The sequence below is a fragment of the Phoenix dactylifera genome, chromosome 4 (assembly GCF_009389715.1).
Source record: "Phoenix dactylifera cultivar Barhee BC4 chromosome 4, palm_55x_up_171113_PBpolish2nd_filt_p, whole genome shotgun sequence".
NCBI classification, from domain to species: Eukaryota; Viridiplantae; Streptophyta; class Magnoliopsida; order Arecales; family Arecaceae; genus Phoenix; species Phoenix dactylifera.
The window spans coordinates 26,567,692-26,639,780 of NC_052395.1; the positions used below are offsets into that span (position 1 = coordinate 26,567,692).

Sequence of the window (72,089 nt, forward strand, 5' to 3'; positions counted from 1 at the left end):
GTTTGAATGTGATTAGGAATCATAAATAATCAATTAGATTGATAAATGGATAACCCGCTAAGAGTTAGTGGTTGTAAGAAGGAACAATTGCAATCGGATTGCAATTTAATTTAATTAATTAATTTAATTAATTGGACTTGATCATGAGTCCTACTTGGAGTGGGATTCATGAAGTCCTAATTGGATTAGGATTTCAAATTAAATTAGAGTCCTACTTGGAATAGGATTTCTAAAATCCTAATTGTCTTAGGGCTGAAATTTGAACAAGTCCTGATTAGATTAGGATTTTCTTAAGTCCTAATTAATTTTAAATTTAATCTAATTAATTTCATGACTCCTAATTGGATTAGGATTGAAAGAGTTCAATAAGTCATGGTTCAATTAAATCCTAATTGGATTAGAATTTGGAAATAAAGGAAATGCATGCACCTAATTCTATTTGGAATAGAATGAACCCAAGTATTGAACCCAATCCTCCCCACTTAATTTGATTAAGTGGGGGCTGATTTAAATGCACTAGAGGGAGGGGCCCATGCCCCTCCCTTTGGGAAGTACGTGGAAGGAAAAAGGAGGGGCGTAAGCCCCTCCTTGCTGCCGGATTGGGGAGATAAGGGTGAGCTCCTAAAAATTAGGGAGCTCATCCTTATCTTATCGAGAAATAAAAGGAGGAGGGGTTCGGCCCTCCTCTCATCCTTCTTTTGGTGTTCACGGCAGCAAAAACATCCCCTTCCTCCTCCTTTCATCCGCAAGCAAGAGAAGAGGAAGAAGAATCTTTGGTGGCTCTCCTCCTTCTTCATTCTTGGTTCCAACAAAAGAAAAGGGAAAAGGCTGAAAGTGTTTTGTTCTTGTTCCCTTTGATCTGTCCTTCTTCCTCCACCTCCCTAGGCATTTCAAGAGTTGATTGAAAGGGAGGACTTCAGCCATCAAAAGCCATCTCTGCAAGGGAGCTAGCACCCCGGGGAGATACGTAGGCTTCGATCGTATCATTACCTCGTGTGGATACCCGTAGAGGCCGGACGCGTGTGGCGGCTTCCATCGAACCTTCTACAAATCCACGTGAATCAGATTTACGGAGACCATCTACCTGCACAAGGTGAAGATCTGATCTTCTTAATGATTTTAAAATAATTTAAAATAATTTAATTCTAATCTATCTACAAACGAATGGTTTTAAAATACGTTCATGCGATGAACGGATCCCGCATAGTTTTTCTGCTGCAATCTGAAAATTATTTGAATTTTCATGGCATATGTGGGTTCCCTATCACAAGGTTCCTCCTTCCTCTTCCTCCATCGCGAGCAAGGTTGAAGAAGAAAGGGTTCTTCTTTAAGGAGGTATGTTGCAGATTTTTATTCTTCTAATCTATATGATAGTCATGAGAGGTCTTTGCAAGGAGCTAGCACTCCGGTAAGACCTATCTCAGATGATTAGATCCTCGTGTGGATACCTGTAGAGCCCGGATAATTGTGTGGCTCAAACAGGAACCTAGATAGATCATCATGCTGCGGTGTTCTTCACCTGCAAAATTTTTGAAGATGAGATCTTCAAATTAATTTCTTCTGATTTTAGTTTCAGTTTATGAATCTTAATCAACCTTCCTCAGATCCTAATCTCCCCTCCCTAATGAATTCAAAGATCTTCTGGATTTGGATCCAGAAAATTTTTTGAATTCTATGATCCGAGGCGCGTTCATGCGATGAACGACGTCCCGTTTGAATTTCGCTGCGAACGTCGCATCGAACGGGGCGTAACTTAGTAGATTGGAATGCATGGAGTCTATTTCTGACTTCATCATTGTAGGTCTTGGGATCATCACTATGATCTCTTTCTCCCATAAGGAACTCTTCCTCTATTTTCTCTATAGCATACCTAAGTATCTTTTAGGAGGATGGAAGATCCTACTGTATCTACGAAGTGGACGAGGTTCTTCATGTATTGGCTCAATGTGAATAGGTTTACTAGGCTTAATTGCTCGTTGCTCTTCAGAGACTTTCTCTTCAAGCTCAATTTTTCTCCCACTGCCTCTATTAAGGATAAACTGTTTTTCCCAAGAAGATGGCATGTCGGCTCACAAATACTTTGTGATCCTCTGGGATGTAAAAATTATATCCTAACGACTCTTTAGGATATCTAATAAAACGAGCACCAATTGTCCTAGCCTCTAACTTGTCTGCCTGTTGTCGCTTGACTTGGCCGTACATCCCAAATCTTGAGATAACCAAGACTTGGTTTCATACCATGCCATATCACATACGGTGTAGTAGGAACGGATTTAGAGGAAACTCTATTCAATATGTAGATAGCTGTAAGTAGGGCATCTCCCCACAAGAATAAAGGTAAGTCAGTGAAGCTCATCATGGACCTGACTATATCCAATAGGGTCTGATTCCTCCTTTCTGACACTCCGTTGAGTTGAGGTGTTCTAGGAGGTGTCCTGTGAAACTATACTATTTTGTTTGAGATAATCGCGAAACTCTTTACTAAGGTATTCTTCTCTCGATTTAATCGAAGAACCTTAATGAGTTTTCCTATTTATTTTTCTACTTCAAATCTGAATTCTTTGAACCTTTCAAATGCTTCAGATTTATGTCTCATAAGATAGACATAACCATATCGTGAGAAATCATCGTAAAAGTAATAAAATAGAAAAATTGACCCTAGCCTGCACATCGAATGGGCCACACACATCAGTGTACTAGGGCAAGTATTTCAGTGGACCTCTTTCCATGTCCTACAAAAGGGTAATTTGGCCATTTTTTCTTTGAAGGCAGGATCACAAATCGGATATGACTCAGAAGTCAATAAACTCAAAAGCCCATGTTTCTCCAATTTGTTAATTATGTCTTCTCCTATATAACTAAGTTTGAGGTGCCATAAATATTTTTGATTTATCTCATCTCTAGATCTTTTAGATCCTAAGGTACTCACTGTATACTCAGATACGTTCACAGATACATCCATATGTAAGTGATAGAGACCGTCAATTATAAAACCACGTCTAAACAGTTTATTTCGCAAATAAATAAAAACGTAGTCTTTATTGAAATTGAATTTATAATGTTCCTATATTAGACAAGATATAGAAATCAGATTTCTGCTAACACTAGGTACAAAATAACAATCTCTAAGTATCAAACTAAATCCTGACGGTAGATGCAAAGAAAATGTGCCCAGAGCTACAACAGCAACTCTTGCTCCATTGCCAACCCGTAGGGTTACCGCACCTTCCGTAAGCCTTCTACTTTTCTTTAGATCCTGCATGGTAGTGCACAAGTGAACACTAGAACCAGAGTCTATAACCCAACTGGAAATAGAAGAAACCGTTAGATTAGTTTCAATAATGAGCACATTAGACATACCTTCAGAAGGCGTGTCACCCTTCTTGCTCTTTATGTTTTCCATGTAGATAGGACAGTTCTTCTTCCAATGGCCATCTTCATTGCAATGGAAACATTTTTCTTTGGGTTCGGCCTTCTTCTTAGAAACTTCCTTCTTCGGCTTTTTCTCGGTCTTCTACTTCTTCGCAGGCTTCTTCTTCTTTCCAGTAGACTTTCTCTTGAAAATAGAAGCTAGCTCAGCAGCGAGAACTGTGCCCCTTTAATCTTTCGAGGCTCCCTCAGTTGTCACCAACATATTCAATAATTCAAATTTGGTGCATTCAATTTTATTCATATGGTAGTTTACAATAAACTGCCCATATGAAGATGGCAACGATTGTAGGATCAAATCCGTTTGCAAATCCTTGTGCATGGTCATGCCAAACTTCTCAAGCTCCTCAAGATCCTTGATCATGGTCAAACCATATTCATGGACGGACTGCCCATCGCGCATCTTGGCTTTGAAGAGCCGTTTGGACACTTCAAACATCGCTGCACGACTCTGTTCACCATACAACTCTTGTAGGTGATCAAGTATGTCCTTAGCAGTCTTCATGCTCTCATGCTGGCATTACAATTCGTTGGACATAGATACCAAAATGTAGCACCTAACCTTATTGTCGTCATCCAACCATTTTGCATGCGTCTCACGCTGCTCATTGGTTGCACAGGCTGGTAATACCAGGAGTTCATGTAGGGTTGTCACATGTCATAATGGGCTGCGGAAGCTAGGAATTTTAAAAATTTCTTAATAAAGTCCCTTAACATAAAACCCTTATAAGCCTAGATCACCTTAATGGTAACAAACAAATAATATATAAATATAAATGTAGGAATAGAAGAATACCTTTAATGCTAATCCAATATGAATGATCTCTACGAGGTGTCCAAGTGTCCGTCCTCCAATGGTGATCCACACGGAAACTTGATTCAAGACTTTAGCTCCAAAGATTTTGATCCTTAATGCAGAATTCTTCTAAAGAACTCTAATAGCTTGCTTTCCTTCCTTTCTATTTTTCTTTCACCTTCTAAAATCACTTCTAATCTTTTTGTCCTAAAGAAGACCACTTTGTCTTGGCTTAGGACCTACTAGAAGCAATGCTAGAAAGAAATAAACTAATGTAAGAAAGAAGGGATAAGAGAGAGTTGGAATTCTAGAGTTTCGATGATTAGAAAACACCGGGAGGCATCCTATTTATAGATGGCATGGGGATGCATCACCAAAGGATGCATCCCATCCACACATCCACCAGATGGGGCATGAGAAGAGGATAAGAGGCGCCAATAAAAAAGGAAGAGGCGTATTCAAAAGAGAGAACGTATCATATGAAACGTTGTGATAAGGATGAGAAGGGGCACCTCATCCTTATCCACTTATCTCCTCTTCATCCTCACGCCATCCCCTCTTTTTTATCCCTCTTATCACGTCCTCCTATGAAGCCCCATCATGCCACCAGCCCATTATGTCCCCATCCAACGGTGGACATAAAAATCAAGGGCTATGATTGAAAGTGCTATCAAAAAAGGAGTTATGTCATCATCCATGTGGAGTGATTGATCATAACCCTATTTGATTTTGATGAGCTCAAAGCATTTGAGTATATCTTATGTTTACTAATGAATTCAATCTAGTGTTTCAGTGAAAATCTTACAAATTTATGGTTAAGTGCATCTAGATTTGGTTCAAGATATTTTGGATAAGTTAAGAAGTCAAGTTGAACCAAAGTCTGAGACTCGAGTCGACTCCGGGATATTACGAGTCGACTCCAAGCGTATCAGAAGCATGGCACAGGCTCGAGTCGACTCCGGAACTTACGAGTCGACTCCGACTGAGAACAGACAGACGAACAGAAAGACTCAACTCAAAACCTGTCAGCGAGTCGACTCCTGAAGCGCGAGTCGACTCCGATGCTTACCGAGTCGACTCCGGAGTAGTATGAGTCGACTCCAGGAGTTACAGACAAAAAGTCAGAGAGCAATTTTCGACCCTGAGAGCCGAGTCGACTCCTGAGGAACGCGAGTCGACTCCGATGGTTGGCAGGTCGACTCCAAAGAAAGCAGAGTCGACTCTCAGTGTTATACAAGGCAAAAGTCAGAGAGCAGTTTTCGGACACTGAGAGCCGAGTCGACTCCCGCAAAGCCCGAGTCGACTCCGAGACAGCGCGACCCCAAAAAGACAGAAGACAGAATTGTTGTCTCTGAGACGCGAGTCGACTCCAAGACAGTTCGAGTCGACTCCAAGGCAGCGCTACTCCAAAAAGACAGAAGACTGTTTTTCGGATACTGAGAGCCGAGTCGACTCCGGAACAGTTCGAGTCGACTCCAAGACTGCACGAGCCAAAAGACAGAAGATCGGGAGTTCGGGCTCTGAGCGCCGAGTCGACTCCCAGAATTTCGAGTCGACTCGAGTGAGCCAAGTTGAAGAATGCTCTATGGATTCCATGGGATGAGCCGACTCCAAAAATGCCAGGTCAGCTCCAGTTTTGGCGAGTCGACTCCGGGTTAAGTCGAGTCGACTCCCAGTCGAGAAGCTCACTTTAATTCAAATCCGGAACAGTTGCCGAGCCGACTCCAGAAAAGCATGAGTCGACTCCTGCTACAGCCGAGTCGACTCCAGATCGCGCGAGTCGACTCCGATCCCAACGGACACATTGTCAGGATGTGCAGAATGTGCAGAACGGCTAGTAAAGTGAGTCTAACGGCTAGTTTCCGTGGGAATGGCTTAAATAGCCACAGAGGACTGTAGCAACAGAGAAGTGAATTCCACTCAAAGAAAACAAGAATCCTTCATCTGCAAACTGATTTCAACGGAAAAGAAGGAAGAGAGCCATTAACTCCATTCAACCAACTCTTCCCAGCATTAAAGAAGTCTCCTCTGCCTTCAAGTCTTCAAGACATTCAAGAGGAGACCCAGAGTTCAAGAAGCCCTCCTCTACATCGTCATAAATGTTTGAGGGCTCTTAACTTCTCTATTATTATATTGCTGAATATCTGCTTTAGAAGCTGTATTTTTCTCTTTGTTCTTTCTTTCCATTTGGTTCTTACTTGATTCAATCAGGGGATTGAATCAAGGGTGTATAGGTTTGTTGGTGAGCCTAGGTTGAAACCAACGTGTAAGGGTTCGATTGTGATCCCGGAAAAACAATCGGGGTGGTTCTAGTCGGTGAGCCTGGAAAACCGACCGAGTTCGTTGTGACCTCGTAAAACAACAAGTTTGGTTGTGAGCTTGTAAAACAACCGGCTGTAATCCGAGGGGTTATAGTGAATTCCCAAGTGAGGCTTGGGGAGTGGACGTAGGAGCAAGGGTTAGCTCCGAACCACTATAAAATCATTGTGTTTGTGATTGCTTTGTCTCTCTTACTTTCATTTCATTCACTGCACATAGCATCTAATTAATCAACTTGCAAAAAGGATTAATTAGTATCTCACAAACCATTTAATTGTAATAATTATTTTAAAACCCAATTCACCCCCCCTCTTGGGTTGTCTATCTGGGCAACAAGTGGTATCAGAGCCTGAACTCTTTTACCCAAAGAGTAAAAGATCAAAATGACAACCCCATTTGGATCTTCCCACATTGAGGGCCAGTCCACCCAAAGACCCCCATTCTTTAATGGATCCGACTACTCATATTGGAAGGCTAGGATGAGAATATTTATCCAAGCCCAAGACTATGAGATGTGGACCATTATACTAAATGGACCATACATCCCATCCATCTATGTAGAGGGTGTCACTGTACCCAAACTTGAAAAGGATTGGGATGACATGACTTTAGGAAGGCACAACTCAATGCCAAAGCAATGAATGTGCTTTACTGTGCATTAGATAGAGAATGAATTCAATAGAGTCTCTACTTGCAATTCTGCAAAAGAGATTTGGGATAGACTTGAAGTGACCCATGAGGGCACGAATCAAGTCAAAGAATCCAAAATAAATATTAGTTCATAAGTATGAATTTTAAGATGGATTCTAATGAAACAATCACTTGCATGTTCACTAGATTTACTGACATTGTCAATGGCCTAAAAAGCCTTGGCAAAAATTATACTAACAGTGAGCTTGTCAGGAAGATTCTTCGCTGTCTACCAAGGTCATGGGAAGCCAAGGTGACGGCAATCCAAGAAGCCAAGGACTTGAACAAGCTTCCACTTGAGGAGCTTCTTGGATCCCTAATGACGCACGAGCTCACAATGAAACAACACAGCGAAGAAGAGTCCTCTCACAAGAAAAAGGTAATAGCATTAAAATCTGTTTCACTAACAAAGACTTATCTTGCAGCAGTAGCAGTGAAGAGAAGATAATGAGGGAGATGATGATGAGGCTCTCCTTGTAAGAAAATTCAGAAGATTCATCAACCGGAAGAAGTCCTCACATCAAAGGAGAGGCCCCTCAAGTTCCTATCACAAGGATAAAGGTAAGGAAAGGAAAATGAGGGGATCGGTGTTATGAGTGTAAGAAGCCGGGGCACTTCAGAGCTGAGTGTCCTTTGCTGAAGAAGGGGAGCAAGTACAAGAAAAAGAAAGTCCTCGTCTCCACCCTATCGGACTCCGATACATCTCATCATCATCGGATGAGAACAAGAAGAAAAGGCCAACTTTGCTTTATGGCTAACGACAATGAGGTAACATCCGGAACACATTTAGATTTTACTTTCGATGAATTATATGATGCTTTCAATGAATTAATGGATGAGTACAAGACAATAAACCTTAAAAACAAAGAATTAAAAGTAACTAACCAAACTCACCTCCGTAAGTATGATACATTAGTTAAGGATAAAGATGTTTTATTAAAGAAAATGCAGAACTTAAGACAAGCAACCAAATCTTGATTCAAAAGAATAATACCTTAACTAAAGAAAACGAAAGGCTGAACAAAGAAATATTAGAACTTAAAAAAATAAACATATCTTAAAAGAGAGTCTCACAAAAGAACTAAGAATCTAAAAACAGAAAAACAAAAATTGACACTAGAACTTGAAAAGTACAAGCCTTTTGTAGAAAAATTTACATATAGCTCAGAAAAATTAGAGATGATACTTAATAGTCAACGAGCTGTATTCAATAGAGCGGTTTAGGGTATAAACCTAAAAATAAGCAAAAACTCCTTAGTAATTTCTTTGTTAAAGCAGGGAGAAAAAATAAGAAAATAACATGTTTTTGCTGTGGAACATTAGGACATAAAGCAAATGTGTGATTATAGAAAAGAAAAACTAAAAAAAAATTAAAAGGGTTTGGGTTCCAAAAGGAACCAACATTACTAACCATGAAGGACCCAAGAAAACTTGGGTACCTAAATTGTATGATTTGCTTGTGTAGGAGTGTCTTGCAGCCAAGGTCGACAAAAATTGTTGGTACTTGGATAGTGGCTGCTCAAGACACATGACGGGTGACAAGGATCAATTCTTCACCCTTGAAGCTAAGAAGGGAGGTGCTGTGACTTTTGGAGACAATAACCAAGGTCACATCATTGGTATAGGTAAAGTACAAATTACCCCTTCAACCTTTATTGATAATGTTCGATATGTTGATGGTCTTAAGCATAATTTACTTAGCATTAGTCAATTGTGTGATAGAGGTTTTGATGTTTTGTTCAAACCATCACTATGCATCATAACCAACTCAAATGACAATAGTTTAGTTTTTAAAGGAATAAGACGTGGGAATGTGTATGTTGTAGACCTTGAGGATCTTGCCAAACATAACCCATGTTTAGTTGTTAATGAAACTAAGGATAATGATGCTAGTTGGTTATGGCACCGTAAGTTAGGTCATGCAAGCATGGACACAATATCAAAACTAGTTAAAAGAGATTCCGTGATAGGTTTGCCAAAACTAAAGTTTGAAAAGAATAAAATATGTGAAGCATGTCAATTTGGCAAACAATCAAGGAACTCCTTTAAATCTATAAATTGTGTCTCTACCTCTAGACCTCTAGAACTACTACACATGGATCTATTCGGACCAACTAGAACCACAAGTCTAGGTGGAAATAAATATGGTCTAGTTATTGTAGATGATTATTCTAGATACACTTGGGTCATGTTCTTAGCTCATAAGGATCAAGCATTTTCAGTTTTCAAGAAATTTCATAAAGAAGTAACAAATGCTAGAGATACTTCAGTCATAGCTATTAGAAGTGACCATGGAACCGAATTTGAAAATCATTTATTTGATGAGTTTTGTAGTAAAAAGGGATAACTCATAATTTTTCTGCACCTAGGACACCACAACAAAATGGAGTTGTGGAAAGGAAAAATAGAACTCTAGAGGAAATGGCTAGAACCATGTTATGTGAAAGTAACCTCCCTAAGTACTTTTGGGGAGAAGCCATCAATACCTCATGTCATATATTAAATAGAGTTTTATTGAGACCCATTATAAAGAAAACACCTTATGAACTTTGGAAAAACAGAAAACCAAAAGTGAACTATTTTCATGTCTTTGGATGTAGGTGTTTTGTTCATAATAATGGAAAGATAATCTAGGAAAATTTGACTCTAAATCTGATGAGGGTATATTCTTGGGGTACTCTACAACTAGTAAAGCCTATAGAGTCTTTAATAAAAGAACCCTAGTTATAGAAGAATCCATACATGTTGTTTTTGATGATTCTAGTGATATCTCTTCTAGTAAGAGAGTTAATCTTGATGATGATGCTGAAATTCTTGAAGAAAAGATTGATGAGATGACATTACAAGATGATGAACAAAAATTAATTGGAAATGCATCATCAAGCCAAGAGGCTATGGTGATCATGGGCTGACTAAGGCTTGGAGGTTGCTCACGGGCATCCTAAGGAATTAATTTTAGATGATCCATCTCAACCTGTTAGGACTAGAGCATTCTTAGGAACTTAAATAATCATCTAGCTTTTGTCTCACATTTTGAGCCCAAACACATAGAAGAAGCTGAAAAAGATGTAAATTGGATAAATGCAATGCAAGAAGAATTAAACCAATTTACTAGAAACAAGGTATGGAATCTAGTTGAACGACCTTCTGAATATTCAATTATAGGTACCAAATGGATATATAAAAACAAACTTGATGAAAATGGAATTGTAATAAGGAATAAGGCTAGACTAGTAGCAAAGGGGTATAATCAAGAAGAAGGTATAGATTTTGATGAAACCTTTGCTCCTGTAGCTAGACTCGAGGCAATTAGATTATTATTAGCATTTGCATGCTCTAAGGATTTCAAATTATTTCAAATGGATGTAAAAAGTGCATTTTTAAATGGGTATATTAATGAGGAGGTGTATGTAGAACAACCTCCTGGTTTTGAAATCATCAATACCCTAATCATGTGTATAAACTGAACAAAGCACTTTATGGTTTGAAACAAGCACCTAGAGCATGGTATGAAAGGCTTAGCAAATTCTTACTAGAACATGAGTTCTCTAGGAAAATGTAGATACAACATTGTTTCTAAAGAAGAAAAACAAAGATATGTTATTAGTGCAGATTTATGTTGATGATATTATTTTCGGTGCTACTAACAATCGCCTCTGCGAAGAATTTGCTGACTTGATGCAGAGTGAGTTTGAGATGAGCATGATGGGAGAGCTGAACTATTTCCTCGGGCTTCAAATCAAACAATCTGAAGAAGGGATCTTCATCAATCAAGCCAAATACATCAAGGAGATGCTTAAGAAGTTTGATATGGAGGGAAACAAGTCAATCAGCACACCCATGAGCTCATCATGCAAATTAGACCAAGATGAATCAGGTAAATCTGTAGATCAAAAGTTATATAGAGGTATGATAGGATCTTTATTGTATCTCACTGCAAGTAGACCTGATATCATGTTTAGTGTATGCATGTGTGCTAGATATCAGTCTAATCCTAAGGAATCTCATCTAATTGCAGTCAGAATCTTTAAATACCTAATAGGAACAAAAAATATAGGTCTATGGTATTCTAAAGAATCTAGCCTGAACTTAATAGGATACACAGATTCAGACTTTGCTGGATGTAAACTTGATAGAAAAAGCACCAGCGGGTCATGTCAATTCCTAGGAGAAAACTTAATCTCATGGTTTAGCAAGAAACAAAACTCGGTTGCATTATCTACTGCTGAAGCTGAATATGTTGCAGCCGGGAGTTGTTGTGCTCAAATCATGTGGATCAAACAACAATTGGAAGATTATGGCATTAAACAAGATAAAATTCCCATTAATTGTGATAATACAAGTGCCATTAATCTAACTAAAAATCCAATTCAGCATTCAAGAACTAAACATATTGAGATAAGACATCACTTCATAAGAGATCATGTACTGAATGGTGATGTGACACTTCAATTTGTTTGCACTGATGATCAATTAGCTGATATCTTCACAAACCCTTGAGTGAAGAGAGATTTAGTGTGCTTAGGAGAGGATTAGGAGTGATTGATCCATCCTAGTGATATTCTCTTCTAGTTCATTGATTTTGATGATTAGATTGTGCTAAATATAGAGTTTCTCATCTATGATCATCAAATCAGATCATAACTTAGTGATTGTCCCTCATTTGGTACGAAATAGCATGATTTTTAGGTGCGTGCCAGAGTTCGAGACGACTCGAGTAAGTTTCAGAGTCGGCTCGTACGGGGAGTCGACTCGCACATAGACGGGAGTCGACTCGAGATCGATGGCCGCATAAGGGGAGTCGACTCGCCCATAGACGGGAGTCGACTCGAGGTCGATGACAGCATTAGGGGAGTCGACTCGCGCATATTTTGGAGTCGACTCGACTCGCGACTTACAGGAGTCGACTCGCGGTCGGGATCTGGATTTTTAACCCTAATCCAAGCGTTTAATCAAAACTTCTATTCACCGCCGCCACTGTTCACAATGTTAGATGTATGCCCTAGAAGCCAATTTGGCTGACACATTGTTGATTCTAGGGACATAATTTTGTACTTGACTATTTATTATTGAATAAATAAAAGGCATCTTTTCATTCATATTGTTTATGTGTCTATGAAGCGTCCAAGGAATTAATAAGATGATGATACATATTCTCAAGAGTTGAAAATTTGAGCCATGTATCATTGGTGATTAATTTCTAAATGCTCCTGATCAATGGATCATCACGAGGACGGTTATCGATCCGATCAGTGCACAGATCACTTTCCTTCTGGATGGACGAGACTTGAGTCCACAGTGTAGGGACACTGAAGTGATAGTGCAGGTGCTTGTTAGAGAATAAGGGTACTGAGCGTGACCAAGACAAGAAGTCACTTGGATGTCTATCCACTCGTCAGTGACTTGCTTGATGTTGCAGTAGTGTGACTGGTCCTTTGACCTGTGGTGCTTCGGCTACTCACAGTGAGGTTATTGTAGTTTGACTGCACACATACATGGTCTCTAGCCATATGGGTCCATGCAGTGTAGATTGGCTGCAGTAGGTTCACTGTAGGAGTAGGATATGCACCTATAAGGAATCTATCGACCTTGATAGAAGAGGAGTGATCCTATGTGATTTGTTAGACTGAGTTCTAAGACCTTGGCCAGGGCAGTAATATAAAGTGGAAAAAGAGTTTTCCACTATCGAACTCGAGTCGAATAAATCTTGACATATGACAGACGATGGGGTTTGACGAGTTGTCCATGACCTCCGTCCTGTAGGGATCCACGATAGTAGGACTGTATCACACGTTAACTGCACCTAGAGGTTCATCATTCCATTCTGCTGGGTGGCCACTACATGCTGCTAGGTGTCACTGGTGGATGGTGGGACTCATAGGGATTATCTTGATGATCGATAAACCCTAAAGAGTTGAGTTGGAATCGTTCCAACCCATTGAAAGGAGTTTTCAATGATATTGAGATAGAGATCACAATATATCTCACTACCAGTCAGAATAGAACCTATGGGGTCACACACACTAGAAGTATTGACCGATCCGATGGTTGAAATCGTGATTAGGAATCACAAGAAATCAATTTGATTGATAAGAAGTTGAAGAAGAAAAGGGAATTAATTAATTGGACTTGAAACAAGAATCCTACTTCGGGTAGGATACCTAGAGTTCTAATTGGATTAGGACTGGGAATCCTAGTTGGAGTAGGACTGGGATTCCTACTTGGAATAGGATTCCTCAATCCTAATGAGATTAGGAGTTTTGAATCAAAATTGGATTCCTACTTGGAGTAGGATTCCGAGAAATCCTAATTGGATTAGGACTACGGATTCAAATAGAGTCCTAATTGGATTAGGACTAAAATTAAACAAATCCTAATTGGATTAGGATTCCTTAAGTCTAAATTAATTAATAATCTAATGAATCAACATGACTCCTAATTGGATTAGGATTGAAGAGTTCAATTGAGTCATGGTTCATTCAAGTCCTAATTGGATTAGGACTAGCATAGATTGAACCCAAAATTGGCTAATCCTAATTAGATTAGGATTAAACCATGAGAGAGGCACCTAATCCTCTTTGGAAGAGGATTAGGCTAACCAAGTAAGAGGGGCATCAGCCCCTCTCCAATTGGTTAGGGCGACAAGAAGAGACAAGGGGCCGGCGCTCCAAAGAAAGAAGGTTGTCAAGGGCTCCTAACTTGTAGGAGCCCTTGATGCTTATAAAAAGGGACCTAGGGCCGGCGCCCTAGGAGAGAGCTCTCTTCCTCCTCTTACTGCCGCCACCAGCCCCTCTCCTCTCTTGGTTCAGCCGCAAGCAAAGGGAGAGCAAAGTCCAAGCGTTGGCGTCATCCTCTTCCTCCAATCCTTCTTCCAACGCAGGGAAAAGAAAGAAGGCTGCAGAAGCTGTGTTCTTCATCCTTGAGTTCCTCCTTCTTCTTCCTCCTCTCAAGTGCAATCAAGGGTTGATTGAAAGAGAGGAGATCAGCCATCAAAAGCTATCTCTGCAAGGGAGCTAGCACCCCGGTGAGATAGAGAGCTTGGATCGGATCCTGCTTCGTGTGGATACCCGTAGAGGCCGGACGTTTGAACGGCTTCAAGCGAACCCTCTTCCAAAACCACGAATTCAGATTTGCGGTGATCATCTACCCACGCAAGGTGAAGATTTGATCTTCCTATTAGTTTTAAAAGTTTTAATTCTTACCTAATTACGAAAGGTCTCGAAACAACGTTCATGCGATGAACGTCGATCCCGCACATGCCTCTTCCGCTGCCATCTGATTTAATTTTTGAAATATCAGCGGCATGGGCGGGTTCCCAACAGTGATATCAGAGCCTAGGCTTCGTAGATTAAGGTAAGAATTAAATATCTAAAGGCTTATTAGATCTGAAAATTGAATGATCATGCATGCTGAAAAATTCTGCATGCAGATTTTTCAGGGGTGCTGATTTTTTACATGCTGATTTTTATGTGATAAAAAGATGATTCTAATTGCATTGTTAATGGGATTACAAAGTTTAGAATCATGATTAGCATGATCAGCGACCTATGTCATGATATAATCAGTTAGTTTTCAGATCTGAAAATTATAATTGTTGCATACGGTGATGATCATAGGATTCAAACCCTTTTGGTATCAAATGTAATGACCTGCGATGTGATCTGCGATGTCATGTAATTTTTCAGATGCTTGCATGCATCTTATTTGATGTTTTGAGAGGCCTGCGTGCCTCCTAAAAGGAGATGTAATTTATTTTTATTTTTATTTTACATCTGGTTGTATTTCTGTGATGTGATGTACATCAACGATCAAGTTGAAGCAAAGGCATGAGATGAAAGGTGATCCAAGCGGTTGATGGCGATGGGATCAAGGGTTGATCAAGGATCGAATCAAGGAGGCTTGGAACCAATTCAAGAGTTGAAGACCACTTGATCGATTGATGTGCATGTGCTTGTAATACGACCTAATTAGAATCCATAATCATCACCTATTTAAAGTTTAACTTTAATTTGATGCTACGATTATAACTGCCTGTGATGTACCGTTTGCATGTGATGTGAATGCGAGTCGGGTAGATGATCGGTTCTTTCAATTTTGAAAATAAACCACGCAATAGCACGTATCTTGTAGGATAGTGATTACGGGTGTCGGTCCACAGGGATTGGAGACAAGTTATTTTTCTTTTAAAAATAAATCAAAAAGAAGGATTTGATAACTTGATTTAACTTAATTAATCTATGAGTACGAATTGAAATTTTATCAAGGTAAATAGATCTAGGGTTTGGAATCCACCACATAGCATTGCATCAAGGATTGTGTTCTTAGTTTTTATCTTTTGGAGAGGCATGCAATTTTGGCTACAAGCCTTTTAAAATAAAAGCATAAAGAGTTTTAGGAAGATCCATCTTCGGTATAGCATGAAGTGTCTACCTAAGTTTGCTAATCTAGGGTGTAGCACATCTCATCTTCCTAGGCATGGATCATCTTAGACTACTTTAGCAACATGAATAGTAAATGGCATGCTCAAGGTTTAAACATCATAAAATAATTTTTCATTGAGAATGAGAATTTAAACAAACTCCAAAAAGATTAAAAGAGTAAGAACTACAATGCCCTGTTACATTGCTAGGGCTTCATCCAGCCCTAGACTAGGTGTTCAGCCGCGCATGGTGGCCGGATGTCCTTCCATCTTCAAATGAAAGCCTTCACCTCTCATTCTTCCCAATATATCACAAACTATTCTCTCTCCTCCCCTCTCTCTTCTTTTTTTTTTTTTTTCTTTCTCTCGGCTGGTGGCTTCTTCTTCTTCACCGAAACAGGGGTTCTCCCCTGTTTTCTTTCTTCTCCCCGAGCTCCCCCTTTTGCCACCGAACGCCCTCCTCCTTTTATAGCCGTCCGGAGTGCTCATTTGGGAAGGGAGAAGAGATTATGGGTGGCTGATTTCGGGGCGTGATGCCGGAGGGCAGTCGCGAACGAAGACGATGAAGGGCTGGATCTTGGGAGCTGGTTGCGGAAGAGGTGATCCGTGGATGATGAAGCTGGCTGCATCACGGCGGAAGCAGAGGCGGAGGAGGAGGCGATCATCCGGATGCGGTGCTTGGGTCACGAAAAAGCTGGGACGTTGCGGGATGCCGTGAGGATTGGTGATGACCCGTAGGCTGGTGGGAGAAGAAACGGGCGCGTGAGGAAATTCAGACCGATTCTTGCGGCTTTGCTGGGGTGCTGGAGTTCCGGGAGGTGGATCCGGGTGGTTAATGGACGGCGGAAGAGGCTGGACTGCCGGGATCTTGGATGCTCGGAACGGCAGCGCGGAGGCGGGGATGCAGGCGGAGAAAGAGGCGGAGGAACGGGAGGCTGACTGCACGCACGATGATCGTGGAGGAGCTGGTCGCCGGCTGCACCGCGTGGAGGATTTGCATCGCTGGCTGCTGGGAGTTGGCACGGGCGGCGGATCGACGCGGGATCAACGGGAAGAAGCGGAACGGCCCGGATGCACTGCGGGGGAGGGGGGAAAGAAGATAAACAGTGGGATATCATTTATTAATTTATTTATTATTTGATTTATATATATACATAAATATATATATATATATATTTGTAAAAACACTGTTCATATGAACAGTGTTTTCACGGGATACTGTTCATATGAACAGTAATTCTTCCCGAAATTATTTTTATTTATTTTATTATTTTATTATTATTATTTATTATTATTATTTTTTTATTTTTTTTATTTTAAAATTATAAATTTTATATGAAGGCACGCAAGGCATTGGTTGGGAATTGACTTTGGGTTTGAGGTAGGTCATGATTGTTGATTTGCTTGAATTTGTTCTCGAGCCCAATGACATTTAATTCTTACCATACCGCTTCAGATTGAACTCAACCAGATCAGACCGTGACTTAATAAAGGGGTTAATCAAATATTTTTCCATATAATTATAACTTTCAATCTAACCAGGACCAAGGCCCATTGAATTATACCCTTAGCTTGATTGCAACTCCATCAGGTTAATAATTCGGGTCAACACAATCTCCTCCTTATATGTTTTTATGAAAGATCTCAACCAGAAGAGAGACAATTCAGAGTCTGTTTTAAGAAAAGTATTATTTACCTCATAATTTAAATTTATTTCATTGTTTATTCAATTTCATGGTAAAACAAGTAGTTATCCGTTTAAGAACATTGATAAGTGCTGGAAAAAGAATATTAAATTATAGATTAATCAGCACTTATCAGTAGATAGGTTTACATGTGATGTAGCAAACCCAATTGAGACCTAAAACAAAACCTCCTCAATCAAGTCGAGAGTGAACCGACATGAGCAAGTCATATTAGATTAATTGATCTAATTGGTGTCTAGGAAAGCATGAAAGGTGGTTACTTAATTAGGACCTTACTCTCTGAGTAAGGGGAGCCTCCCACCTGCTTACCTGGCCAATTGTTCGATTACCTCTTATGAAGGGCTCAAGTTGCAAACACTAAGACCTGATTAACCAATATTAAGTCAATAGGTCTTCCACTGTAGTAGAGTTGCTAAGGCCTTTCTGATGTTGATTTGTCTCGGCTGGACACAGTGGTCAAGTTGCATCGGGGGGTTGGACCTCTCTATAGACATGAGATGTTGTAGGGTAAAGGTGGGGTTGGGCACCAATAATTGTTAGGTGAGGACCCAATGACGACTTTATTCCTACGGTTATACGGTGGGTCTGACTTAACTAAGAAATGGGACCAATAACTGTTAGGTGAGGTCTTCATGGCTTAGAGACCAAGTTACACTGCAACATGCTTGAGAAGCATTGTACAAGAGTGGTACACTCATCCATCTATGTGTCACCAATAACTGTTAGGTGAGGTGGCATGTAAATTGGTGGGACCGCAGTACCCACTAGAAATCCTAGTCGTGTGGGATTTCCGTTTTCTACCAGGGGAGTGTGAGGGATTCGAGAAAAAGTGGGAGTTACATTTGTTCTAAAAGACCTTAGAACAGATTAGGATCAAGTACAAAAGTCTAACTAGAATCTTTACTCTCTGCAGATACAATGTCAGCTTCAAACCCTTTGACCCGTATTCTTGAGACCAACCGATTGACCGGAACCAATTACAAGGACTGGCTTAGGAATCTCAAAATTATTTTGAGCTGTGAGAAATAGGCCTACATACTCGATTCAGATATCCCCACACTACCAGCACGTCCTACTGATGTTCAGCGTGAAATGCATAAAAAGTGGTTGGATGATGACATTAGAGTAAAATGCTATATGATGGCATCCATGTCTAATGAACTCCAATGCCAGCATGAAAATATAAAGACTGCTAGGGACATACTGGCACACCTGCAAGAGTTGTATGGTGAGCAGAGTCGCACAGCTCGTTTTGAAGTGTCCAAGAGGCTCTTCAAAGCGAAGATGCCGAGGGGCAGTCTGTCCATGATCACGGTATGACCATGATCAAGGACCTAGAGGAGCTTGAGAAGCTCGGTATGGACATGCACAAGGAATTACAAGTGGATTTGATCCTACAGGTCACTTCCTGATTCATTTGGTCAGTTTTATAGTAAACTACCACATGAATAAGATTGTATGCCACTAAGACTGAAACTAATCAACATGTTGGTAACTGCTGAGGGAAGCCTTGAAAGGTTCAAGGGGCAATGTCCTTGCTGCTGAGTTGACTTCTGGGTTCCAAGAGAAAGTCTGCTTGGAAGAAAAAAGAAGCCTGCTAAGAAGCAGAAGAAAGACAAGAAGCCAAAGAAGGAAGTTCAAAAGAAAAAGGCTAACGACAAAGGAAAATGTTTCCACTGCAATTGTCGAAGGGCCACTGGAAGAGAAACTGTCCTTCATACCTTCGAGAGCCATGAAGAACAAGAAAGGTGACACGCCTTCAGAAGGTATAGACTTGCTCATAATTGAAACTAATCTAACGGTTTCTTCTACTTCTAGTTGGGTTATAGATTCTGGTTCTAGTGCTCATTTGTGCACTACCATGCAGGGTCTAAAGGAAAGTAGAAGGCTGCGGAAGGTGCGGTAACCCTTCGGGTTGGCAACGGGGCAAAAGTTGCTACTGTGGCTGTGGGCACCTACCATCTGCGACTACCGTCTGGATCTAGTTTAATACTTAGAGACTGCTATTATGTACCTGTTGCTAGCAGAAATTTGATTTCTGTTTCATGTCTAGCACAGGAAGGTCATGTTTTTACATTTGACAAAGACTGCTGTTCTATTTATTTGAGAAATAAAATAGTCGCACGTGGTTTCATGATTGACAGTCTCTATCATTTACATATGGATGTATCTGTGAATCGTACCGGCAAGATGTGAGTGCCAAAGGATCCAAAAGATCCAGAGATGAGATAAACCAAAGATATTTGTGGCACCTCAGACTTGGCCATATTGGAGAGGAATAGGATGAACAAAATGGATAAAGATGGGCTTCTCGGCGCATTGACTTCCGAGTCATATCCAGTTTGCGAGTCCTGTCTTCAAGGAAAAATGGCTAGACTGCCCTTTGTAGGACATGGGGAGAGGAGCACTGAAATACTTACCCTAGTACATACAGATGTATGTGGCCCATTCGATGTGCTTGCCAGGGGATGTTATTCTTACTTCATTACCTTTACCGATGATTATTCACGGTATGGGTATGTGTATCTTATGAGACACAAGTCTGACGTCTTTTGAAAAGTTCAAAGAGTTCAAGAATGAAGTAGAAAAACAAACTGGAAAACCTCTTAAGGCTCTTCGATCAGATCGAGGAGGAGAATACCTTAGTAGAGAACTTCCGGGACTATCTCAAAGAAAACGGCATAGTCTCACAATGGACACCTCCGGGTACACCTCAACTCAACGGGGTGTCAGAGAGGAGGAATCGGACCCTATTGGATATGGTCAGGTCCATGATGAGCTTCACTGATTTACCTATGTTCCTTTGGGGAGATGCCTTACTCACAGCGATTTATTATTGATAGAGTTCCCTCTAAATCCGTTCCTACCACACCGTATGAGATATGGCATGGTAGAAACCAAGTCTGGGTCATCTCAAGATTTGGGGATGTCCGGCCCACGTCAAGCGACTACAGGCGGACAAGTTAGAGGCTAGGACCATAAGTGCTCATTTTATAGGATATCCTAAAGAGTCATTAGGATACAATTTCTACATCTCAGAGGAGCACAATGTGTTTGTGAGCCGTCATGCCATCGTTCTTGGAAAATCAGTTTATCCTTGATAGAGGCAGTGGGAGGAAAATTGAGCTTGAAGAGAAAGTCTCTGAAAAGCAACGAGTCATGGATCCTATAGAACCCATTCATAAAGAGCCAGTACACGATGTCCCTCAACCACCTCGTAGATCTAGTAGGGTCTCCCATCCTCCCGATAGATACTTAGGTATACTAGCAGAGGATACCGAGGAAATGTTCCTAGTGGGAGATAGGGATCACATACAGGATCCCAAAACCTACAACGAGGCGATATCTGATATCGATTCCGAGAAATGGCTGGAAGCTATGAAGTCAGAGTTAGACTCCATGCATTCCAACCAAGTCTGGACCTTAGTAGATCCACCAGAAGGTATTTGTAACCTATTGGATGCAAATGGATCTACAAAAAGGAAGATAGGTTCGGATGGAAAGGTAGAGACCTATAAGGCAAGGCTTGTGGCGAAAGGGTATAGTCAGCGCGAAGGCATTGACTATCAGGAGACCTTTTCACCTATAGCCATGCTAAAATCCATCCGAACATTGCTTGCCATTGCAGCATTTCATGATTATGAAATCTGGCAGATGGATGTGAAAACTGCTTTCCTGAATGGATATCTTAATGAAGATATCTATATGGAACAGCCTTTGGGTTTCACTTCCAGTGATGGAGATCACAAGGTCTGCAAGCTGCAAAGGTCCATCTATGGACTAAAGCAAGCATCTCGGAGTTGGAACACTCGTTTCGATGATGCAATCAAAACGTTTGATTTCATCAAAAACGAAGAGGAACCGTGTGTTTACAAAAAGATTAGTGGGAGTACGGTCGTTTTTTCGTACTGTACGTAGATGACATTCTCCTGATAGAGAATGATATTCCCATGCTAACCTCGGTTAAGGTCTGGTTGTCAAAAAGAATTCTCCATGAAAGACCTTGGGGAAGCATCCTATATTTTGGGAATAAAGGTCTATAGAGATACATCTAAAAGAATGCTTGGCCTTTCACAGAAGATGTACATAGAGGAGGTGCTGAAGAGATTCAACACATGAGCAAGATTCCCTATGCATCGGCAATGGGAAGCCTCATGTATGCCATGCTGTGTACATAACCTGATATAGCTCTTGCTGTGAGTGTCACAAGCAGATATCAGTCGGATCCAGGCAAGAAGCACTGGATAGCTGTGAAAGAACAGTCCTTAAGTACTTGAGAAGAACTAAGGACATGTTCTTGGTCTTTGGGAGAAGATCAGAGTTGAAGGTAGAAGGATGCACACATATTGATGATAGAAAGTCTACATCAGAATATGTGCAATTGTGGTTCAGTAAATTGGAAGAGTTCCAAACAACCGATCATTATAGATTCTACCTTAGAAGCTGAATGTTAAGCCGTATCTAAGGGTGCAGTGGAAACCTTCTGATTAAAAGTTAATTGCAGAGTTAGGTGTAATGTCATTAGATGCCATAAACACTTTACTGCGATAACATTGGCACCATAGCACTAGCTATGGAGCCATGGTCTCATCAGAAGTCCAAGCACATAGAGCGGCGCTTCCATCTCATACGCGACTATGTTGAGAAGAAATGCAGAGAGTAGACTCCACGGATAACGTGGCAGACCCGTTCACTAAATAGCTGAGTCAGCAAAAGACTGAAGCCCACCTTGAGAAGATGGGCCTAAGATATATGACCAATTGGCTTTAGTGCAAGTGGGAGATTGTTAGATGTATGCCCTAGAAGCCAATTTGGCTGACACATTGTTGATTCTAGGGACATAATTTTGTACTTGACTATTTATTATTGGTAAATAAAAGGCATCTTTTCATTCATATTGTTTATGTGTCTATGAATCGTCCAAGGAATTAATAAGATGATGATACATATTCTCAAGAGTTGAAAATTTGAGCCATGTATCATTGGTGATTAATTTCTAAATGCTCCTGATCAATGGATCATCACGAGGACGGTTATCGATCCGATCAGTGCACAGATCACTTTCCTTCTGGATGGACGAGACTTGAGTCCACAGTGTAGGGACACTGAAGTGATAGTGCAGGTGCTTGTTAGAGAACAAGGGTACTGAGCGTGACCAAGACAAGAAGTCACTTGGATGTCTATCCACTCGTCAGTGACTTGCTTGATGTTGCAGTAGTGTGACTGGTCCTTTGACCTGCGGTGCTTCGGCTACTCACGGTGAGGTTATTGTAGTTTGACTGCACACATACATGGTCTCTAGCCATATGGGTCCATGCAGTGTAGATTGGCTGCAGTAGGTTCACTGTAGGAGTAGGGTATGCACCTATAAGGAATCTATCGACCTTGATAGAAGAGGAGTGATCCTATGTGATTTGTTAGACTGAGTTCTAAGACCTTGGCCAGGGCAGTAATATAAAGTGGAAAAAGAGTTTTCCACTATCGAACTCGAGTCGAATAAATCTTGACATATGACAGACGATGGGGTTTGACGAGTTGTCCATGACCTCCGTCCTGTAGGGATCCACGATAGTAGGACTGTATCACACGTTAACTGCACCTAGAGGTTCATCATTCCATTCTGCTGGGTGGCCACTACATGCTGCTAGGTGTCACTGGTGGATGGTGGGACTCATAGGGATTATCTTGATGATCGATAAACCCTAATGAGTTGAGTTGGAATCGTTCCAACCCATTGAAAGGAGTTTTCAATGATATTGAGATAGAGATCACAATATATCTCACTACCAGTCAGAATAGAACCTATGGGGTCACACACACTAGAAGTATTGACCGATCCGATGGTTGAAATCGTGATTAGGAATCACAAGAAATCAATTTGATTGATAAGAAGTTGAAGAAGAAAAGGGAATTAATTAATTGGACTTGAAACAAGAATCCTACTTCGGGTAGGATACCTAGAGTTCTAATTGGATTAGGACTGGGAATCCTAGTTGGAGTAGGACTGGGATTCCTACTTGGAATAGGATTCCTCAATCCTAATGAGATTAGGAGTTTTGAATCAAAATTGGATTCCTACTTGGAGTAGGATTCCGAGAAATCCTAATTGGATTAGGACTACGGATTCAAATAGAGTCCTAATTGGATTAGGACTAAAATTAAACAAATCCTAATTGGATTAGGATTCCTTAAGTCTAAATTAATTAATAATCTAATGAATCAACATGACTCCTAATTGGATTAGGATTGAAGAGTTCAATTGAGTCATGGTTCATTCAAGTCCTAATTGGATTAGGACTAGCATAGATTGAACCCAAAATTGGCTAATCCTAATTAGATTAGGATTAAACCATGAGAGAGGCACCTAATCCTCTTTGGAAGAGGATTAGGCTAACCAAGTAAGAGGGGCATCAGCCCCTCTCCAATTGGTTAGGGCGACAAGAAGAGACAAGGGGCCGGCGCTCCAAAGAAAGAAGGTTGTCAAGGGCTCCTAACTTGTAGGAGCCCTTGATGCTTATAAAAAGGGACCTAGGGCCGGCGCCCTAGGAGAGAGCTCTCTTCCTCCTCTTGCTGCCGCCACCAGCCCCTCTCCTCTCTTGGTTCAGCCGCAAGCAAAGGGAGAGCAAAGTCCAAGCGTTGGCGTCATCCTCTTCCTCCAATCCTTCTTCCAACGCAGGGAAAAGAAAGAAGGCTGCAGAAGCTGTGTTCTTCATCCTTGAGTTCCTCCTTCTTCTTCCTCCTCTCAAGTGCAATCAAGGGTTGATTGAAAGAGAGGAGATCAGCCATCAAAAGCTATCTCTGCAAGGGAGCTAGCACCCCGGTGAGATAGAGAGCTTGGATCGGATCCTGCTTCGTGTGGATACCCGTAGAGGCCGGACGTTTGAACGGCTTCAAGCGAACCCTCTTCCAAAACCACGAATTCAGATTTGCGGTGATCATCTACCCGCGCAAGGTGAAGATTTGATCTTCCTATTAGTTTTAAAAGTTTTAATTCTTACCTAATTACGAAAGGTCTCGAAACAACGTTCATGCGATAAACGTCGATCCCGCACATGCCTCTTCCGCTGCCATCTGATTTAATTTTTGAAATATCAGCGGCATGGGCGGGTTCCCAACACACAACCCTAGAGCCATCTCCTACGTCGTCTCCGACCGTTCTTAGGGTTTTTCCCGTCGATCTTCTTCCGTCCTTTAGGTTCATTCCCCTTCCCTAGGTCAAGAATGCCTCGCAAGTCGGTTGTCTCGAGCCGGAAGAGGCCCCAACCCGCGACCGGTGCCGAGCGACGGTCCAAAGCTCGGAACGATCCCGCGAGGCCACAACCTCCGGTTCGTTCCCCGCGGAGGCCCGTTCCCTCGCGACCGTGCGCCGGGAAGGCGGTCTCCACCGGGAGATACGTTAACTTTGACTATCTCTCCCGGGAGGGCTTCACTATAGGAGAGAGGTTAAGGGCCCAAGGTTTAGAGTTCTTGTGTTCATTAGATCTCCCCACATACCCCGGTCTAGTTAGGGAGTTCTATGGAACCGTGCATAGGGGCAATGGGGGTATAGAGGGAACCGTTATTTATTTCGGAGGATTTCATAGCTCAAATCCTCCATCTTCCCCAAGTAGGGGTATCTTCTACACACCCCGAGGATAGGACTGAGGCCCTTACGGCCATTCTAGGGAGTCCACCCCAGTCCCCACTAGACGAGGTGTCCGCTAGTTCACTGTCAGTGGAAATGCGGCTCCTCTTGAGCATCATCTCAAGGACCCTTTTCCCTAAGACTGGCCGATTTGACTTTGTATCTGAGAGAGACCTAGCCCTCATGTATTACATTCTCCAAGACACACCTATTAACTTCCCCAAGATGATCTATATCTATGTGAGCCACTAGACAGACCTAGGCTCACCCTCCCTTATGGGATGCTATACACTCTTATCTTTAGGGAGTCCGAGATCCCAATTCCTGAGGGGGAACCCTCTCGCGCATTGCGATGGACAGATCGCATGGGTGAGGGAACCCTACACAGGATGGGATTTCATAAGGTAGAGGGAACATGGGTCAGGAAACCATCTTCCTCCACACCTACTACCAGACATTCCCCCAGTCCTGACCCTGATTTAGACTTCCCCACCTTTCCCTCCACCTCAGCTCCACCCACCTCAGCCGGACCCTCCTCCTCAGCTCCACCCACTCAGTCGATGGAGGTTCGGATTTCTCCTGAGCAGCTCCGGGAGTTGCGGCAGGAGATTGTTAGAGATCTTCGGGACGATCTTCTGAGGGAGCTCAGAGGTCCAGCCACTGCCCCCTCTTCTGCGTTGGTTCCCTCCCTATCAGCTGTGACCGAGATGACGGCTCATCTGAGGGAGGAGATCTTCAACGTCAGGAGCCTGATACAAGCCCAGTTCTCCAACATGAGCGATGTCACGAGCAACACAAGACAGATGCGAGATGGCATCCGACACGATATGGGCACTACTAGTCAGGGGGCCGAGCGCTTGGCGAATGTCTTGATTGCCAAGCTGGACACACTCCAGCAGACTCTGACCGAGCTATCCACGACGCACAGTAGGGCCACCTCGGCCATTATCACCCAGCTAGGGAATGTCACGGACGGGGTCAGTCTCCTCATGGAGCAAATCAGACTGAGAGGAGGAGCCACATCCTCGAGGAAGCCCTAGCTTGATGACCCAAAGATTGATTCATAGATTGATTTTGATGATCACAAAATCTTGAAGTATAGATACTAATGTTTATGTTGCAAGGAGAAAGATATTTATTTTGCAAGGAACATAGCAAGTTGGAAGAACACAAGAAGGCCTCCAAAGCTCTCAAGTTGGAAGAAAGCTACAATTTATTGGCCCAAGTTTAAAGTTCAAAGGATTCAAATTGGAGGAGTAAAATCAAAAGAAAAATTCAAAAGAACAGTCTTCGAGTCGACTCCAGTGGAACGCGAGTCGACTCCGATGGTTGGTAGGTCGACTCCAAAGAAAGCAAGAGTCGACTCTCAGCGGAACACAAGGAAAAAGTCAGAGAGCATTTTTGGGACTCTGAGATTCGAGTCGACTCCCGCATTGCACGAGTCGACTCCGAGACTCCGCGACCATCAACAGACAGAAAACCAAGTTACTGCCTCTGAGATTCGAGTCGACTCCCAGACAGCTCGAGTCGACTCCAAGGCAGCGCTACACCAAGATGGCAGAAGGCTGTGTTTCGCAAACTGAGAGCCGAGTCGACTCTGAGGAAGTTCGAGTCGACTCCAAGACTGGACGAGCCAAAAGACAGAGGGATCGGGAGTTCGGGCTCTGAGATTCGAGTCGACTCCCAGGACAGTCGAGTCGACTCGAGTGGACAAAATTCAAAATTGGATCCACGGACTTCAGTGGAAGAGCCGACTCCAGAATTGCCAAGTCAGCTCTAGAAGTTGGCGAGTCGACTCCGGGTTAAGTCGAGTCGACTCCCAGTCAAGGCAAGCACATTAATTCAAATTTGGAACAGTGGCCGAGTCGTCTCCCGTAAAACACGAGCCGACTCCTGCAACAGGCGAGCCGACTCCTGATCGCGCGAGTCGACTCCGATCCCAACGGTAATATTGTCAGGAAGTGCAGACTGTGTCCAACGGCTCTATTTTTGTCTCTAACGGCTATATTCTTGTTTCCACGTTATCTAAAGCTATAAAAACAAGAAGAGAGCTAGGGGAGAAGTCATGGAAGTGGGAGAGATCATCTAGGAAAGAGATCTCAAAGAGATTACAAAGGAAATCTCCCACAAGCACAAAAGGGCCATCCAAAACGAAATAGAGAGAAGAAGAGCATCCAAGTGAATCCGAAAGCTTCCTCTCCATCCGTGTGCTGCCTCGGGGATCCTCTACTTCATGCCAAATCAGAGGAGGATCAAGTAAAGAAGAAGCCGAGCTCCTCCATCTTCAAAACTCGTTTGAGGGCTTCTCTTTACTCTATTTGTTTATATTGTCATATCTGCTTGTTTAAGAAGCTTTGATTTGTTTTTATTCTTTGTTTTAATATCTTGTAACTTGATTCAATCAAGGGATTGAATCAAGGGGTTAAAGGTTTGTTGGTGAGCCAAAGGGAAAACCAACGGTGTAAGGTTTGTTGGTGAGCCAAAGGGAAAACCAACGGGATTAAGGTTTGTTGGTGAGCCAAAGGGAAAACCAACGGGATTTAGGTTTGTTGGTGAGCCGAGGGTAAAACCAACGTGTAAGGGTTTGATTGTGAGCCCGGGAAAACAATCGGGGTTGGTTCTAGTCGGTGAGCCTGGGAAAACCGACCGAGTTCGTTGTGCGCTCGTAAAACAACAAGTTGGGTTGTGAGCTTGTAAAACAACCGGCTGTAATCGGTAGGATTATAGTAAAATTCCCAAGAGGTCTTGGGGAGTGGATGTAGGTGCTGGGGTGCACCGAACCACTATATGTCCTTTGTGTTTGTAATGCCTCTAGTTATTGTCTAACTAACACACTTACTTACTTAGATAAATTGCTTGCTTAATTCTTATCCGCACATCCTTTAGTTGCAAGCATATTTAATCAAGTCGAAGTCTATACATCAAACCCTTGCCAAGTTTAACTTTCACTGTGCATCTATACAACTTAGCATAGTTAATCATAAAGTTTTAGAAGTAGCATAAAAGTTTTAAAAGACCCAATTCACCCCCCCCTCTTGGGTTGTATCTACTGGGCAACATAGCTGATTATGTTTACTTTGACATGTATTTACTGCTTTACTTATTGTATTCACAACTGTACTTACATATACATCAATACAATGAGTAGACAAATTTCTTCAAAATTGTGCATATTGATCTCTACTGGCTTGTGTGTTCAACTCTCTTCCTTTTTGATACGATGACAAAAAGGGGGAGAATATATTTAATAGATATGTAAAAGAAAAAAGGAATACATGAAAATCCATAAAAAGAAAAAACTTTTAAAACACACAATAATTTGTTATTAGTGGATTCAATACCTCGAGGCTCATTATCTCTCTGTTGGGGCTCCTAATGGAGTAATCTCCAGAATCTATTCAAGGAATATTCGGAGATTAGTTGAATCATACTCAAGAACAAATTGGCAGATTTTTCCTCTAAAAACCAAAAATTTAAGTTCAAAAGCTTCAATGCACTAAAAGAAAATTCAGAGAATCAAAACAAAGTTGAATGCATATGTTGAGGGGGAGAATCTGAATTTTTAAGAAAGCAAAATCATTAAATATATATAAGCCAAACAACTGATTGCATGACATGAAGGCTTATATAATTCCAAATAAAAGGGGGAGCTCTAACTTCGAAATTTATTGTTTCACACCTTTCAAGTTTGGATAAATTAAATAACCAGACACTTGAATTCATTTCAAAAATTTTATTATAAATTTTCTTGCTTGTTGTGCAATTCACCTTACATATACTCAATGTTTTGTCATCATCAAAAAGGAAGAGATTGTGGAATGATTGATCATAACCCTATTTGATTTTGATGAGCTTAAAGCATTTGAGTATATCTTATGTTTACTAATGAATTCAATCTAGTGTTTCAGTGAAAATCTTACAAATTTATGGTTAAGTGCATCTAGATTTGGTTCAAGATATTTTGGATAAGTTAAGAAGTCAAGTTGAACCAAAGTCTGAGACTCGAGTCGACTTCGGGATATTACGAGTCGACTCCAGGCGTATCAGAAGCATTGGCACAGGCTCGAGTCGACTCCGGAACGTTATGAGTCGACTCCGACTGAGAACAGACAGACGAACAGAAAGACTCAACTCAAAACTTGTCAGTAAGTCGACTCCTGAAGTGCGCGAGTCGACTCCGATGCTTACCGAGTCGACTCCGGAGTAGTATGAGTCGACTCCAGGGAGTTACAGACAAAAAAGTCAGAGAGCAATTTTCGACCCTGAGAGCCGAGTCGACTCCTGAGGAACGCGAGTCGACTCCGATGGTTGGCAGGTCGACTCCAAAGAAAGCAAGAGTCGACTCTCAGTGTGATACAAGGCAAAAGTCAGAGAGCAGTTTTCGGACACTGAGAGCCGAGTCGACTCCCGCAAAGCCCGAGTCGACTCCGAGATAGCGCGACCCCAAAAAGACAGAAGACAGAATTGTTGTCTCTGAGACGCGAGTCGACTCCAAGACAGTTCGAGTCGACTCCAAGGCAGCGCTACTCCAAAAAGACAGAAGACTATTTTTCGGATACTGAGAGCCGAGTCGACTCCGGAACAGTTCGAGTCGACTCCAAGACTGCACAAGCCAAAAGACAGAAGATCGGGAGTTCGGGCTCTGAGCGCCGAGTCGACTCCCAGAATTTCCGAGTCGACTCGAGTGAGCCAAGTTGAAGAATGGCTCTATGGATTCCATGGGATGAGCCGACTCCAAAAATACCAGGTCAGCTCCAAGTTTTGGCGAGTCGACTCCGGGTTAAGTCGAGTCGACTCCCAGTCGAGAAGCTCACTTTAATTCAAATCCGGAACAGTTGCCGAGCCGACTCCAGAAGAGTATGAGTCGACTCCTGCTACAGCCGAGTCGACTCCAGATCGTGCGAGTCGACTCCGATCCCAACGGACACATTGTCAGGATGTGCAGAATGTGCAGAACGGCTAGTAAAGTGAGTCTAACGGCTAGTTTCCGTAGGGAATGGCTTAAATAGCCACAGAGGACTGTAGCAAAGCAGAGAAGTGATATTCCACTCAAAGAAAACAAGAATCCTCCATCTGCAAACTGATTTCAACGGAAAAGAAGGAAGAGAGCTATTAACTCCATTCAACCAACTCTTCCCAACATTAAAGAAGTCTCCATCTGCCTTCAAGTCTTCAAGACATTCAAGAGGAGACCCAGAGTTCAAGAAGCCCTCCTCTACATCGTCATAAAATAGTTTGAGGGCTCTTAACTTCTCTATTGTTTATATTGCTGAATATCTGCTTTCCTAGAAGCTGTACTTTTTCTCTTTGTTCTTTCTTTTCATTTGGTTCTTACTTATTCAATCAGGGGATTGAATCAAGGGTGTATAGGTTTGTTGGTGAGCCTAGGTTGAAACCAACGTGTAAGGATTCGATTGTGATCCCGGAAAAACAATCGGGGTGGTTCTAGTCGGTGAGCCTGGAAAAACCGACCGAGTTCGTTGTGACCTCGTAAAACAACAAGTTTGGTTGAGAGCTTGTAAAACAACCGGTTGTAATCCGAGGGGTTATAGTGAATTCCCAAGTGAGGCTTGGGGAGTGGACGTAGGAGCAAGGGTTAGCTCCGAACCACTATAAAATCATTGTGTTTGTGATTGCATTTGTCTCTCTTACTTTCATTTCATTCACTGCACATAGCATCTAATTAATCAACTTGCAAAAAGGATTAATTAGTATCTCACAAACCATTTAATTGTAATAATTATTTTAAAACCCAATTCACCCCCCCCCCTCTTGGGTTGTCTATCTGGGCAACAATCCAACGGCTTGATGATGATCCAAAAGCTCTAATTCAAGGCACCTCATTATGATCTCATTATGTCTTCATCCAATGGCTAATGAAGATCAAATGGTCATGATTAAAAGCCACATCTTACCCAATCCAATTGGGTTCAAACCAACTCATCATTATGTCTTCATCCAACGGTAGATGAAGATCTAACGGTCAAAAGTAAATGATTTATCAAATCTAATCCAATTAGACTCAAACCAAGCCAATTAGATGCCAACTCTTGGCTAACCCAAATTAAAACATGATCTAATCAAATTAGATCAATTAAGAATCAGATTCGAATCCAATTCGAATCAAGAGCTAAGGGTTTGCAACACCTGCTAGGATGTGTATCTTGCAAACATGATCTAATCTAATTAGATCCTTGATAAGTTTTCTTGTGTGTGACCCATTGGGTTCCATACTTAACCAGCAATAGGTGTGAGTGCGAGTTGACCCAACTTGATTAGAACTCTTCTAATCAATTTAGGTCCAAACTGCGCAAATCTGAACTTAACAATTAGAATCCTTTCTAATTGGCGATCGAATTAAACTCTTTAATTCGATCAAACCTATAAGACAAGATTGATGTCTAGCAAAGTATCATGTCAACCCGAAAAATATAGAATTTGGTGGAAATACCAAAAATACCCTTCAGTGGCAAGTTACCATGCAATACAATCCTTCAATCAAACTGCATCCCGAATATATATATGAGTATGAATGTATGTCAAACTAAATTTTATATTTATATTTCTCTTAATCTTCTAATGATAATTCGAATCATGAAACATTAGAAACTTTTTCTAATTTTCATTCTGCTTTGATCAAAGGCTCTCTGAATTATCATATGATTAGAATAAATAGGATGCGATCTTCTCTTACTAGAAGTGATTGATTTCTTGTTGACCTACTCATAATCTTCATACATAATTCACCATATCCAGAAGACCCCGTACACAACTTAAAGTTATAAATAAGTGTGAACCAAAACATGAGTTCATGTGCACAAGATACCATGGTGATCTCAGGTCAAAGGATCAGTTTCACAACTCCCACTAAGAGAATCATCTTTTGACATGTAAATAAGACTTCATAAGATTTCTCTTTATAGGTCAATTTAGTGAACTCATTCCTCTAATGAGCTCCTACATCTTTATATTAGTGTCTCCACACAAGTGATTGTGAGATCAATTACCCTCTGCATCGAGCATACATAAGATGTACCAGTCTTGCCGGTAAACATTGATCCCCGACTCAATGTACCAACGACTGAAAATATTTAAGATTAGGGTTTTAGAATTTTAGGTCTCATTAGTATGATCTCATCATAGCCCTAAAATCATTGCTCTAATCTAAGAAGTTCATCACAAATATAATAAACAGCATATGATGAAACACAATGCCTTTATTCATAATTAAATGTCATGTACATGATTTGGAGAAATCAAAAGAAAAATCCTTCACAATACATATTGCGATTGGTTTGTAGAGCATCTATTCTTTCAGTTCATGGTCAAGGACATAAGCTATCTTTTTGCAACTCAAGACGATCTTCAAGTTGCGGAGCCAATCTTTGTAGTTTGGTCTGATCAACCTATTGTTATCTAGGATTCGAACTATCGGATTGGAAGCCATTGACATCTGCAGAGAGTAAAGATTCTAATTAGAAATTTGTATTTAACATTAATTTGTTTTAGGAACTTTTAAAACAAAATTGGATCAAATCCTTCCATTATTTCTCGGATCTCTCACACTCCCCTGGTAAAGATACGGAAACCTGCGACTTAAAGTTTCGAGTGGGGTGCTGCGGTCCCACCAATCTACATATCACCTCACCTAATAGTTATTGGAGACACATAGACGATGAGTGTACAACTCTTGTACAATGCTTCGTAAGCATATTGAGTTAACCTGGTCTCCAAGTCATAAGGACCTCACCTAACAGTTATTGGACCCGTTTCTTGGTTAAGTCAGACTAACCGTATATTCCGCAAAAATAAAGCTGTGATTGGATCCTCACCTAACAGTTATTAGAACCCAACCCTATCCTTACCCCACAACATCTAATGTTAATAGGAAGGTCCAATCCCCTGATGCAACTAGCCCACTGTATCCAGCCGAGACTAACCAACGCCAAAAAAATCTTAGCAACTCTACCACGGTGGAAGACCAATCGACTTAATATTGGGTAATCAGATCTTAGTGATTCCAACTTTGAGCTTTCCATAGGTGGTAATCGATCAATTGGCCAAGTAAGCAGGTAGGAGGCTCTCCTTACTCAGAGAGTAAGGTCCTAATTAAGTAACCACCTTTGAGCTTTCCTAGACAACAATTAGATCAATTAATCAAATATGGCTAGCTCAATGTATCGTTCACTCTCGATTGATTTAGAAAGGTTTTAGGTCTCTTGGGATTTACATCTAATGTAACCATCTACCCCATACTATATGTCATTCGATTTATATCTTATGTAAATGTCACATTGGTTCAGGTTTACATCCTATGTAATTATGAAATCCTTTCATATATTATGTGATTACATCTTATGTTATTAAATATCACATTGGTTCAGGTTTACATCCTATGTAATTATGAAACACTTTCATATATTATGTGATTACATCTTATGTAAATGATATAATTGTTTCAGTTTACATCTTATGTAAATGTCCTATTGTTTAAGGGTTTTATTTACATCTCATGTAAATAAATTTTGTTCAACTAATACATAGCTTCTATAATCGACCTTTTGGCATAAACCAAATTGATTTTTTGATATTTTTGAGGTAGATCTCAATCTATAAATAAAATTAATGAAATAAATTAATCAAGAAAGTGAAGAGTGCTAACTAGTGATCAAGATCAGGGTTGTCGAGGGAACAAGTTGGTAAGATATCAAGAGTGAGGGCACTGTCGATTTGAGTCTATAATGGCAAGGAGGACAATGGGAGCATAATTAGGAGAATAGCCGCTCCTTACCATCAGATGGTAATGCTAGGGAGAAGTGAGGGGCTCTGAAGATATTGTAGGTCTCGTGGATTCTATGAAGGAAAGATTTGGAGTAGAGGAGGAGAGGCAAGAAAACGAGGTGAAGAGGAGCCCTATGGTATAGAGGTACTAATGGAAGGAAGAGAAGGGGAAGAGGGAGAGATGCTTGCTTTATTTGCTCTTCATTAGGGAAGAAAGGCAATGGATCCTCACTCCTGTTGGAGTGTGTGGAAACCCAAGGTGTTTTAGATTGCACGTGGATGCATTCTAGATCGAAATTTTGCATGAAAGAAAGCTTCTATAGGTTTCAGCAGTAGTGGAGTCGACTCTAGCAGTTCCGGAGTCGACTCGCGCTGTGCCAGAGTCGACTCGCGCTATGATGGAGTCGACTCAAAATCTATCCAGATTTTAGATGTTTCTGTTTTCGTCTGAGAGAGCTGACTCCTACTGCAATGGAGCCGACTCGATATCGGGAAGTCGACTCAAGCACTACAAGAGTCAACTCCAGTTCGGGCAAGAAGTTCGGGAACTCACTAAAATGGGAGAAAAAGTCAAAGTTTGTCTTTGATTGGGACTTCTCCAAGCTAGAGGATAAGTTCAAGATGTTTCAGAAGAACTCTTCCCGGTTTGATATGCAAAAGGAGTGCTAGATTAAGTCGATGACGTGCAAAGGTGATGGTGTTCCAATAGGACTCTATTTTGGGATCTTAAGGCTATAAATTCGTGGCCAAGGACTCTGGGCTTGAAAGAACAAGAGAGAGAGAAAGACAAAAGATGTGAGAGATAGATAGGAAGAGTGTTCTCTTGTAAAAGGAAAAAGGTTGTTTCTCCTTTGTTCGAGCAATCGGTTTGTGATTGACTCGGAATTGTGTTCTCTGTTGTAATTGTTCTACTGTAATAGATTCGGATGGTTTTGTGAGGACGCAGGCAAATATTTGCCGAACCTCAGTAAATTCTGGTGTGTCTTGTATATTGTCTTCCATAATTTTTTGCTTTGTATTGTTTTTCGACTTGTACATCAGTGTAAAATCCTATAGTTCAGGGCTCTTCTAGATTCTCTACTCCCAACAACCCCAACTACAGACTCCAAAGTCAAACGAATTTCAATATTCAGCATCTTTTTGATACACGGTAGACTAACATAGGATACACTAAAAAATTTAAGATCCTATTCTAGACCTATAAAAATTCTGCCGTGCTGATTAAAAAAATATTTTATAGATGGAGCGTGGGAGACTTTATTTGAGTGTGCGCACTAGGAAGGGATAACCAATATGGTCATATAGGGATTTCATCACAGTATTTGTAGTCCAATGGATAGGATAATTGGTTTTCAAACAGTGGGCCCGGTTTAGACTCCCGGCAAATGCAATTAAGTTTTTTTTAATATTATAATTTCATATATATATATATATATATATATATATATATATATATATATATATATATATATATATATATATATATATATATATATATCAGTCTCATGCCCTGCCTAAAGTGGCAGGGGGACAAGTACCATCTGACACTAAAGTTCGCTGGTCATTTCATTGTCATTCTAAATCCAAAGAACAGAATGGCTTCCTCTGTTTGCCCAAATAGCAGTTAGCTGTATATTGTGTCTTTAACCATACCACTTCAATCAGAAATCAAATATCATTCTTCAAAAGAAAAGCAAGCATCATATCTAGGAATGTAGCTGAATCCTGATGTCAGTTCTAAAAGTTGAGAACAGTTATAGTTGAGTTGATATATTTGACGTTTACCGAATTAATAGAAGCATAAGCTATTTGAAGTAATGTTTTCACTTCTGTTGTCATCCCGCTGTACACTTAACATGAATTTCAGAAGAAGTTATACTGAAAGTACGAAATATTCTGTGGAGAATTCTAGTAAAGCAAAATAAGCAGGATCCTCCCAATATCTAACAAAGAAGCGGGTTAATTCCATGTAAAAAATTATTTGATAAATTTACCAGTATAATCAACATGCACCTACAAGTAGGAACATCAATTACAACCATAACATGTGCAAATTTGGTTACATTTCTTCCATTTGCCTCTCTTTGGTCCTCTTTTGGCTGCATGTATGAAACAACTTGAAGAATGTTTGAGCCTCTGAGGAGAGAGTAACTGATGCATAATCAAGTTGAGACCTGTTTCTCAGCAGATCTTTTTGGCTGCAGGCAATAGATGCTACAAATTGCAAGTTAAGATTAATGATCCATCAACAGCTTACAAACGCCTGGAATATCCAGAACCACCGCACTTTTTACATAGTATCAGACCTACATGAAGTCACCAAGCAATCAGAGACCTTGAGCAACCATACAAATTCGAGTAAATCTATTAGCTATAGCTCATAAATATTTCAGTCAGTTGAGCAAGACAAGTAGCAAACATAGCTCATGGTATCACAAGACACAAGTTCGCAAAGAGTATCACGAATAGAGAGGATCACCAAGGAAGCATTGTGATCCAAATTATGTAGCAAAGCAACATTGGAAGAAGCCAAGTATCTTAAACAGTCTGAGCAGAATAAGTTGCCCGCTAACTTACAGAAATTAATTAACATCTCAGGATCTTAGAGGAGGGGCAAGCTATAAATTAATCTAAGCAGAAAGCTTGAACACTTTCAAACTGAAACAGTTTGCTTGGAAATCCAACTAAACTTGCGACATCCTGTATGTTTCTACACATAATATTATACATTATCTATTTTATTGATTTTATTTTATTTGTATTTATTCTTATGTAAATGTAGTTAATTTTGTGTTTATCAAGGTTACAAAGAACTAGTTGCATTAGACTAGAACTTAAAATTTAGTGGTACATACTGAGAATTCAATAAAACAAGCTTTGATTGACCATAACTCAAAAACCGTGTAGAATTTTTAAATAACACCAATATTATATGAAAGTAGACTTCAGGATCTTGAAGACTAGACAAATTTTGGCATATTTGGACTTAAAATAACCAAGTTATGAATTTTTGAAGTTGGGCCTACTGTGCAGACCTGTTATAGCGGATTATAATGGGTTAACGGGTTATCATTGAACCCAACCTGATATTTTATTATTTTGCACAAATTGTAAATTTAAGAGAAATCCCAGGAAAGGCTATTTTTTTTTGTGTTTCATTGGAAAAGAAGGGGAGGAACACTTGGCCACTGGGAGAAGAAAAAAGAAGGAATAAGGGTTACAAAGGATTCAAGGGGAAGAACAAAATCTTGGCCTCTGAAAGAAGAAAATCTTGTAGAGGTAACATATGCATTGTTTCATAATTTATTGAGAGGATTATTCTTCTGATCTTTTTTTTTTTAAGAAAAAAGGGGCTTCAGCTATTAGGATTCTCCAAGTAGAAATTAGATTGGTACCTATTGTAGGCAATGCTAAATGTATTTGGTTGGACCCTTGTGCTGGTTAACCAAAAGTTTGATTTTGTAATTATTTTTTTTTATCTATTCGGTTAACATATAGAACTTTAAATCTGGAAAGTACCAAGAATTAATTCTCTTTCTAAGATATTATCTTATATTTATTTGGAGTAGTTTTCTGCAGGGTAGTATACCTGAAGGCTGAATAAGGATTTCCTTTTTGTACCTCAGCTAGACAGAATATAAACCAAAATTTTTATGGAGTGAAGGCCTCTATGCCAATTACTCCCAGATTTAATTAAATAAAAAAAATTTATTTCTAGGCCAACTTTTCAAGCAAACTTCTTTGGTACCAACAGTGCAACTTTGTAATAATAATGGACTTAATCATTTTCATATGTGGGCATTGATTGCCTAGAGGCCTAGGGACTGTTTAAGATTGTGATGAATCACCATTGGACATATAAAGACTTACTTAAGGGATGCCATGATGAGGGATAATAGTAGGTTCGCCGTACCGGTACCGAACCCCGTACCGGTGCCACACTAGGATAGGCATACCGAGTGTCGGTACGGTACGGTATGCGGTACGCCAGACGTACCGACAATGATGTACCGATACCGGTACCCATCGGTATGGGTACGGTACGTCTGGTACCGACTGGTACCGACCAGTACAACATACCACTCATAATACTTAAAGTAGTAAAGCTAGTTAGTTTGAGTAGGCAATTTTAATGCTATTTAATGAATATAGTTTTAAATGATTCTCTTTCTAGGACTTAATTGAGAGCCATTTGAGCTTATTTGGAGGTTATCAGTAGCTAGCGTACAAGAGAAGTAAGAGGTATAATTGGATATTCATGACCATCTATTCTTTCTTGTTTTCTCAATGTGCTTTGCTCTGCTATGCTATTAACAATTTACATCATGTGTTTATATTAAAAAATCAGATTTGTATATGAAATTCTATAAATCTATAAATTTTTTTAATTGTCAACTTATTTTTATTTAGTTTGAGAATTTTAGATCTGACATCTTATTTATACACTTGTTAATGAGACAATCAAAACTAATGCTCATAATATGTTGTTACTTAAATTTTAGAACTTTTTTATACAAGTTAAAGTGATTTCAATATGCTTTGGTGTTTTGTCTATGTCGCAAATATTTTGAGGTCAAAGTTATATACATGACCAAGGTGGGCTGAATCGAAACCAGGGCATGTACTAGTCAGCTATCGGTATCGTACTGTAGACACTTGTTATGGCTAGTCGTGCCAGTTTCAAACAGGCATGCAATTCTTTTGTTTTTTCAAAGACTTTTGATATTCAATGATGTTTTGCGAAGATTTTGAGTGATTTAAACATTAATTTGATGTTTTTTGAGGTGCTTTGATGTTCTTTAATATATTATCCTTTTTTTTAATGTCTTCTGTCTATAAAATGACTATAATTTCAATGATAAATGTAATTAAAATGTAATTAAAGTACGTAAATTATTATATTCATAAAGAAACTCAATAAAATAGAGAATGCAAAGTTAACTTAAATACATACCGGTATGTAAAATCTTATGGAGTAGCAATATCTCTTGTTGATGTCAAGGTCATCTTCGTATGCAGGGGACTTAACCCAATTCTCTATCCACATGCCCTTCGGGTTCTGCAAGCCTGTCGGGCCACTATAAGGTACGTAGCCTAGATATTTCTTGTACGTACTGTGGGTTATGGTGTCACTTTAGGAGGAGTCATCTGCCCGATACTATAGTTGTGGAGCAATCCATCCGAATATGCCAACAACAAATTCTGACCTGTAAGGTGCTTCAGGCTCCATAGGATAGTAGCCACTGAAAGATGTCGTGTTCAAAGCAACATATCCATCAAGGAAGTATCTGACTTGTGGGTAATTGGATCCCATATAGGATTCTAAACTTGATACGTCGAGGGATCTTATCCCACGTACTATGTCATCTGTAGCAGCTTTGTATCCACCACATCATCGAGGACTCCATCTTTTGCACGCAATGCTATTCTCGTAGTCTCTCAGTCATGCACCATGGTCCTTGTCCTACATGACATGAGTGAACTGGGACTATGCGGTGAATTGAAGACCACGCTAGGGCTTTGAGCCATATGTGATGGTCTAACATCTCCCTAGCTACGTATCATGACAACTACTAAACGTTATGAAAGTCATATAACTGCTGTATAGCTAGAAAGCATTCTCCTTCTATACTATATTATATATAAAGCGGCTGGAAAAGCCATACAACTGTTATGCCTGCAATGAACCTGCTATGAAAACGATACACCTGTTCTACTGACCTGTGGCTCTACCATTTGTAGAGAAGAAAGAAGTCACAACACAAAGGAAAGCTTAAAAGAACAACTACTTGATAAGGTGTTGCTAAGAGACAATACAAAGTAATAAAGCAGTTATTCCAGTAACACACCAGCTATGCTATGAAAGTGGATGTATAGGCCTCCTTTCCCATACCCAATCCAAGAGAGCATCCTAGTGGGCCTCTTTGTTGGCGGTGAAGCAAGCAAACGTCTCATTTTGTTCATTGCGAGGTTAAGAAAGGGAGCCAATCCGCGGAGTCATTTTTCTCTATGAATTGGATATTTCATTTAGGTAATGCCAAGGTTGATTCACCGAACGGAAGGAAAAGGGTGTGGGTCAATCCAAAGACCGGGACTTTTCCCTGACTGGCCTGATTGGACCGCTCTGCCTACTGGGCCTGGCTACCCCGCAACTTACCGCTTCAAAGCCCTATCCTTGGCTACCGCTTGCTTGCTCACTGCCCTTGCTGCTGCTAGCTTTCTGGCTACTGGACTACTTGCTTGCGGCTGAAACCGGCTTTCTTGGCTATGCTACTTTGCTACCGGCAGGACTGCTGCTACGACTACATGCGCATCTAGTGCAGTGGCTTGGAAGCAAGCTACCTTGACCATCTTCCGAAGTTCTAAATAATATACTGATCAAAGTTCCGTCACAGACTGCTCTACATTCAGGGACACCACAGTGACTTCCGAAGTGCTACGGGCAGGATGAAATCCGGCAGCTAATTGCTAGTTCTGCATAACCAGCCCAGCAATAAGCTAAATTCTTCCATAACATAACGGGGCGAGGTTGCGCGCGAGCCGAGTGACGTAGGTGCACAAGAGTACTTCGCGCCACAACCATCTCTTTTTTATAGGTTCTACGGACCGATGCCTGCTGCTTCATCTGGTAGAAAAGATTCATAGATATGCCTGTAATTAGAAGGAAGAACCGCCATAAAAATCTTCCTCGTGTATCGTCTGTAGCAGAACTATGAACGGGAGCTAGCAATCCGGACCGTATCGAAAAGGTTCCCGAGACACAGCATGGAAGAGTTAAAATATTAAGAAGCGAGATCCAAGAATGAAGAAGGGGTAGAATTACTGAATGAATACGAGCTGTGGCTAATACCCGAGGCATAAAAGAGGCATTTTCTACGGGATCCCGAAACCACCAGCCACCCCGACCTAATTCATGATGAGCCCACCAACTTCCTGGCGAGATGCCTACGGTTAAAAACAACCGACATGTCAAGATCCAAATTCGAATTGGTTCCTGGTCCTGGTCAGAGACCACTGTGTTCGCGCCGGCGGTCCAACAAAGAGGCGAAGTCGTGGTCTCTTTCTTTCCATTACGAACGACACGCTTCGCCTGCTCCCTCCCCGTGTCCATTAGCGCTCCTGTCCAGAGCGAAGAGAAGGCGAAAAAGCGCCGCCGAAGCAGCATGAGCAGGCTTCTATTGCTACGCAACAATAGAGCAGGTGCGCCGCCCACAAAATGTTTGAATGATCGGGTAAAGAGCGAGCTTCTTATATGGGATCCGACGCATCCAGCAGAGCGAAGCAGCCTTCCATTCTTTTCGGCGGCATCCTTCCGCATTGGCGGCGAGTGGAGTGCCACAATCCCATTCATCATTTTTGATCTACATAAGCCAAAGCCCATAGCACTGGCGACGTCTCCGGCATAAATGCGAGGAGGATGTATAGCTGATAGAGGATCTTGTGGAACAGGATTTGATTCTGCAAGCGGTTCGGTACGAACGAAGAAATTTCGAACAAAAGGATCGGAACTCGCTGATAGGAAAGGAGAGAAAAACAAAGCAATGCCAAGAGCTCCGTCAATCCGCTGTTCTTCGATAGACGAAGCTCTCTCTTTTTCATCTCGTGCCCAACACCCAAAAGAGCAAAGCTCATCTTTCTTCCAGGGTAAAGCGGCGCATAAAAAAGGGCTGGCCCGTCAAAAGTCCGGTTCCTTCGCGAACGAAGTTCAGAATCAACAAGGGTTCGTAGAACGAAGGGAGTGTACAACTGGGGCGCAGCCCCACTTTTTTGTTGGAGAGATAGAATGGAGTTCTTCACGAAGTTCGAGACAAAGGAAAAAAGAAAAGTTTCTCTATAGCCTCTTCGTTTTGAGACATTATGGCTTTGGGGTCGACCCCGGTAACAAAGAAGGAATCCATAAAAAAAAGGGATCCAACACCATGATAAAATACTACCCTCATGATTAGACCATGTCCCTGAAATTTGATAAAAGAAAGGTGCATTAGCGGTTAATACGTTGTAATTGGATAAGTTGTTTAGAAAATGAATGAACAAAAGTTGAAGGAAAGGAATAAGAATGCACCAAAATGCAGGTATCGCACCAAACGCTGGTTGTTCTTTCTTGTTGTAAGCAGGGTCGATGGAACCGTCCCAAACCACCTAGTTTGGGATGTCTCGAGCCGTACCAGCAGCGGACTGGGATGGTTCCGGCAATGAATCGAGACGTCGTTGCCGGAGGAGGAGAAGGAGAAGGAAAGAGAGGAAAAAAGAGCGAGTGGGGAGGGAGGAAGGCCGGCGGAGGGTAGCGCCCAGGCAGGAGACGGAAGCCACGGTCAGGTCTCCTGTTTCATTCGAAACAGGGGTCCGACCGCGGCCTTCGCCTTCTACCCTGGCACCGGCCTCCACCATCCTCTGCCGACCTCTCTTCTCCTTCTCTCTCTCTTTTCCTCTCCCGTTCGCCCTCTCTCCTGCCTCCTCTACTGTGTCGGTACAGGCCCGGCCCGACAGTACGGTGCCCGGTAGCAGCACAATAAACCATGGTTGTAAGTGAATGCAATGAAAGATCCAAAAATAACGAATAATGAGAGAATTCATTTATAGACATTCCGTGCTCATTTCAAAATTTCTGCTTTGTTATTCCCATCATCCGGTAACCACAGGATGATCCCAATCTCCTTTTAGTAATAGATCTTTTTGATATGTCTTAGTCTCCACGACAAGGAAAAAAAAATGCATCAAGTCCTTTATCAAGAAAGTGGATGAGCATGGTGGTCCCTATATCTCTGAGGGGTGTACCACTGTAGTAGTTTTCAAGTCAGCTTAAGAGAGAGCTCGGCTCAAAAGAAAAAGTCACTCTCTTTATTCTTTGCTAGTGGAATGGAAGCAAGACTCTTTCCTATCCACTTTGCCGAGGAGAGAGAACTATCAGATAACTCAAGCTAGACAGAAAGGTGCAAAAGTCCACAGTTCCTTAAGGATCCTGTAAGCAAGTAGGTTCAGATTGTCATTTAGCTTCAATTTCTTCAGTCTCACAAGTGGGTCCGCATGCAACAAATCAAATTTGATTTGCCTACTACTCCGACCTTGCCCCTAAAGGATAAGGAAATTGGACAAGAGCGAGACCAAGCCAGACGGAGAGTCAGTCCTTCCTTCCCATTCGACGCGTGTCAAGTTGAAGAAATGAATGCAGCTTCATTCTTTTGCTGGTTTACATTCTTAAGGTTTTGTCGACCCTTTAGGACCGACTACAACACGACAACTATCAAAGGTGGTACGCTCTCTCTGCTCGCGACTAGAATATAAGATCCACGAACGCTAAGCTCTCCATCTGCAATGCCTATAAGATAAGCTATCAATCTGTAGGCTTTGCGCTGTTCACTTGTTATGTTAATAGGGGGCTGTTCGGTTCAATAGGAGCCCTACTTCCTTCAGTCGCAAGCAAATGAGTCCCCGCCGCCTTTCATCTTGCCTTTGTTACGCAAGACGCCAACAAAGAACCTTGGCCCTCTCGCTTAAGGGTTTGGTACTTCAGTAGGGCTTGCCTCGACGGGCGACTACTTGGTTTGACTTCTAGGGCGACCTTCAGTATTTCAAGAGTGAACAAAAAAGCCCACGGAGCTCGGCTCGAGATAGTGGCCCTTCCACTTTGGTGTAGTTGTTGAAAGTGTAGAAGCCAATCTGAATGAGAGAACTGGCATATTCGTACTAACTAAACAAAGGAAAGCATAAAGACTCAGTCCCTCATGCCGGAAAGAAAGGAGAGAGCTTAGAGGCAAAGGATGTAGTATTTCATGTCAAGAAACCTGTCATATTACTGATTGAGCACTTGGTATGGCAGGAGTAGATTGACCAAGGATGTGATTCATGCATACCAATGAATGGAGTCAAAACGTTTAGAAAACCTTGATTTTCTTTGTAAACAAGTAAGCAAGAGAGGGTACTCGTGGACCGATTGAAACAGCAAAGAGAAAGAGCCTTTCCAACAAATTCGTGGATAGATGACCAAAGAAAGAAGATAAAGACTTGCTGACAGATCAGAAGAAAGAAGAGTCTAAGACCGTTGTCCCAATTGAATTGCAAGGGATGGATGACCTATACAGATAGATAGACGAGAACTCAAGGCTAGAGGCTACAAGTACTTTAATAACTACTTAAATAGATTACCAGAACAAAGAAGGAAGCAAGGGAGAGCTCTAAGTTGATTGAGAGAGTTGCCACTCCCAATGACAAGATTCAAGAAAAGCAGGAATGGGCAGATCAGGCCCAAAAGAAAACAAATTATTCCATTTTTCATTTATCACTAGTAATCACTCTATTAGAGGGACTGAACAAGCTTTATAGAAAGAAAATCAACGAAACTTATTCCATAAGTTTTTTTTTGGACCAGGAAGAGATGGAAGATGGGCATTAATTACACATGATAGAAAAAAGGAAGTAGACAAAAGCGGAGGATGGAAGAAAGTTCAAGCAAGGGAGAATGGAATCAGACATAAACCAAGGATGGAGAGGCCTTAGGTAGTAATTGAGATGCCTTCAATTCAGACAAGAGATGACGCACGCTTCACAAGGAAGCTTGGAAATGGCATACTTATTGCACCTGGCAGTAAGAACTCGAGTGCCGCTGCTGCGATAGGGGAGATTTTTGAAAAGACGGGAAGTGCTATTGGACCTAGCTCCTTATCAGTTGATACTGGAGCCTTATCCAATTCCAAAAGGGATTGATTCCCGGGAAGGCAAATGCTACCTTGACGGAAGACTTTACTAAAGTTCCATAACCTTGAATGAAAAAATAGATATTTCGATATATCATTAATGATAGAACTATTCCTTTACTGATTGGCAGGATATTATTGAAATGATATTCCTTTTTTTTGCTTGCACCTAGTAAAAGGAGGATAGATCCTTAATTACTGATATCGAGAAAGCAAGGATGGTATGAGCGCTTGCTAATGTCAGCCCTTTGATTGCTTACTTCGCTATCCAAGCTGGAGGAGAATTTGTGAGAGTTTCTAGATGAGCAAGCAGGGTTGGAGGACATATTACTGGAGGAGAGGATATATTGAATGGAAAGAACGAAAGCGACGTACATACTGCTTTTTCACCTCCTCTTATTGGTGCACTCTTGCCCCCAATTCACCGATAGAGAAGAAAGAGATAAGCAATGGCCGGATTAGACCAATGAAAGTGGACCAAGGTTTTTATTCGTTAGCCAAGCACGCCTATTACAACAACTCTATTACAGAAGGGAAAGCGATGTGCCCTATTGACCAGCCGAAGAGCATCCTTATAAACGAATGAATAGGAAGCTGGTCTGGTCCATATTGCTAGAGTTTTGTTTACTTCACCCCCCACGTACTCCTCTATTCTTATATTTTCATTCCATCTCTAAGCTTCCCCTTTAGTGCCTGCTGAGACTTGTTTCCTCTCAACTATAGTTGAATGAAAGTTTCATTTACAAAGTGTCAAATAAATTCTTTTATTGAGTCACCATAGTGCATTCCCCTACATAGTCTTTAGAGTGATTTCTCACTAAGAAGGATTGCAATATAAAAAAAAGAATTCCAAATTGAAGATTTCTTGACCTATATACGATCCAGTTCTACATCTTAGCGCTGAACTAATGAATAGAGATTAAGCTTCACTTCGCAAGATGGCATCATTTATTAAAAAGTGCTAGCGTTAACAAGAGATGAGCTAAAAAGGTGGCCGGGCAGTTGACCAGGCCCTACCACATGTAGACAGCAAGCAAGAGCTGTGCTGGCTTATCCGAAAAACGAAATTCTTTCCACCCCAAATGCTACTACCTCTTTGCTAAGTACAGAAAAGCTTGATCAAGAAAAGCAAGCAAAGAAGTAGCAAGATACAGAATATGAAGGGGTGGTAGAGCCAATGACCAATCAAACTACCAAATGGTCATTCAACCTTATAGAATTAGAATTGCTCATTTTTGTTTGATGTAATGGAAAAAGAATGAACCAGTTTGTTAGTTTTTGTTCTATCACTAGACAGAATGGCAAGACAAATAAAAGTCCATTATTCCTTGTCTACAAATATCAAAAATTTGATGGGCATGAAGTTAAGACCAAAATCTCCTCTTTTCGAAAGAGCATGACAACTTTCATTATATGGCCAGATCTTGGTAGGGAAATGGGGCCTTCCGACCCCTTAGGGCCGAGTACTTGGGATTAGAAAGAACGGCTTATTCTACGTTTTAAAAATAGAGCTTCACAGCGATCCTCAAATTGGGACGAAGAGAACCAGCACCTATCAGAGATTTCGCCCTACTACAGCATGGTGGGAAGATGGAGTCAATCTCAAAGGAAGGCCGCACGTTTGTAGGAACATCACAATTATACGAAATCTTAGAGTTGTTTTGAGTTAGATACTATATCTCGTCCCTCAGATCAATGAATTACATGCTATCTTGATCGGTCAGAGAAGGAAAGGAAGAAGATTACTCTTTCAAAGAATGATGACACCCTGGTTCAATACAACTTTTTTAGAGTAGTTAATACATTTTTTTAATAGTTTGTACAGAACCAGAGCCTTACATCCCGCCATCATTTAAATAGATTTTTTTCCTAATGGGGGAGTGCAACAAAACGAGAAATGTGACAAGTGAAGTCAAGCTATAGAAGAAAGCTTCTTTCGATTCAGCAATAGGTGCAAGTCCAAACTCGTCAATAGTACGAAGCCCGATGAGAGAAGTAAGCACAGAGGCCCATTCTACCTTTAGCCTGTCCGGGAAAAAAGAAGATCAATACAACGCTACTTTCCAAACAGTATTAACGAGTGTTTTAGATTCAAGATCTGCGCGAGAATAGAAAGCAACAATGCTTAGCGGGCTTGCTCTTAGGTAAGCCACTGGCTTTGGATCTGCCTTGGGACAAGATAAGAAGAGACTTTTGGTGTGGAAAGTCGAACCTCATTCATAAACTTCGACTTTTGTTATCCTATAGTCCTGCTGGAGGAATGCCAACAATTCTTCGTGAAGAACCACTCACTTAGAGTTCGGTGCTGCGAGAAAAGCTATGGTCATAATCTACGGCCCAATTTTCACCAACTTCAAGGCGGCATCTTTCAACATATCTTTCCGCCTATCTTTCTTATGATGCCTTAGTGGATGAAAGAGCTCATTATTCTTTTACTCTTCAATATTTCTAGCCCAGTGGAATGACACTACTTTGCCTTCTGCTCTTATTGGTTCTAGGACAGACCGTCCTTCCCGACGATAGTTGTCTCCAATTGATCTCTATGCTTGGTCCTGGACACACGGTATGCTTGGGTGTGCTGGTTCCATACTGACACACCCATTTTTTTTTGAAGTTTTTTAAGTTGATTTAATTGGTAATCAGTCTTTTTAAATTTTTTCAATAATTTTAAGTCTAATTTAATTTTTTATTACTATTTTAATTTTTTTATATTTTTTGATGTTTCTATAATTCCAGTTTAACCTAAATGATGCATCTTATTTTTTTAAAATGATACAAAATAAAAAATGATTAGTGAGATGCTGCATGCTACAAGAAACAACATGAAATATCCTCAAATCAAGTAGTGAGGCAAAAAATATAAAATAATATAATCAATTACACATATTTAAAGGACAACATACATACCAATATCTAAAATTTCGTCAAGTGACGATGCCTCTCGTAGATATAAAGATTATTAGCATAGTCAAGAAGCACATCAGCTCACCCCTCTAACATTGTAATATTATATGTTTATCCCATAAGGAATACGCTCCGACTTGTAAGCACTCTCAGATCTCTCATTGAAGCTCTGGCTCTGAGAGGTATGCTCTGGCTGATAAACTAGTTGATAAAATAGCTGTGAAGGAGCCTATTCGAATAAGCTCGTAGCAAAATCCAACCCACAAGATGCTTCAGACTGCGTAAGATAGTAGCCACCGGAAGATGCCTCAGACGCACCATATTCGTATCTGTATCCATATGAGTTATAGGCTACTTGTGGCTGCAGATAATAGGATCCAGTATACGACTTAAAACCTGATATGTCTATAGATCCTACTCCACGTACGAGATCATCTACAGCTGCATCGTGTCCTCCTGAATGACTTAGAGGAGCCTGTCTCCTATATGCAATCGGATCCTCACGAGCTACCAGATCATGCATTGTGGTCCTATCCTGTATAGCATGCATAAATTGAGACTTACTAGTGAATCGAAAACCACCTTGTGGCTTTGTCTCATAAATGGTAGTCTCATATCCTCCACTCTCTCTGGCCAACAGATCCATGACTACTAGAACTGCTGCTTTTGGTCTCTGAATCTGAGTGAATTGGCTCTTCCTCCACACTCTCCATTAAGGGTGCAGGTGCCTTTTATTTTTTTTGGTGTGCTGGGCAACTGTCTTCTTACCCTTTGTACCACTCGCTGCCTGCTTACTCTTTGTACCACTTGCTGCCTGCTTATCCTTCGTGCCACTCTATGCCGACTTACCTTTCGTGCCCCTCACTATCCGGCTATGTTGGAAGGATGTATGTCTTCCTTCTGACTAAGTCGACCGGATAGCGTAGTGGTCTCGTCTAAGCATCTCTCAATCATATCTCTGAGAGGATGTCTCGGATAAGGAGTCATGTGGTAACCGGCTTCTTTGTAGCTGTGGCTAATCAGCTACAAAGATGCGTGAAATATTGCTCTCTGTCTATTGCTTAGTATCGACCCTAGCCTCGTTGGCTATGAAACTAGCTGGTCATGGAGGCGATCCTCGCTCATCAAGCTCCGGCTTCCGCTGCTGGCCTACAAGCCATTCGATCATAGGATCATCCTTATCATCAACGAAAGCACTATGGATTAGATCTGCGTACTTTAGCTCTACTTTCTTTTGAATGCACTTCAACCTTAACCTTAAATTGTAGTGAACATATACAAGGTCATTGATGTGCTTCTATGTCAACAGTTTCTCTGCTTGCTGTGGATGAGGGCGAAGGTGGACTAGTTGCGCTCACAGCCACTCGAGGAAACCATTTGGAATGGATAGCTAGCTGCTTAAAATTTTTTACGGAAAAACCAAAATCAATCTACCATTCAGCTATAAAAATATTGAAAAATTATATATAAGATAATATCATATTAGTAACCATCCAACCATAAGTAAATATCCTCTTGATGTATAATATACATGATTTCATACTTTTCTTACTTACGATAGATTCCGAGACTCCAAAGCTGTCAAGTTTCTTTTTAAATATCTTGGTCTATAAAAAAGAACCATATTGTAATATATTAATAATTGAAGATACCAATTAACTTATATATGCCACTTAAGTTTACTTACCTCTTCTAAACATAGAGCCGCGACTTCTGGATCAAGATCCATCTTGTAAATCACATTATAAAGAGCGGCCAGAAGTTCTTCATCTATATACTTTTTGAGGCTCGTGGGTATGCATCAAAGGCTACTTATTTCTCAATTTTTTTCAAATTTAGATCCAGGCCACTATGTGCATTATCGCATCAAATCTTGAATAAATGGATACCAAATTTTGCTGGAGAGTAGCTTGCATGCCCTTAAATACACTTCTAATTTTATTTTTTTATATTTTTTATTTTTAATACAAAAATATATTTTTAATACAAAAATATATTTTTAATTTTTAAAAATTATATATAATCCAAAAATTAAAATTTTTTATGTATCGTGTAGATCACCCATACATACACAACATATAATAAAATCATGGCCAAATCAAAAAATTTAGCATGATCTCTCCTTATTTTGTAAATTTTAAGTTATTTTTTCAAGCGAAAAAATAGAAGGAATAAGATAGGAAAGATGAGGCACGCCTTATTTAGGTTTGGATCTTCCTTCAATTATGCTGAATCAGTGTGATTTTACAAATTAAGAAAAAGGAAAAGTCGGTGGAACTTCCAAAACAAACTATTGGGAAGGTCTTCGGCCTTTCCAAGACTTGTTTTTAACAAAAGAAGCAGAGGGCCCGATTTCGAACTAGATGGTTCGCACCAAGTTCGAATGGTTCTTGCCGGCTCGGTCCTGTTCGAGCATTTTCGGTCGGTTCGAAACCGTACCGACTGGTTCAGGGCCGGAACCGATTCCAATAGGCGAACCGATCCGATTTCCCACCATGTCGATTCGGTAGGGGCCGAACCGAGTGGTTCGGTCCGGTTCGGCCTACCCTAGCTTTGATGCTCCATTTTGCCCCAAATTATGGAGAGTTATGTGCCTTATTTGGTGGGGAGCCTATTTAAATGTGTGCCCTAAATCAACGGATGCTATGCACATGGGGCCAACCAATACGAGTCTGTTTTATACCTAGTATGTGGATATTTTGGCCTAACTCTATATTTATTAATATATAAATAGTAATAATTGGGTGAATTATTTGAAATTGAGTCCTCTTTCAAATATTGAAGTAAACTCCAGCACATTGATAATTACTTGGAAAAATAAAAATAAAATATATTTTGATGTCGAGGTTTCAGTCTTTTAGCTTGACTCTATTTGGTGCATTATAAATATTTGCCTACTATTCCCTATTATCATAGACAGATATTAGAGATAAGGCTTCTAGCAACTGCTGTAGATGAATAGCTGATTAGATTGATAAAAGGCTGCTTGGAAGGAGATTGGCTTCATATTTTAGTTTTGTCAACAATTGCAGAAAATGATTATTTCCTTGTTTTATCCTTTGTAGTTTTGGAGAGACAAGCTATCTTTCTATGAAGTGTTTAAATTGAATTTTGGAACTGAGATTCCTGATGTAGCAATGATTTCAGCGATAGCTTATAAATTGAGGACTTAGTAGCTTTAATTGTTTTTCCATTTATATAGTGTTGAGAAATTTGATAGTTTGACATTGAAATATAAAGTTAGATACTTAAATATTTTGGAATATTAATTATTTTGGTGCTTGAGTTCTTGATATTTAATTTCTGGACTATTGGTGTTTCTGGTTCTTGATATTTAATTATCCATCTACATTTTGTTCCTGAACACAAAACATATTGAAAAAAACAAAAAGCAGGTCATGTTAGTTGAAGATAAATGAGTTTGGAGAGTAGTAGCGACTCATTTGTAAGTCATAACTATGTTGCTTATACATGGAGCAGCAAAAAAATTAAGCGAGAAAAGAATACCTGCACCTTTGCAAACCCGACAATCAACTAACCCAGTTTCTTGTCTCATTTTACCATTGTTGCAAAAGACACACTTTGTGCCACCTATGCAGAAAATAAAAACATCATTTAGTTCCTTATTCATATGAAAAGCTTGAACTGGCTCTCAATGTAGGTGATGTGAATTATAATGTCCAGTATGGTGCAAAATAGTGCAAGACCATTTATTTCATTTACTTGAGCCAACCCATTAGGACAGACTAAGAGGTAAAAATCAACTTTTCACTCGAACAACACTTAAAAGTGACTGATGCAAGATGAACTATATTCAACACTAAGCATGAACTACCTCATTGTGTTATCTGCTGATAAATGGTGATCGAAGTTGAAAAAGATCATACGTACCACATTGATGCAGGGATCTGTAGCATCATCATTGGAACATATTATCTTGGATGAGGCTAATGCATTTTTCACAAGATAAAGAAAAAAAGATAACAACATAATCTACCCCACATAAAAAACTCTGATTGTCATGTCATGATATCTACACATAAGCAAAATGGAAAAGGGGGAAAAAGAGGAAAAATGACAGAATGGGAAATCTTCTCAATCTTTTTAGGGAAATAGAAGAAACAAAAAGTTCTCCCTTTCCATCTACAATCCGGAGTTTCCAAGTGAATATCTGCCCCATTCAGAAATCCAAAGGCCCAGGCATCTCTCTGTCTGGCTCCTTCCTTCTTAAAATTATAAAAAAAGTTCAAGCAAGCAAGAAAGAAAGAAAGAAAAGAAATCTTCTGAATCATTTCAGGAAAATGGAAGAAACAAAAAAGAAAAATCTCCCTTGCTGTTTGCGTTCCTGATTTTCCATGAAATCATCCACCCCATTCACATGTCCAAAAACTAGCCTTGTCTCGGCCTCTATTGTCAATTCATAAATGTTAGGGCATCTTATACTTAAAACTTAAAAGTCTTGTCATAGACAAAATGGTCAGTGACTCAGTGGTATGGTTCTTTGTTTCACTTAGCTCTGTCATTTCCTACCTTAGTTCATGTAGTTTTCTTTTGCAAGCAATACCTATAAAAAAAAATTTCATTATTAGAGCTATGCAAAGAGCATATAGAGAAAAACAAAGGCCTATGGAAAACATTTATTTCTTAGTACCATTATGCTATAGAAGCGAGACTATATGTTTTACAAGATGAAACAAATACAAAGTTCTGATATAACAACAGGATGTGATGATTCATAGCACGCTTAAACTCTCCCATCTCACATCATATGACCTTCCATTATCAGATATAGCCAAGTGTAATTGTTTAACTTAGTTACAACTATTCTTTGCTAATTTGGATTTGGGCCAACTGCTCAAGGAATAGAGTTTCAGTCAAAATGGTTGGCAGATACCATACTGGCGCCTCACTGGCATCTAGCAGAGCTGCATGCTAGTGCATGTGCTAGTAAGGTGCACTTGGTGTCAGTGCATGTCAAGCACTTGGACTATACAACACAGCAAGGCATGTAAATGCCAGTGCCAAATTTATATGACACCAACACATGGTACCTTGACCCTTTCATGCCTTTGGGTACTATGAAAAAGATGTCATCAAGTTGGACACAATTCAATCTGAAAGAAACAGAGAAAGTTGATATGAAGAAAACAGAAGTTATAATGGAGGATAGGATGAGACTAACCAAGTTCCAGTCCCAGCAGGAAGAATTAATGAAAGAATTATGGGTAAGTCAGAAAAGATACTATCAAATAATAATTGTCATGCAAGGAAAACATGTATTTAAAAGAGAATGAAATTAATATTAGAATCATGACTGACAAGGTAATGGGGTTAAATATAAATAACCAGCTTCAATAACCTTTATCAATCTTCAATATTACAATATAGATATGCTCAAGATGTTTATATATAACTTAAAGTTATCAGAGAAAGATGGATAAAAGAAGGCTTATATGCAGTCAAATCAGTCTCTGGTTTGGCTGGGGCTCATGTGATGTAACTAAAAATGAATAAATTAATTAAGGATTTATGAAATGCTTAGCATATGATGTAAATACACACTTAATTTCATTACATATTAATACTTCTTATATAATTTTTTTAAGCTTCAAAGAATCTGGTAGAAAAATATGACTAATGACTTTAAGATAATGTACATCATTAGGTGTTGATACACTCATATAATATTCCTCCCTTAATATTTTTATGGTCTCATAAATTACTGCATCAACGGGCATGCTAACTTGACAAGACTTGGGTTGCTTTGCTTGAATTGGGTTGTCAAACATTTTTATAACTGATTTAGCAAATTTGTCCACGTATTAGATGTGTACATACTGTAAAGTTTGTCTATATTTTAAATATAGACATATAGTAACATTTATAAACAAAGTTCGCTATCTCGGACCGGAACCCGTATCGGTACCATCTTATTAAGGTGTCAATATGCTTGGTACAATACCCTGTTTAGCATATCGAGTGTCGGTATACTCCCCGCACCATGTACCAGTTTAATACCAATATGGTATGGGCGGTACGCTCTGAAACTGATCGATACAACAAACCTTGTTCATAAGAATATTTTTAAATGAAAATATCATGGATATAATTTTACATCTCAAAGGATTTATTTAGTAATAATGCAAATGGCACGAGTTTTTAAGGTAAGCAAATTGATTATAAACAAGTGTACTAGTCAGATGATAACTTTGATGTAAATTAAACATCCAAAATATAACTTATACTTGAAAATACAGTATGATGAATATGATGAACTACAAAAGATTTGATTGATAACCAGCCTTCTATTTGAGCCTCCATCCTCCTTTGATCTCATGAATTACCGAATGGGAGGGCATTCTAGTACTTTGTAAATGCAAGAAATGTAAAGCCAATGCAAAATTGGATCCACATAATTATCTGATTGTTGAGAATTAAATTCTGGAGCCAATGCAAAAGTGGATTCTAATGTCAGGGATAGGGAGTATCTTATAACACCCACTTGCATATTATGTAGCACATGACATACGGATGTAAGATTAATAGTTAGGTTCAAAGTAGGTGATATTGGCCATGATGGAATATGGTAGCATTAAAATAAAGATGCTTAATCTACAAAAGGGATATGAGCACTTCAAGGCTGGTATGCCTGTTATCTGGAGCCAATTAATTCACTGTTATCCAGAGCCAACTCATTCACTAACATAGCAAGTATTTCCACTGCCAGTTCTTTTTCTCAGCATGGTGATTGTTTATCAGAAACAGGACATCAACACAATAAACAATAGTGTTAAGGAGTTAAACAATTTTAACTGTTCTAAAAGGAACACCTATATAGCAAAGACAATCTTATTCATGCAGGTCCTGCTATGTTTGTGATTGCATGTTCTCTGCACCATCACATGAATTAGAACCACTCTCTTATGGCTCTTTCTAAAAGTTTTATAATCAAGTATTTTCTTACTTCTAATAAAATGTCAGATAAGACAATCTCAACCCACCATTATTAAATTTCATTAATGAATTTCGAATACATTATTTATCACTTTTCCTTTACCTTTATTTTTGGAGTTGGAGGTGGGGGGGGGAGGTGGACAATATGGAAGAGGAAGAGGGACCAATGTCAGCATGTTGATTCATGATACTTCACAAAGGAATCGCAATGTTAGCCAAATGAACCAAATACAGTAATAATCTTAAGGATTTATAGAGCAATAACATATCCATGCTTCAATGCCACTACAGCTCTCATAGCAACACCCAATCAACAAAATAAACAAAGAAAAGAAAGAGGGAAAAGTATTCTTAATTTGTGGTTCAAATTTTATCTGTATAACACTAACATACAATTTGCAAATATAATAGATTACTAACATCATGCCTAGATTCCATCTCGATTTCAAGAAAAATAAGAGAGGAATTCAGCAAGAGTACCCTATCATTTCACTTTATCTTAGCCAAAATTTCACCTAAATGAATCACATATTTGACACCGGAAAACACTATGTTTCTCGGCTTCCATTAAAAAGTTGGTATTAAAAACTCATAAGCAAAAAATCGATATGGAAGAATTAATAGGATAGAAAGATCTCACCGTTGCCAGCACACCTCTCGCAGGGCACCGGATCCCCCTGAAACAATTTAAGTTTGTCCAATTAAAGAATCTTAAAGAAGAAAACAAGGGGTATAGAGAGAGGTCACCTTGAGACCAAGAACGAGGGACAGGGAGACGGCGGCGAGGACAGTGGCGGTGACGAGAAGCGTCTGGGTGTCTAAAGGCCTCTCTTCTCCGTAGAAGAATGCGGCGGGGTGGGAGAGGGGTCTCGGGGGTGCGGTCACCGGTTTGGAGGAGGAGAAGAACCGTAAGCCGTCCGGTTTGGCGAGGTGCCCCGGGAGAAGCAAAGAAGAGGAGAGGAAGGTGGAAGGAAGAGGAGGAGGAGGAGGAGACGGAGAAGCGGAGGATAAATAGGAGAAGCGGCGCGGCGGAGAAGCGAAAGTCGCCATGGATAGGGCAGTGAGAAGATATAAGCGCGGAGCTCTGATGAGCGCTCGCTTTTTCGGTTGAGCTCGGTCCTGTCACCACCCGGTTCCCCAAACCGCACGTCCACCACTGAACTGGACTGCAGCGATAAACAGCTGTAAAGAGTCCCACAGGAAAACGGTCGGTGATTGACCATTATTCTTCGAAGGCGAAGGAATCGAAGTCCTCAAAAATGCGGCATCCAAAGAGAGTAGTAGTCGCAGGTAACCCAAGGGAGGCGACAGTACAGGTGGGAGAGCCAAACTGTTCCAGAGGACGAGATTGCTCACTTGCGGCAACGGTTCTCAAAGGTGGTGGTACTCGCCGGTGAAGACTGCGAAGGTATTTGTGAACGGTGGGTGACGTCTCTCATCGGGAAGTTCTTGGATACCGGTTTGTCGTTGGAGTTTAGTCGATGGAAGATCAGTAAGGAATTTAAGATCATTGCTCTCTCTCTCTCTGATGATCATCTGTTGCTCCAATTTGCTAGGATCAGGGTTAGGTGGGGTCGCACGGTCCTTAGGTAGTAGTAGGCCAGGTCTTGGCGCTCGAGCGGCCGAGACCTGACTTTCGATCCAATTTAGATTCCATTAAGCATGCTGCAGTCTGATCCAATTTAGAATCCATTAAGCATGCTGCAGTCTGGTTGCGTCTCGCCAATCTTCAACTGGAGCAATAGGATCGGAAGGTGGTTCTGAAAATAGCAGCAGCCGAGGGCACCAGTCTTCGTTGATAATTGCACAAAGCAGGTGGTTCAAGGTGGATATTATTATTGCATAGATTGACACTTCAAAATCTCTATGCCCTTGGGTTAGTGGGCCGGCCTGAAGAGGCCCAGGTCCATTGGCATTCAAGTGGGCCTCGTTGCACGCGATGGGGGTGGAGAAGAAGACTCGTTGCTGCATGCGATGGGGTGTAGAAGAAGACTCCTCAATTAAGAAGACTCCCCCTTATTGCACGCGATGGGGTTTAAGAGTCTTCTTCCTTCTTTCTCGATACTGCCGGACTCTGAGAGTCACCTGGACTCTGAGAGTCCTCAGGTGATCCAAATAATGGCCAAATCTTACAAAATTTCATCTATTTAAAACCCTCTTTCTCCTCCATTAAACCCCATCACAAATCTTTAGAGGGAAGCTGCCGATCCCAAGCTCCTCCTTCAAGTTCTTCTTTTATTCTTCACCGGAAAGAGCTGCCGAATCGCCTCATTGGACCGAGGTAAGCATTGTCCTGCCCTCTCTCCTTCTTTTCCTAGTTATGTAGCCTTCGAAGCTTGGGTTTGGGCCGAAGAATCGTCAGAATTTCATCTGAAACAAGGATGCCCTATTTTGGTCTCTTTCTCCCGCGTTCTTCACCGCCGGTCGTGGGATTAGGCTGGCTTCGACTCGTTTGGGACCCTTAAGACTGTGTAGCTGTTGGCCTGGTTGGTCGGCCGTGATCTTGGTTGAGATTGGTGTGGATTTTCTTCTATTCTTTGTCTTATTTCTTTCTCTCTTCTTCCTTGCATTGGCTGGCCACCATCGTTGGCAATGACAGTGGCTGAGGTCAGCCATGGCCACCGCCATTGGGGCTGGGCCACCATGGCAGCCCTTAGTTCTGACTAAAGGTGAAGGGGGAGATGAACTTCCCCGTTCATGAAGAGAGAAGAGGTTTCTTTCTTCTTCCCTCTCTTCCTTTCCTTCTCTCTTTCCCTCTCCTCTCTCTACCTCTCTCTTCCCTTCCTCTTTTTTTTATCATTGTTTCTTCCTCTCCCTCTTGTTGACCTGGGTAATTAGTAGAAGGAATTCAAGGGACTTAGTGTTGGACCCTTAGTGGACAACAGTAGGCGATCTAGGTTACTAGTCCACGGTATGACTTTTTTTTTTGATAACTTGAGTTTGATTCTGTAGGGGGAGAGTCATCTATATAAGAAAGTTTTGACCAGGGTACCTGCACCCTAGCCCATAGAGGTCAGTGATTATTATGTTTAGTCTATCTTCGGTAAAAGTAAGAATTTCTGCACCAGCTCACCATTTTATACATATTCATTAATTTGTACCGCTAGTTTTGCCTCGTGAGATTTGTAGCGATGGTTTAGGTTTTGCATGCATGAGTTGATATGTTAAATATAATTTTCAGAATGAACATACTCATATGATTATTATTTGTATAAGATATTGAAAACATTATTATATGAACAATGACACCTCGAATTTGTGAGAAATATATTGTGCAATTGAAATCGATTTGATAAGGATAATATGTAAATCAGATATATAAGATGTGGTTTGGACTAACCTTATCATGGGATGGCCTCCATGAGATAATACATGTGATAACCTCCACAAACTTATGTGTGGAATTTTGTTTAGCAGTCTTATATTGGGTCATAAACTTAGTTAGTTCAAAGCTAAAAAAATATTTCTACGAAACTTGGCAATCAAAAAAATGAGAAATAGATGGCATAACATATGAATCTGTTATTGAATAATTGGTTAAATTTGAAATATATATATATGTGTGTGTGTGTATGTGTTTCTTTGATAAGATGGATAATGATGGCTTATATGCATTTCATTTTGAATGAGTTTTTGAGTATTGCCATAGAATTCATTTTATCTAAAATTGTTTATTTGGTTATTTTCTTATTTTATCATCTATGGTGTAGTGGTTGGAAATTCTTACTCCCTAAAAAAGCTCATATTTCTCTTTATATTTTAGAGTCACAGGGTACATAGTTTCGGACAGGTAGGACGTGGAGTTCAAGTTGCAGAGCTATTAGTTAGTTAGTAATTATCTCTAATTTTTTTGATATTAATAAACATCTGAATTTTTGCAATTTAGCTAGTTGATTATTTAATGATGGTAGTTTTATTGGATTGAGGTGATTGTAATTGTTGTTTTAAATTACTGGTATGATGTGGATATTGTTCATTTTAGGCCTTACATGATTTCTAGGATTTCACTTTAGGGATTATGTGGTCGTATCATGTGGTCGACCTGAGTGATGGGCTCGGGGCATGACAAAAGTAGTATTAGAGCTTAAGGTTTAGGTATTCTAGGGTTTAGGTTCAAAGTAAGCATAAGTGGAGAAACCCACTAAACTGGGTGTACAATAAAATGATCTCATGACATGTTAGATGTACTATCGATACTTAAATAATCTGAATTAAATATTCATGATGCTGAAAGCATATGTAGGTTGATATGGCATGAGGGAGTGGACATGGGATGCAACAGCAGATTGCTGCCAAGGCAAACATGATGAGGATGGTGGACGTACAGCAGTAGCAACAACAGTAATTCATGCAACAGCAGTAGCAACAATAGTTCTTGCAGTAGCAGTTGCAGTAGCAGTAGGTGTTGTATCAACAATAATTGCAGAAGCAACAAAAACAGCCTTAGGGCACTAGGGTCTAGCTGGGGCATCGAGTTAGTTTGGTAGATTTCAAAAAGCATGCACCATCAGCCTTCAAGGGCATTGCTGATCCTATGGAGACTGACAGTTGGCTATAGGATATAGAGAAGGTCTTTCAAGCCTTAAGATGCCCTAATAAGAAGAAAGTCATTTTTGGCACATTCATGTTACAAGGGGAGACAACTGATTAGTGGAAAATGGAGAAAGAGAAGCTCAATCCCAATGATGCCCCCTTACTCGAAAAAAATTTAAAAAGGTCTTTTAGGGCCTCCAGGGGTTGCCAAGTATCTGATTCCAAAAATTTTGTGAGTTTGATCGTCTGGAGCAGGACAATATGACAGTTGCCAAGTATGCAACAAAGTTCGAAGAAATGTCTTGATATGCGCTAACCTTAATATCAGTGGAAAATGACCAAGCTAGAAAATTTGAGAATGGACTTAGGGGTTGGATATAGCAACAAGTTACAACATTCAAGCTACCTACTTAAAAAGTTGTTAATAAAGCCTTGTGATAGAAAAAGGGCTCGATGATGCTCAAGTTGCCAGAGAGAAGAGTTCAAAGAAAAGGGCTTGGCCGAATGATTCCCATAGTCAAAATAGTAGACCCTCCAGGTTGAAGAACTAGAGACCAAATCAAGTTGCCACTAGAGGTAGAGCACAATCTCAGGATGCCACTAAGTGCAATAGATGTGGAGGACCTCATCTTAAGCGAGATTGAATATGGCTGAGAGAGACTTGTTTTTCATACAATTAGGATGGGTATAAGGCTATTATTTGTTCTAGTGGGAAAGAACCACAAAGGCATCATGCACCTCAATCTTCTCAAAGAGCCCTTGCAAATCGAGCACCTCAAGAAGGACAACAGCAAGAGGGAGGACAATATAGGCCTAGGACCCAAGGGCAGGTCTATGCACTCATGGAGCAGGATGCTAATGCTTCCAACTTGGTGGGGACGTGTAAAAAAATCCATTCTTGGTACCCTTCCTTACTACACATGTCATGAAATTTTTGTTTAGGATGCATATTTAAATCTAAGTTTAGATCCAATAGAGTTGGTTCCATATCTGGAAATTTTAAACCAGTCTAACCTAGCTCTCTAGATGTTCTCAACATTCCCAACTGATGACCCACCCTTAGATTTGCACAGATCATAGACAACTATAGAAAATTACTAATATTGCAATACGAAATCCACCTCGAGGACCGCTCTAATGCACAATGGTTCATAAGACAAAAGAGCCGCATTTAAAACTCACATAATTGTAAACTATCAGTGACCTACCTAGGATGGATGTAAAGCCAAAAATGAAACTTGAACCAGCTGGAGGAGCATTTAACTTCTGTTCTGTCTTGAAAGGACCTTGAATTCTTCACCGTGAACAGTACTTAACTCCTACAAATTTTTTGAAAGAGACCCAAACTAGGAAACTAAATTCCTTGGCAATTGGGTTGGGTAATGATGGTCTTAATAGAATAATAAGAACATGTTACAAATAGTTGATGCAACAAGGATTTAACTATAATTCAATTTGTTCAAACTTGACATCATGAAGAATATTGTTGATAGAACCAGAACAAAGTCTAATTTTTTGAAGGTAGGGGCCACTAAAAGAGTCTATGATAAAATGATAGAGCCATTATGAAAAGCAGCATATTTGCTTACATTCTTGATGCATGAGAATTGAGAATATATAAAAAATCCATCTGAGATATGTCAGAGATATTTTTGGTATTATATGGCCAGTGATCTTGGATTCCTATAGTATACCAAATAGGTTACTCATGGATACTCGAGGATCTTTAATCATTGGACCATGGCCTACCAAATGCAAAAATCTTTGATCACCCTAGGATTAGGATCACCAGTGATCTTAGATCGCCATGGTGACCCATTAGCATCAACATGAGGGAGTGGGTTGGATGGAGATATGTATGGAGTTGTGGGGGGCAGGGGTTCATCCGAAGGCTTTCGAACGAGAATCCAAAAAAAGCCGTGTGATATGTGGGGTCTAGTGTGGTCAGCAAATAAGCTTCGGCTTCATAGTTCGAATGTGTTGGGTTCGAAAAGTTGACTAATTGGGATGAGTTAAAGTACTAAGGAGGAAACCTAATGGAAGCGGGAATTGTACCAAGATAGGAAGGTTCCTCTCATGTTTGTATCAGATACATCCAACCCACTCCCCCATAGGAAAGATACTAAACTAGCCTCTCCTGAATCAACTCAAGTTAGATCATATCATTTTCTTCCTAAATAATGCAAAGCCTTTTCATGTAGAACACAAGAAGAGGAAAAATATCTTAGCCGAGAGATTATGATAATAGCAGCCAGCAATCAATACCACCACCCTTATAAGAAGATCCTCTCTAACCCTATGGCTTATCAGGGTTGGATTGTGAGCTACTGTTACGAAAAGAGTGGTTTGAATGGAGAAAAATAATAGAAAAATTCAAGACTTTGAGGCACATAAATTGCTATCTTTAGGGTGATATTTGCCCGTACTCAAATAAGTTTGTTAATGAGCTTGTGGAAAATCCCCTGGGATACGACAAAGCCTCATGAAATTCTGTAGAAAGCAATTCTAGAGAAATTCCTGAGAACTTTCTAAGAAATTGTTTAGAATCTAGAATAAAGAATAAAGGTTTTGAAAAGCAAAAGAGAAACTACTACTTCTAGTTGCAAGGCTCTATATTTGTAGAGTTTGAATAGTTGCAAAGGCACCTTTCTATAAATATGTGACTTTTCAATCTATAGATATGTGATTGTTCAATTTAATTTTGAAGTCTAATACCAATGATTGTCCCACAATAGTGAACTAATGCAAAAACACCATTTCAAAATCACGAGATTTCAATTTTAAATTGAAGTCTATTCGGTAGAGATACCATGCAAAGAAGTCTCTTTGGAAAAAATAATCGTAGACATCTATTGGCCCTTTCCTTTCCCTTCTTATTTCTCTTTATTTGTGAAAGGAAAACATAAACATTCTTATTTTTTTTTTAAAAAAAATCACAATCTATCCAACATTCCTATACTAGATTGTATTATTAAATTTTCTTTAGCTTCTAATACTAACATGCATACATGAAGGTATCTTTCGATTTAAAGCTTCAATAAGGAAAAATGTTTTAAAGCTCTAATGAAATTATTGGTGGCCAAAGCTTAAGTCAACACTTCTTTGTCTTAGAACCAAAAACATCATACACACGATTATAGTCAGTTTCAGTGAGAAGTTTCATGAGCACGTTTTAGCACTATTATAACCATGTGCTAATCCTGGTTTCATTATTTTTTACAAATTAAACCCTCAAACTCTTGCTTGAAGCAACACTATTTCCATATTCGAATAGGTTGAATCCTTACCCTATTTGTGTCCCTATTACTATAGACACTTGGAAATAATTTAGATTCTTACTTGGGACTCAATATAGGTTTTAATGTCATCTCAGTCGCATAACGGTAACTTATCGTTACCATTTAAACCTTAGAAATATTTTTTTGCTAGAATAAGGTTGGGTTTGCTTTTCTGGTGACTAATTAGAAAGGGTTTAAGTCCTATTACAGTGGAAGTAGTCTTTATTAATTCTCTTGACAATCCTTTGGTTAAAGCATCTGCTAGATTATTGCTAGACCTTGCATAATTGATGGTAGCAACTCCATCAATTATTAACTATCTGATATATTCGTGTCTTAAACTTATTTGTCTAGATTTCCTATTACACACCTTGCTATATGCTCTAGACATAGTTTCTTCACTATCATGTGTAAGGACATTGGTCCCATAGATTGTGGCCATAACTTAATATCTAGTATTCTCAACCATTCCACTTCCTTACTAGTAGTTGCCAATGCTATAAATTTAGATTCCATGGTTGAGTGTGATATGCACGTTTGTTTCTTAGAGGCCCAACTAATCGCTCCACCTTCAAATATCAAAATCTATCCAGATGTCGATTTGTTATCAATTGTACTTGTGATCCAACTTACATCGGTGAATCCTTTTAGTACAACTGGAAAATCAAAATAGAGTAGTCCTAAATTAATAGTTTTCTAGAGATATCTAAAGTCTCTGCCAATAGTTTTTCAATGATCTATACTAGGCTCATTGGTGTATCTTGAGAGCTTGCATACAGCAAATACTATGTCTGGTTTGGTGCAATGCATTGCATAAATTAAGCTTCCAATAGCACTAGCATATTCAAGCTGTGTCATTACCCTACCAGGATTTTCAATCAAAGCAACATTAGGATCATATAGGGTACTTGCTTCCTTTATTCCTAAATGTTTAAACTTTTTCAATAATTTCTTAATATAATGAGACTAATTAAAAGCATGAGCCCCCACCATGTTTCTTAACCTTTATGCCTAAGTATCTATTTCATTAAGATCCTTCATCTTAAATCATGAAGTTAGATACATTTTAGTCTCAGATACACCTTCCAAACTAGTCCAAAATCAGCAAGTCATCCACATAAAGACGAATGATTTGTTAGATGTATACCCTAGAAGCCAATCTGGCTGACACATTATTAATTTCGGGACATAATTTTGTACTTGACTTTATTATTATTGAATAATAAATAGATATTTTTTTCATTCATATTGTTTATGTGTCTATGAATCGTCCAAGGAATTAATAAGATGATGATACATATTCTCAAGACTTGAGAATTTGAGCTATGTATCATTGGTGATTAATTTTAAATGCTCCTGATCAATGGATCATCACGAGGACGGTGATTGATCCGATGAGATCAGTGCACAGATCGTTTTCCTAATGGATGGACGAATCTCAAGTCCACAGTGTAGAGACACTGAAGTGATAGTGCAGATGCTTGTTAAAGAACAAGAGTACTGAGCGTGACCAAGATAAAAAGTCACTTGGATGTCTGTCCACTCGTCAGTGATTTGCTTGATGTTGCAGTAGTGTGACTAGTCCTTTGACCTACGGTGCTTCGGCTACTCACAGTGAGGTTATTGTAGTTTGACTACACATATACATGGTCTCTAGTTATATGGATTCTTGTAGTGTAGATTGGCTGCAGTAGGTTCACTGTAGGAGTAGGATATGCACCTACATGAAATCTATCGATCTTGATAGATAAGGAGTAATTCTATGTGATTTATAAAACTAAGTTCGTAAGACCTTGTTCCGAACAATACATACAGTGGAGAAAGAGTTTTCCACTCTCGAACTTAAGTCGAATAAATCTAGACATATGACAAACAACGGAGTTTGACGAGTTATCCATAACCTCCGGTCTGTAGGGATCCACGATAGAATGATTGTATCATACGATAACTGTACCTAGAGGTTCATGATTTCATTCTGCTGGGTAGCCACTACATCCTGCTAGGTGTTACTGGTGGATGGTGAGACTCACGGGGATCATCTTGATGGTCGATGATCCCTAGTGAGTTGAGTTGGAATTGTTCCAATCCATTGAAAGGAGTTTTCAATATTATTGTGATAGAGATCGCAATATATCTCACTACCAGATAGAATAGAACCTATGGGGTTACACACAATAGAGGTATTGGCCGATTCGATGGTTGTATGTGATTAGAAATCACAAATAATCAATTTGATTGATAATTAGTTAACTCGCTAAAGGTTAGTAAGTTGAAGAAGGAATAATTGTAATCGGATTGCAATTTAATTTAATTAATTGGACTTGATCACGAGTCCTACTTGGAGTAGAATTTTTTAGAGACTTAATTGGATTAGAATTTCAAATTAAATTAGAGTCCTACTTAGAGTAGGATTTCTAAAGTCCTAATTGGATTAGGACTAAAATTTCAGTAGTTCTAATTAGATTAGGAGTTCTTAAGTCCTAATTAATTTTAATCTAATTAAACCAATGACTCCTAATTGGATTAGGATTGAAGAGTTCAATTGTGTCATGGTTCAATAGAATCCTAATTGGATTAGGATTTGGAGGAAATTGAAATGGGTGCACCAATCCTATTTTGAATAGGATTGACCCATGCATTGGACCCAACCCTCCCCACTTAATTTGATTAAGTGGGGGCTGATCAAATGGGATAAGAGGGAGGGGCGTACGCCCCTCCCTTGGCTGAATGCGTGAGGAGAAAAGGAGGGGCGTACGCCCCTCCTCTTTTGATTTCAAATGGGATAAAGATGAGCTCCTAAAATAGATAAGCTCCTAAAATTTAGGAGCTCATCTCTATCCACACGCCATCAAAAAGGGGGTTCAAAGGGGCTGCCGATTGGTGGTGTTTTTCCTCCTCTTTCAGTCGTGAACCCCTCCTCCCTTCTTCCTCCTTTGAGCCGCAAGCAATAAGGGAAAAATGAAGCTTTGGCATGGCCTCCTCCTTCCTCCATTTGGTTCCAAAGCAAGGAAAAAGAAAAGGCTGCAAAAGGGCCTTTAGATCTTCTTCCTTGGCTCTTCCTTCTTCTTCCTCCTCTCAAGGCAATCAAGAGTTGATTCAAAGGAGAGAATTTCCGCCATCAATAGCCATCTCTGCAAGGGAGCTAGCACCCCGGAGAGATACGAAAGCTTCGATCGGTGCTCTGCCTCGTGTGGATACCTGTAGAGGCCGAACGCATGTGTGGCTTCCATCGAACCTCTATCAAATCCACGAATATCAGATTTGCAGTGATCATCTACCCGCACAAGATGAAGATATGATCTTCCTAAAAATTTAAAATGATTTTAAATTTAATCATAATCTATCTACGAACGACGTTTTTAAAATACGTTCATGCGATGAACGGGATCTCGCGCATGCCTTTTCGCTGCGCATTGAATTTTTCTAAAAACTTTCTGTGGCATGTATGGGATCCTAACATGATTGCACTATAACTATTAGTGAATTGAGAGTAAATGCATTTATCAGCACTATTATGTGTGAATCTATTTGACAAAATTATTGAATCAAACTTTTTTGTGCTGTTACTTTGGTGCTCGCTTTAAACCATAAAATGATTTGACCAATTTACAACCTTTCTTTTCATTTCCTAGAAAAACAAAACCTTCTGGTTATTGCATATAGACCTCTCAATCGAGTTCACAATTTAAAAAAGATGTCCTGGCATCCATTTGATTAATATGTAAATTCTAAATTGAAGCTAATACAATAAGAACTCTAATAGATGTTATTCTTTCCATCGGTGCATATGTATCCAAATAATCTGTGTTCCTTCTATATATATTCCTTGGCTAGTAATCTAGCCTATCCATTTATATTGTATTTTCTTCTAAATAACCACTTACATCTTATAGGTTTTCATCCTAGAGGCACATCCACAAGAACCTAAGTATTGTTAGACAATATTGAGTCCATTTCATCATTTATGGCTTCTTTCCAGAAGGCTACATCTCTTGAATCCATTGCCTCACTATAGATCTTAGAATGATCTTTCATAATTAATAAAATAGGTATTTTGAGTGCAATGGTTCTATTACCTTCAACAAGGAAAACTATAGATTGGGAAGAAATGAAATCAAAACTTCAATTCTTTTCTTTCTTCTCTTTTTGACTTCTCCTAGGTTCAAAGAAAGTACTATTTTTCTTTCTTTTATTGCTCTCATTGTTAGATATGCTAGGAGTTAAATTAAATTAGTTTGTGGGATTTGTGGAGTATCAATTGTGGGAGTAGGCTTGGGAACAAAATTAGAATAGAAATTATCTTCAATAAATTCTATATCTCTTGTTTGTATTATAAAATTAGACTCTTAGTCTAATAATCTATAAGCCTATGAATTTTTAGTATATTCCACAAATACACTTGTTATTGCTCTTGTCCCTAGTTTAGTTCTTTTAGATTAGAAACTCTATAAAAGGCCAAACCCTCCTACACTTTAAGATAGTCTAGATTTGATTTTCTTCCATAATTCATAAGTTGAAATCTGCATTTCCTAGATGAAATTCTATTATGAACAAGGAACACAACAAGCAATGCTTCACCCCACTAATTTAGAGGTAGTTTAGTATTTAAAATCATTGCATTAACCATGTCCCCAAAGTTTTCTTTTTCCATTTAGCCAAACCATTTAGTTCAGGTGTATATAGTGCTGATTTTTGGTGTACAATACCATATTCTTCACAATAAGCAGAAAATTTATTAGAAAAATATTCTCAACCCCTATAACTGCAAAGAATCTTAATTTTCTTTTCCTTCTAATTTTCTACTTTTGCTGTATAACATTTAAAAAATTCAGATGCTTCATCTTTGATTCTCATTAGGTACATACATGTGTATCTAGAACAATCATCTAGAAGGGTAATAAAGTTCCATTTACCACCTCTTGTTAGAATTCCATTCAATTCATGTATCAAAATATACTAATTCTAATATCTATGTGTTCCTTTCTACCTTGGAAAAAGGCTTCTTGATGACTTTTGCTTGATTGCAAATTTTGCACTTATTATTTTCATGCTTATAAGAAACATATCCTTGCTTACATATATAATGCAAAACCTTAAATTTACATATGCTAATCTAACATACCATAAAGAATAATCTATAATATGAGCAGAATTTGGAGATAATTTATTCTTATTAAGACTGAGTTTGAACATACCCTTACAAAAATTACTTTTTTCCAATAGATACTCCATTGTCAGAATTAATGTACCAGACTCTGGAATGGTCTTCAAGCCATTCTTACATTTAAGGCTAGTAGATACAAGATTTTTCTTAATTTTGGAATATGAACAATATTTAACAGAGTTAGTTTCTTTCTAGAAGTGAAGCAGAATTCAACAATTTTCTTTCTAAGCAATTTCGCAAGACTATGATTTTCCATCAACACTTCTTCTCTAGTAGCAGTAACCTTATAATTCTTGAACTTCTCTTTATCTTTGCAAATATGTATTGTTTCAGCCACCAATCAAAGAATTGGTTCATAGTTGCCATGTGTCATCTTATAACCATACCAATTTGCAATGCATAAATCATGGCAACAAGATCTGAGGCTTCTTCTTCCACCATATTTGTATTAGTGACAATAGTATTTTTGCTTACTTTCTTTTCATTCATTCTTTTTGTTGGGATTATTCTTCTTCTTGAAACCAGTATTTGTCTTTTGCACTTTGACTCTTTTGATATTTAGAGTTCTATTTTTTATTAGATCCATTTTCACTAACAATATTCACTTTAGAACTCAAATACATAGCATCATATTTTCTAGTTTCTTCCAAAATTCTAAGATGCTTTAGTATCTATTTTACAATGAAATCTTTTGCTATATATAGAAGTTTATTCTTGTAATCATTCCAAGTAGGAGGAAATTTTGCAATAATTGCCTTCACTTGACAGGACTTAGGAACGATAATTTTAAGATCATGGAGTCTATTAACCAGAAGTTGCAATTGATGCACTTGATCCATGATGGGTATGTTGTCACTCAATGTAAATTCAAAATATTTCATAATCAAAAATTTATCCGTACCTTATTTTTTGGTATTATATTTCTCTTCCAATGCTTTCCACATTTCTCGAGGAGACTGCAGAAAGACATAGAGGTCATAGAGACGGTCAGACAATGCATTCAAAATGTGGCCTCGACAAACAAATTCATCCTTTTATCGCCTCTTTCGTTCATGCTAAATTTCTTTAATATCTTGTGGTGTTTCAACAAGAAAAGGCTGCATGTTTGGATCTAACACATAAGCAATCTTTAGGGTTGCGAGAAAAAAAATCATTTTGTCCTTTTAGCAAGTGAAGTTGGTTCATTAAATTGATCTAATTTGACAAAGTCTTGATTCATGATTTTGAAAGTAGTACTTAATTTGGTAGCCATTGCAAAAATCACTTTAAAAGTGTTAAGGAAAGAGTGGTATGAATGGAGAAAAATAATAGAAAAAATCAAGGATTTGAGGCACATAAATTGCTTTTTTTAAGGTGATAATTACCCCCACTCAAATAAGTTTGCTAACGGGTTTATAGAAAATCATCCACATGATACAATAGAGCCTTATAGAATTCTGCAAATAACAATTTTGAACAAATTCTTGAAAACTCTCTAAAAAACTGTCTAGAAGCTAGAAAGACGAATAAAGGTTTTGAGAAGGAAGGAAGAAGCTACTATTTTTGATCGCAAGGATTTATATTTACAGAGCCTGGATAGGTGCAAAGGCCCCTTCCATAGATGCATGACTTTTCAATTCGTAGATATATGACTACTCAGTTTAAATTTGAAGTCTAATACCAACAGTTGTCCATAATGGTGAACTGGGCAAAATCACTTTTCCAAAGTCACGAGACCAATTTTAAATTGAAGTCTATACACTAGAGATACCATGAAAAGAAGTCTCTTTAGAAAAATAGCCGTAAACAAAGAAGTCTCTTTGAAAAAAATAACCGTAAACATCTATTGGCCTCTTCCTCTCCCTCCTTGTTTTTGTAATGTTTGAAAGAAAATCATATATATATTCATTTCAGATGGCTCCTTCTCTTTTTTTAAAAAAAAAAATATATTACAATCTATCCAACAACTGCAGTTGCAACAAGGGTATAAGAAAACACCTTCTTGTGATAGAGAAGATGCTCACCATCGCTGATCTTAATGGGATACATAACCGCCTCCTTTTTCATAAAGTAGTGGAGGAAAACCTACTACCAATCTTGAAAGAAGAAGAGAAGGTGATTAAGAATGAGGGGATGGAGGTGAAGGTCTTCGACAAGTTGGGCCAAGAGTATATCGTGACCTTTAAGTATGTAAGTCCATGAAGATGTATGTCTTCAATGGTCGGGGTTGGAAGGATTTCATAGAGTTGAACAAGTTGGAGGTGAACAACATGCTCCCGCTTTTCGCCTTCCACTATATGTAGGAGCGTGAAGAGAAGCTATGCTTTGCAAAAGTGATAGAGATACGAGAAGAGAAGAAAAGAGGGAGAAAGAAGCAGGAGAAAAATAGACTAGCTAGTATAGTAGGCCTATGCATGTGTCGATTTTTACATAGTTATTCTTTTTAACTCCATAGTTTTATGGAATTCTAGCCTCAACTAGTTTAGTAGAGAAGGTGGTTTTCATGTTCTCATTTCTATTAATCCATGTTTTCTAGTATTGAATGTATGAGGTTATAGTTTTATGGAAGTAAAAACTAGTGTTATTCTTCTCTATATCTTCTGCCTCCTAATTAGAGCTGATTTTTACTTTTTGGTCCAAACATCAAAACAATCGATTCCGTGTATAATAGCCTTTATTTGCCCCGAAAACAATATATGATAATAGGATTTCACTGGTACTTGTTGTGCAGATCAATGCTAGATATATAGATCTTTAGATCAAGCATGGATCTAAAGACATATCCATAAAAAATTGTAGCTTCTAGCTAGTAACTATGTACATGTTCCAATACAATAATGAAAATACCTAAGTTGTACCGCTGGTTTTCTTTTTTTGGTAAAGATGGGTATATTATGTTATCGTTGAGTAAATATATCTATGAGAATCAACATGTAAAATATTCAAAAATGGAATAGGAATCAAATAAGTAGAAATGCATAAAGTGGTCTCGATACAATTGGCCATATATGCACAACCCAGTTTGATGCTTTGTCGGCTTTCCGATAAACATGTGTCACCTCAAAATTCCTTATCTAGTATTTGGCATGTCACCTACATTTAGATGGATGGTTGTGATGTGGTCATCAGTGGTTTTACTGATTGGGTTGAAAGCGAGGGACAGAGTACGTACTGCTTCACGATAACCACCATAGCATGCTATAGCCATGAGCGCATAGAAATAATTTACTATACACTCAAGCCGCAAATTCTGGCATTCTTTTTCTGTGAGGAGTGTGGGTAGGTCGGTCCACATAGTAGAACTCCATTGATGCCAATCTGTTGGTTTGATGAGAATTATCAATATCAGTAGTTGGAGGATAATGTAGATCCATTGTCCAAATTCTAGAGGCTAGTGATGAGACGAAACCAAGGAGCAACCAACCAATGCACTAGATTGGAAGGTTGAATCAGAGTCATAGTTCAATCTGATGTTCTCTTGATCACAAAATAAAAATCTAAATCCAATTTTTTGAGACCTGCCTGGTGTATGATATATGGGCTCACTCTTATATCTTTCACATCTTTCAATTTTGTTGTCATACTTTGAAGATATGTGGTTAATGATTTTCTTATATTATTTTATTATTGGATTTTTTTTAGTAAATTATAAAAACTCCCTTGAGATATACTTATATCCACTAGTTTGTAAAACTTACACTTACGCCGAGTTAAATTAACGGCATTAGTGAATCCATTTACTTAATATAAGAAGTCAAAATTGCCCCAGCATGATAAGTAAATTACAAAAAGCTCCTAAGATTAGGGGTATCTTATACTTGTTAGATGTATGCCCTAGAAGTCAATCTGGCTGACACATTGTTAATTCTAGGGACATAATTTTGTACTTGACTATTTATTATTGAATAAATGAAAGGCATCTTTTTCATTCATATTGTTATTGTGTCTATGAATCGTCCAAGAAATTAATAAGATGATGATGCATATTCTCAAGAGTTGAGAATTTGAGCCATGTATTATTAGTGATTAATTTCTAAACGCTCCTGATCGATGAATCATCACGAGGACGGTGATCGATCCGATGAGATCAGTGCATACATTACTTTTCCTATGGATGGACGAGACTCGAGTCCACGGTGTGGAGACACTGAAGTAATAGTGCAGGTGCTTGTTAGAGAACAAGGGTACTGAGCGTGACCAAGACAAGAAGTCACTTGGATGTCTATCCACTCGTCAGTGACTTGCTTGATATTGCAGTAGTGTGACTGGTCCTTTGACCTGCGATGCTTCGGCTACTCACAGAGAGGTTATTGTAGTTTGACTGCACAAATACATGGTCTCTAGCCATATGGGTCCATGCAGTGTAGATTGGCTATAGTAGGTTCACTGTAGGAGTAGGGTATGCATCTACAAGGAACCTATTGACCTTGATAGATAAGGAGAGATCCTATGTGATTTATAAGACTGAGTTCATAAGACCTCGGCCGGGGCAAATTGCACAGTGGAGAAAGAGTTCTCCACTCTCGAACTTAAGTCGAATAAATCTTGACATATGACAGACGAAGGGGTTTGACGAGTTATCCATGACCTCCGTCTTGTAGGGATCCACGATAGAAGGACTGTATCACATGATAACTGCACCTAGAGGTTCATCATTCTATTCTGCTGGGTAGCCACTACATGCTGCTAGGTGTCACTGGTGGATGGTGGGACTCATAGGGATTATCTTGATGGTCGATAAACCCTAATGAGTAGAGTTGGAATCGTTCAAACCCATTGAAAGGAGTTTTCAATGGTATTGTGATAGAGATCACATTATATC

General features: G+C 39.6%; 2 protein-coding genes across 8 annotated transcripts; one reads left to right on the forward strand and one right to left on the reverse strand.

Moving 5' to 3' along the window:
* Positions 1–35,706: 35,706 nt before the first annotated feature.
* Positions 35,707–56,038, reverse strand: LOC103697451 (protein disulfide-isomerase LQY1, chloroplastic). 7 transcript variants are annotated; one of them, XR_005511748.1, is made up of 5 exons: positions 55,061–56,037; positions 54,954–54,990; positions 51,195–51,267; positions 50,867–50,950; positions 35,830–36,070 (listed from the first exon to the last, which is right to left on the reverse strand). XR_005511748.1 is itself a non-coding variant. In XM_039126028.1 (5 exons), the coding sequence occupies exons 1-4, from the start codon at positions 55,361–55,363 to the stop codon at positions 50,917–50,919; spliced, it is 447 nt and encodes a 148-aa protein (XP_038981956.1). In that variant the 5' UTR covers positions 55,364–56,038; the 3' UTR covers positions 35,830–36,070; positions 50,873–50,916. The 7 variants fall into 7 exon arrangements, 6 of the variants coding, with proteins under 6 accessions (XP_038981955.1, XP_038981954.1, XP_038981956.1 ...); XM_039126028.1 differs by having other exon boundaries at positions 50,873–50,950; positions 55,061–56,038; XM_039126029.1 differs by having other exon boundaries at positions 50,873–50,950; positions 51,251–51,267; positions 55,061–56,034.
* Positions 41,041–43,334, forward strand: LOC120110592. Its single transcript, XM_039126025.1, has one exon. The coding sequence runs from the start codon at positions 41,171–41,173 to the stop codon at positions 41,708–41,710; it is 540 nt and encodes a 179-aa protein (XP_038981953.1). The 5' UTR covers positions 41,041–41,170; the 3' UTR covers positions 41,711–43,334.
* Positions 56,039–72,089: the final 16,051 nt, after the last annotated feature.

Bases quoted from the DNA above. Each gene is read 5' to 3' on its own strand.
- LOC120110592 (XM_039126025.1), top strand. From the start codon at position 41,171: ATGCGAGGAGGATGTATAGCTGATAGAGGATCTTGTGGAACAGGATTT.
- LOC103697451 (XM_039126026.1), bottom strand. From the start codon at position 55,363: ATGGCGACTTTCGCTTCTCCGCCGCGCCGCTTCTCCTATTTATCCTCC. The intron at 54,991-55,060 runs GTGACCTCTCTC...AAATTGTTTCAG, and splicing joins CCCTCGTTCTTGGTCTCAAG to GGGGATCCGGTGCCCTGCGA. The intron at 50,951-54,953 runs GTGAGATCTTTC...TTTTCTGCATAG, and splicing joins CGAGAGGTGTGCTGGCAACG to GTGGCACAAAGTGTGTCTTT.